This window comes from Mustela lutreola, chromosome 1 (assembly GCF_030435805.1).
Source record: "Mustela lutreola isolate mMusLut2 chromosome 1, mMusLut2.pri, whole genome shotgun sequence".
In the NCBI taxonomy this organism is placed as follows: domain Eukaryota; kingdom Metazoa; phylum Chordata; class Mammalia; order Carnivora; family Mustelidae; genus Mustela; species Mustela lutreola.
Genome location: NC_081290.1, coordinates 236,768,350 through 236,837,613, shown reverse-complemented (window position 1 = coordinate 236,837,613; position 69,264 = coordinate 236,768,350). Strand labels below are relative to the sequence as shown.

Sequence of the window (69,264 nt, the reverse complement as noted above, 5' to 3'; positions counted from 1 at the left end):
CTGCTTCTCCCCGCCCACCCCCCCCTCCCCGCCCTGTGTGCCTATGTACTCTCTCTCTCTAATATATCTCCAAAAAAAAAAAAAAAAAAAGACTAATGTGAATAAAATCTACATTTCTACTGGTAACACTGGAGTAAGCCTGGCTAACAAGCATCTGTGGGCATAATATCTGACTGAGAGGCTAATGGTCTTTGTGGGTAACTTCTGACTGCTTGGGCAACAGCCAACTAACTCTGTGGGTAACAACATCCAGATGAGCAAGGCCAATTCTTGCACCTGTGCTCTCAATCATTTCATGTTATACTTTCTCAGGGTCCCCTGCTCTGTTGACTATCCCTGCTCTCAGCTGTACCTTCAGTCTTCTTCTCTCTTGGCATTTAAAAAAGACTCTTGCCTCTACTGTGTGTGCACGCGCACACACACACACACACACACACACACCCAAAGACAACTCCCCCACCCCATACACCATTCCTCAACCCCATGCTATTTCTAGCACTATCCTATTTTTTTCTTTGCCTCTCTCTCCCTATCAAACTTTTGGAAAGTTTTGTCTACACACCCTGGTTCACTTCTCAGAATCCCCACCCCACTGTCCCAAACTTCAACCTACTGTAGCCAGACCTTAACACCCATAAAGCTTCCTTGATAGGAGGTCCTTGTTACTGTATCTGAAGGATGCTGTTCTGTCCTTATTTGACTTATAGCAGCAGCATTTGACATCACTTATCCCATCTTGTTTGAAGTCTTTTCCTTGTCTTCTTGTTTCTCTTGGTTTCGTCATGGGCTCTCCTTCCTTCACTGGTTTTTAAGTATCGGTCTTCTTCAGGATCCTGTCCTAGGACCTCTTTTCTTTTCAGCCTGCACAGTCTTTGTATGACTTTATCTGTTCCCATGCCTTCCATTACCTCCTCTATGCAAAGACCTTTCAGGTCTATATTTCCAGCTGGTACCTCTCCCCTAAGTTCCTGACCATAAGATTTGACAGCTCACTGGCCAATCCCACCTTGGTATATTACCAGCATTTAAACTCAGTGGATTCCAAATTGAATTTATAATCTTCTCCTTCAAACCTGGTTTCTGTCCCTTTCTTCTCTTTCTCATGATATAGCACCAACATCCATCCAATTGTCCAAGTCAGAGACCGAGATGTCATCCCTTGACCTCTTCCTCCCTCTCCGTTTCTAATGAATCACCATGTTCTATTGTTTCCACTTCCAGAAGTGTCTCTCAAATCCACCCACTTCTCTCCATCCCCACTGCAAATACCTTAGTCTAAGCCCACATCGTCTTTCACCTTTTAGTCTTCTAAACTGTCTCCCCAACACCCACCTTTCATGTCTTCTACTCCAATCCATCCTCTCTACTACAGAACGTATTCAGGCTGTACTACTGAGCCTTTCAGCAGTTGCCATTGCCCTCAGGATAAAAATCTACTCTCCTGGGGTGCCTCGGTGGCTCCATCCCTTTCAGGGTTAAGTGTCTGTGTTTGGCTTAGGTCATGATTTCAGGGTCCTGGGATAGAGCCCCTGAGTCATGGGGCTTCCTGCTCAGTGGGGAGTCTGCTTCTCCCTCTCTGCCCCTCCACCCAGCTTGTGCTTGCTTTCTCAAATAAATAAATAAAATCTTAGAAAAAAATTCACACTGCTTAGCCAGGTCTGTGAAGCTCTTCGCAAACCCTCTAGGCTGGTCTTAATCCTGAGTGTTGCTTTTTCCTCTCTTATGGTGTGTGTTTCAGGCTCTCAGAAACTGACACACTGAAGGGAAGTACCACCGATTTAAACTTTGGGAGCTTCATCATACTGTTCCTCTGCTTAGAATGCTTTTGGCCATTCTGGCCCCTTCATGTATCTGGCTCTCCCTCGTCTTTTTTATTTTTATTCAGTTATTCCTCAGGAGGCCAACTTTGATTCCCACGGCTAAGCTAGGCTAGGCTAGGACTCCTTTTCTTTGTTCCCACAGCCTTCCTAAGGCACAATCCCACTTTGTGCTGCAATTCCCTGCTTGTCTGTCTCTCCCACTAAACTGTGAGCTCCATGAAATAGAAACTGTTCATTTTGGTACCTGGCACTAACTCTGGTTCAATAAATATTTGTTGAATGAAAGAATCTAAGTGAGAGTGTATAACAACTAGTCTGAGAAAACATACATTATTTTGTGGGGGTAAATACTCAAGTATTTACTCAAATACTCATTTTCCTTTCTTGAACATGGAATAGTTTCCTTATGCTCAGCACTGTTCCATCTCTTGGAATCCCCCTCCTTCCTTTTCTGCCTACTGAACTCCCTACTTCAAGACCCAGGTCCTGGGCTCCCTCGTCTAGGAAGTTCTTGGATTCCATCTCCTTGGGTGCCCACAATTCAGACGCTCTCCTGGGACTTCTCATGCTATTATTTTCCCACTGGTTTGTCTCCCCTTTGCACTTGACTATGGACAGATGAGGGTCTGGTCTGGACTGGGTCTCTTTCATTCCTGTGTCCCCAGCATTTAGCCCAGCTACAACAGTAGGTATCCAGAAGACATTTAAGGAAAGAAAAGGTGCAGGAAGAGAAAACATCTATAGTGAGCTGGGTTATCAAGAAAATGCGGCTGTTGGCCTGTGGGAGGAGGGAAAGTCATTTTGGGGACTGAGTAAGTGGAAGCAGTGGGGGTCGGGGGGAGGTGGTGGCACAAGGGATAGGAGACAAAGGGCGAAGTCAGGCTCTAAGAGGAAGAAACCTCAGGAGAGGCAGGTTGGAGAAGGGACTTGGAAGGGACTTGAAAACAAAAAGAGAGAGGGGACAGTGGCTTGATTAGAATTCCAGCCTTGGGAGGCAGGAGGATTTGAGGAGGAGTAAAATGGAGACATGCAGCTCTAGGGAGCAGCCCCCAGTGTCCAGCCTAACTCAGGTTTGAAGATCTCTTCTGGGAAGGCTGGGGGTTGGGGTGGGGGACACTGGAGATTATAACTCTAACTTCCCATGTAAGCCTTCCATAGTGCTCCTTCTCTCAACCAGCCCTCTTCTTTTTTCCCAGTCTTGCCTTCTTTTCTTTCTTTCCTTCCCTATTGTGGCTCTGGGAACTGGATTTAAAAGGAAGAGAGACCTGGAGGATAGGCAAGAAGAGGAGGTCCTTGCTTCCTGACCGTCTGTGTCTAGAAGGAGTCTCTGTGTTATGTGTTTGGGGGTGACCAGTAGCTCTGGGTGCGGCCCGGAGACCGGGGCGTGAAGGGGCTCTTATCAGGAGGTGTGAAGCTGTGATGGGAGTTTTTTTGAGCCTTGGGGTGGGGGCGGGGGCGGGGGGAGAGGGCAGAAGTGTCGGGGGAGCTGTTTGGGGACTGAGAGGGAGTACTATGAAGGGATGGTGTAGGCGTTTGAGGAGGCAATGGGGGCCACTATCAGTGTGGGGTGCAGCAAGGAGGAGCTGGTGGAGGGGGTTTAGGGGGGCACCCACCTCGTGTCCCGGCTCCGCGGATGCGAGGGGGCTCGCAGCTGAGGTTGCCCGCACCGCTGCTGTTGAGGAGGGCCCCCCCCGGGCGGCACAGGGAAGCCCCCGGCCCGGTTCCGGACCCCTGCGCGCTCCGATTCAGCTTTAGCAGCTCCATGGCCCTGGCCCAGCCACCGCCTCCCTCCGCTCGGCCCGGAGGGCTCCTGCTGCGGCTCCACCTGCTCCCGCCGCGGTTCGGGCGGAGGCTTCCGCCCCGCCTGGTCCCCGCCCCCAACCTTGGCCCCTGCCCCGCCGCTCCTCCTCCGTTCGCCCCGCCTAGGCTCGCCTCCCTCCCAGGCTAGTCGGCCTCGGTCCCGCCAGGTGACTCTCCGCCCCCCTCCTACGCTCAGGACATCCACACTCCCCCCACCCACCAGGACTGTTCTTCAGGCTCGCCCCCTCCCTACTCTCTGTCTCCGGTCTTCTCCTAGAGATCTCCTTCCCGCCCACTCCCCTTCACCACCGTCCCGGTTCGGAGGAATTCTTGGGAGTGTGTGCGCGCGCCTGTGTGTGTATGTATTTGTGTGTGTGTACGCGCCGATGTGCGTGTGTTGGCGAGGGCAGCGGTGGGGGTTACGTGTGGATGGAGGGGTGGCAGGGTGGGAGGTGGCGGGGTTGGGGGGAGGAGGGTGAGAGGGTTTGGGTGGGGCGCGGCTGCCGTGGGATCTAGCGTTTTTCCCTGATGGGTCGGGGACCTGGAGGTGGCCTTTTTAACAGAGTGGCATCAGCCGCGGGTTTCTGTACCATGCCGCAGTGGCTCCAGTGACCGCGACACTATCGCTACAGAGTTCCCTGTATCTCCTCGCCGGGGGGCTGGAATAGCCCCTCCATCTGCCCCCACACCCTCCACCTCCCACCTCAGGGCCCAATACCCAGGCTTCCAGCCAAAGCTCCCAAGGAACCCTCCAGAACGGGCAAGGACGGCGGGGTGGGGAGGCTGGTGGTGGCGGGCAGCATTTGTCCTTGGGGAGTCTTGGCGCGCAAAAGGGCTGCGGGGAGGAAGAGTCTGACTTGGGTGTGAGGGCAGCCTGGGTAGCAGAGAGAACTGCTTAGAATAAACGGAGGAGGGTTGGGCTGATGGTGGGGTTTGGTTCCAGAGTGTGCCCAGCACTGGCACAAGAGGAAAGGAGGGGGCTGGCTCTCCTGTCTCCAGGCAGCGCCCACCCACACCACACACTGACGCTCACTGTTTGCTCTTTGTGCAGGTGGAGCAGCCTGTGTGGGGCGTCAAGTTCCCACCAGAGGGGACCAGAAGGGGGCCAGATCACTGGGGTGCGGCTGGAGCAAAGCTTAAGAGGGCATGCAGTGGACAGAAGTGGTGGTTTCAGTTCCTGGGGCAGGATTTGTCTCCACTTACATTTCAGCCCTGCTGGCTATCCATTCTTCTCTATTCCAAGGAAACTCCAACATGACCTTAAAATTCCACTCTCTGGCCCCCAGCAGTATCTGCTGGAGGTGGGGGCATTAGTCAAAGAGCAGATAGACTGTGAATGAGGTCTGAGTTTATGGGGAATTCAGAGACCCCTATCCAGTTTGTCCTTGGGAAAGGACCTGTTTCAGCAAGCCTGTTTCTGCAAGAACTGAGTTTATAGGGGCTGGGGCACTAAAGGGGGATTTAAGCCTGAGGTGGGTGGGGATGTCACCTGTCTCCCCGCACACCCTCCACCTGGCACTGCCTGCCTTCCCCATCAGAGTGCCCTGGGCTAGAAGAGCCTGATTTGCTGTTTGTTCAGCTCCAGCACAGGTGGCATCTCAGATAACCTGCTGGACTTTTCCCACATTGGATGACGGTAGGGTTGGGGGACAGGGAAGCAAAGGAAATGTTGGAGAGAGAGGGGAGTGGAAATAGGAGTAGACGGGCATTCACTTATTCAGCAAAGTATGTGTCAGCTGTAGGGCTGTGTATTAGTTGTCTGATACATCCCGTGGTCTGAGTAGCTCCCACTCTCCTGGGGGAAAGTGACAGGTAAGCCAACGATTATGTGCATCTGCGACGATACACAAGTCAGAAATTTAGAAATCAGCCTGGCTGCCTTACTCCTTTAGGCACCTTCACCTGGAATAGAGGCTGTGACAAAAGCCCAGACTCCTATCCAAGTATGAAGGATTTACTCTGCAGCTGCCAAACAGCTTTGGGAAGTCAGTCCTCAACTGCCCCAGCCCTTTGGGGAGTCGGCTGAGCCAAGGAATGACTGCTCAGGCAAGATCCTGTTCCCTTCCTGAGGTATCCTGCTTCCAGTGGCCAGCTCAGCACAGATGCTTAGCCTCCTCACTCCGACAGAGGACAGCTCTGAAAGATGTGCATAGCTCCTCACGGGGTTGACCAAGGCCTTTATGGGGACGGAATCACTGGCCGGCTTCTGCCTTCACCCCGTCCTTCTTTTATCCTTGCTCTTGCACAGGTGTTGACGCCAGGAGAACTCCTTAGTAAACATCCTCCCCAGTAATCTCTGTCTCAGACTCTGCTTCCTGGGGAACAGAACTGCCTCCCTCCCATAGTCAATCCATCATGAAGCCTGTTGATTTTAGCCACTGAGTGTTCCTCGAATCGGTATGCTTACATCTGTGCTGACATTTCCCACTGTTTCTTGCACTGCTCTCCTCGCTTCTTGTGGTCCACCACCTTTTACTGATGGCCCTTACATCCGTCCTCCACCTTAAAGTCAGAGTGATATGTGCAGAACACAAACCTGATTGTGCCACTCTTCAGACCTTTGCTTTGGGGATAGAGAAAACCTTTTCACAGAGTTTCTGAAGCCAGTGTGGTCTGGCTCCTACTGATCTCTCTAACCGGTTAGCTTCTTTCAAGTCCCTGTGCTTCTTGTTCTCTTCCCTGTAGAGACACTGGCCTTTCTTTAGTCCATTTTTGTTGTTGTTGTTGGATATATTCTGCCAATTACATGGCTTTTGCACATGGTCTCTGGAAACTTTCCTTCCTTATCTAATTAACTCCTGCCAGCCTTCTCATCTCAGCTCAAGGTATCAGCATTTCTCAGGGACATTTTTCCTGGTTTCCCCTCCTGTGTAGTGGGCAGAATTATGAAATGGCACCAAAGGATTCTCAGTCTTGCACAGTCTCCTTCCCTAGAGTGTGGGTAGAACCTGTAAATATAAGATGCTACCTTCACGATCCTGTTATATGACAAAAGGGATTTTGCCTATGTAATTAATGTTACTAATCAGTTGACCTCAAGAGAGATTATTCAATGAGTCCTAACGGAGTCACAAGAATTTACTCTGCTTGGCTGCAGAAAAGGAAATCAGAGATATTTGAAGAAAGGTTTGACACACTATTGCTGGCTTGAAGAGGGTGGGGGCCCTGTGGTAAGGAATGCAAGGGCCTGAGGCTGGTTTGAGGAAGGAGCAGGGTGCAGAATGAGTGAGTACCTGAGAGTGGGCTCTAGCTGAGAGCAGCTTCTGGCTGACAGCCAGCCAGAAAACAGCAACTTTAGTCTTTTGCCCACATGGAACTAGATTCTACTAATGACAAGAATGAGCTTGGAAATGAAATTCTGTTCTGGGTTCCCTCCCCGAGAACCCAGAACAGAATTTCATCTGGCTGACACCTTGACCTCTGCCTGGTGACACCCTGAGCAGAGGACCCAGCCATACTGTACCAGACTTCTGGCTCACATGCCCAAGACCTACTAAGCGGATATTGTTTTAAGCTTCCAAATTCATGGTAATTTGTTGTAGTAGCAATGAAAACAAACACACCTCTCAGTCACAGGAAGTAGCAAATACCGATCCCTGCAAGCCACGCAAGGAAGTAGAAGTGCTGGAAATTGGTTAAAATTTAGAAAGATTTGGAGTAGCCGCTATGGCAGCTGGTGTGGAGAGCAGCTGGAGCATCTTGAGGCATTGGGAGTCCATGACATAACTCAGGTGACCTTAACTCAGGCTTGAGTTAAGTCCTGGAGGCAGTGGGGAAGATGGGTCGTGGAGCTATTTAGGAGGTAGACAGAATTTAGAGGTTGCACGTGGAGGGTGAGGGAGAAGGATGAGATTAAGATGAATACGGTTTCTGATACTTGGATAGGAACTGTTTGGACACCTACTCTGTTCAAAGCACATTACTTTTTTTTTTTTTTTTTACATTACTTTTAATCCTCACCAAGAACTATACATTTCAGTCCAGTATGACTGGTCACTATTTTAGCTGAAAAAACTGTGGCTCAGAGAGAGAGGGTTTAAGTGACTTGCCCAAAGCCACAAAACTACTGGGTGAAAAAGTTACAATTCAATGCCAATGATTTTGGACATCAGAATTCAGGTGCTTATACGATGATGCTTTCAAGAATGAGCCAAAGTTTTACTAAATTTCTCTGATCACCTTTCTCTTCTTTTACACCGTAGTTTTTCCAATGTTTTTGGACTTGTAAAATCTCTCATGTCATCTCCACCACCCCCTCCCCCAGCCGACACCACTCACGCATACCATCCTTCACTCACAATAAATAACCCGGCCTCCCACTTCATAGAGAAAATAGTAACCATCAGACAGCAACTCCCACCAGCGAATCTGTTCCATTTTGGACGTGGTAAGTTTCAGATGCTTATTAGACATCCAAGTAGGAATTCCAGTAGGAAGCTGAATATACAGGTTGCATAGGAAGTAATGCAAACCATACAATTAATGAGAGTGTGTTAAATAAAAAAAAAAAATAAGGAACCAGATCAGAAATCTGGATATTTAAAGGCTGGATATTTAATATCAAAAGGCTGGATAGAGAAAGGCCAGCCTGGGAAAGAGACCAAGAGGAGTAGACAGAGAGCTGGGAAGAAAACAAGGGGAGAAAGCTGTCATAAAAAAAAAGAAAGGAAAAACAAAACAGAAAGGAGAAAGGGGTGGAGCGGCAGAGGAGGAAAGAAAGGAGAGAGGGACAGAAAGAGAGAGAGAAGTTAATTAATTTCTAATGCAAGATTCCTGAGAAGGCAGGGAGGTATGGAATCCAGAGCACGTGTGGAAGGTTCTAGGTTTTGATAGGAGTAGATACTCAATTGTAAGAGGAAGTTAGAAGAGAATAATTATAGATGAAAATAAGTCACGGCTGACCAGCTAGCAACTATTATTTCCTAGACGCCTTGGCAGCTAAGTGTGGCTTAATGACCGTGTTCTGGAAGGTGGCTGTGGGTACAAGTGTTTAGGAGAGGACTGGACTGTTTCTGCCTCCTTGCCCTTTCCTGCAGGTTGAATGTGAATGTGAAGGTAAGCCATCTTCAGTCATTTCACTAGGGATGGCAGAATGATAAGACGGCAGTTTTATCATTGTTTTATTACCCCAGGTTCTCCTGTATGAAGAAGAAACTGCTCCTCTTATCCTAGCTACTTGTTTTGTATCTCAATCATCATAGGAGGTGCATAGATTTCATGGGAGCTGCTGTATTATCTTTTCTATGTTCTCTGTGAAGTTGGAGATCTGGTTATCAGTGAGTGGTGTTTGTGTGTGTGTGTGTGTGTGTGTGTGTGTAGTAGGATGGTTTAAGAAAACTGTATAAAATGGGAAAGGGGAAGTGGACACTAGAGAAATGTAGTAAGACAACTAGGAAAGTGTTAAGGACCCACTTAGGAGTTGGTGACCATGAATTTCTAGTGATACCAGTTTCTCCAGCAGAGCTCAGAGAGTTGGATGCAGGCACAGAGACTGTTGAATACTCGGCTCATCCAAAGCTGAGGTTTTGCCAGTTGGGTGGAAGTGAAAAACAAAGGGACAAGGGCAAAATAATGGGCCATGAAATCTCAGCCAGATACAGAGAAGACAACCATGAGGTAGGTGACAGAGTCTAAAGTGAGTAATAAGTAGGCTTCCTAAGTGGAGCTGTTAGCAGTGAGAAAGGGAACAGAGTAGTGCAAAGATCCTATGGAGGAGTGTCAAGGAGGAGGGGTGTACTGAGAGTGAAGCAGCAGCACTGGTGAGCGCAGGGGACCCCAAATCTGTGCACTGAGCTTTGAATGAAAAGGAGCCACTCCTTTCTGCAGAGGGTGTACGCTCCTTGCAGGCCTACTGGTTTTAGTTAACATGGGAGTTGTGAGAAGGTTCAAAGAAGCTGACGTTGGGAAAGGGGTTACAGAGGGGGAAACTCCTCCGAGAAGCTTTCCTGGGTTAGGTGCCTCTCCTATGTACTTCCATATCATCTTATACTATGGTGCATCCCATGTTGTTCCTCGCGCTCGCACCTTGCTCATACTGTCCCCGTAACTAAATTCATCTGGGCGATGGGGAGATGAGGGCCAGGAGGTGGTGGTTATAGATCGTTTCAAGAAGATGGTTTATAAGAGGAAAAAAACCCAAAGAAGGGGTAGAGTGGAGATGAGGGAATGCAATGAGCAGAGGAGGGTAAAAATGAGGTGTTAAGAGAAGGTGGAAGATTGTTTCTCAAAATCGGGAAATTCCATCGATGCCAGGGATTAACTCGGCCTTTAGGGACAATGGGATTGCTCAGGACCAGGAAACAGGGGACCTTGGATCAAAGCAAGGAGGGAACTGCAAAGTCAGTATGGGTGACCAGAGGAAAGAGACCTTGACCCTCGTCCCAGAACAAGTCAGAAACCTAAGAGGTCAAGGAAGCAAGGGCAGGATGTCCTGGCAGAGGGCCAAGCTCAGTTCTGAGGGAAGTTGCTTTTTTGATTCTAGCCTTGACCTGCCAAGGTTGTCACGTTTTTTGGTTTCTCTCTCTCACGGTGTGTGTGTGTGTGTGTGTGTGTATGTGAAAGGGAGTGCTGGCCCACCTTGCTTGACTCTTATATCTAGAATAATTTACCTTTCCCTTGGGGGAAGTCTCAATCACCTAGCTACTGCCACAGTGGCTCAAGTGTGGGCACATGATCCTTCTTTCAATATTCTCTATCACCACTGAGATAAGAGGGGAACGTTTAAACAACACTTCAGTAAATGTTCTGGGGAAACAACTAGAGAGGGGAGAATACAGTGCCTAATGTCCGTCAGATAACCTGCTTTATGAGGGACTGCTTCTTCTAGGGGTCTTGCAGCTTTGCCAAATATCAGAGGTTTACCCGGAAAACCCAGTACTCACACACACACACACACACACACACTGGTGTGAAGGTCGTGGATGGGCTCTGCCTCCAGCACCTCTGGCTCTGACTCACATGCACAGCTCAGATCCAGTGTTAGAAGAAGAGCTAATAACAGTGTAGTCATTGGGGTCCCCACTCGCCCACTGGCTCAGCCCCTCCCTCTGGGGCTCACTGCTGCCTTCTCTCCACATCTTTCAAGGCCTTCTCTTGTCTGCCTTTCTGTGATGTGCAGCTCTGTTTCTTTGCTAAGCTCCTGCCCACACACTCCCTGCCCACGCTGGAGGCTCTTCTCTTGGAATAAGTAAAGAGGGCGCAGGCTCTGAAGACAGACAGGTTGGAGCCAGAGCAGGCAGGGATGCTGGTCAGAGGAAAGCAGCGAGGGAAAGACCCCCTTCCAGAGCCTGGGGCTTGTGCTGGGGAGAGCCAAGCACACACATAGGGGCTGGCTCTCACTGATGGCTGCTTTTGGCTTCAGACATGGGCTCTCAGGGGTAGGCCAAGAGGGGCCTGGATCTCCCAGGTCAGGGTCTCACTTGAAAGCTAAAAAAGTCACAGGATGTCTCACTCAGAAAGTCACCAGAGAGAGGGCTTCCAGCTACAAGCTTGCAGGGCCCCTTGGCACCTGTTGGAGAATAGCAAGGTTGAGGACAACCGGCCAAGATACTGAAACTGGAAAGGCAGTGCCAGACACAGAGAGGGCCCATGCGTGTTCGCCCAAGAGCACAAGGATTTTTTTCAAGCTGCAGGGGAGGCTGTCCTGAATGCTCTCGGCTATCCAGTAGTGCTGCTCCCACCAGGGCTGCCTCAGGCCCTGATTTGGCACATCTTCCTCTGTAACAGCTTTCAGCGTCATCACCAATGGATTTTAGTCTTTGCTAAAAAAATCAAGAGTTTTTGCAAGCCAGACCATGGTTCTGTCCCTAAGATTCCATTTCTCCTTGTCCCTAAGATTCTAGTTCTCCCAGCTTTACAATACCTGGGCGGGCAGTAGAAGGAGGGGAGGGAATGGAGCCCTGCGCCCTCTGCTGGCCATACCCGGCATTGCCAGGACAGGCCCGAGGCCCAGGGTTGCTGGGCAGGGCCAGACCCACCTGTGCCCCACTGCCTCAAAGGCGCAACCTCGGCTAGAGGGGTAGGAAAAACGGGTATAGCTACCATTCATTGTTAAGCAGTTGCTACTTGTCAGGCATTGGCAGGCAGTTTACAGTCATTATCTCATTTACATTTTAATTCTCCAAGCATTTATTTCAACAACCCTGAAAGATTGTGTAGGAGGCTTGAGAGTCCCCCAGCTAGTAAGTGATATTTCAGAGCTAAAATCTGACTTGGATTGACTCCAATCTCTTTTCCATCTGCTGTGCTTTTAGGCCAGCCTCATACTTCCCCTGACTTGGGTCTCGACTCTGACACCAGCTCCAACCTGGCCTAACCATCCTTCTCTGATCTGAGCCTTAAGGCAAACACTAGCTTCAGCCTCAAGCTAGAATCCACCCACCTTGCCTCCTGCTCCTGGCACCTAGTGTTTTCCCTGGATCTTTCCTTGGGTTGGATGGCCCTTCTCCCTATGAATCTGATTTCCTCCCAAGCTTGATACTTAATTTCCATCTGTCTCTTGGGCAAGCAGCCAAACTCCCAGAAAGAAAAAGATGAAGTAGGGAGGCCGAAGAAGCCTCTGTAGTGTGTGTGTGGAGGGTGGTGGCGGTGGATGGGTGTAGCTAACTGGGAACATTGAGGAGGAGTGTATATCTCAAATCTTAGCCAGGCTGAGGTGTCCTGAGGTTAGTGATCTCAGGAGAGACATGGGTGAGGCCCTAGGTCCTGTGAGAGGAAGAAGAGCTAACTAAGCTCTAGAAGCAGCTGGGCTCTCAGCAGCAGGGCCCTAGGACAGCTCTTGTAGGAGAATTACAACTCACCCCTGTAGGAATCTAGCAGCCCCTCCAAAGCTTCTGCCCTCCTCCCACAGCTGCGTGGGTGCAGATGGGAGAGCTGGTTCTGGCCGCTCTGCTCCAGAGCACTGGGTGGTCCTTTGTCTTTGGCCGCAGCCCTGAGATTAGGATTTCAGCACTTTGGGCAGGCTTGCTGGTGATTCCTGAGCTTTGCACTAGGGCTTCTTCCTCCCTGGCCACCCCCGATACTGCTCGCAACACTCGTTCTTAAGAGAGGTGGGAGCTTGCCTGGCCTCAGCCACAGCTGAGGGGTCCCTTTACTTATCTCCCTGAAAGAAACTTGCCTGGCCTCAGCCACAGCTGAGGGGTCCCTTTACTTATCTCCCTGAAAGAAACAGTAAGGCAGAACTAGGTTTTATTCCATGTGACTTGGGACCCCGTGGTACTGGGCAAATTATCTAGTTTCCCAGAGCCTTGGTTTCCTCACTTTAAAATGGGGCAGTAGTAGCATCTTTCTCATGTACTTGTGAGGATTGATTGAGACAATGTAACCCAGGACCTGGCATTAAAATAGCTCCTCAAGGAGTCATATCTAATATTTTTAGTTGCTCTATGGACTTCAGTTTCTGATTTGGAAAAATCAGCATAATAACAATTGAAGCTTCCCAACTTTGTTATAAAGGATAATGAGGTAATGTATGAGATAACAGTTATCAATGATTCCCTAACAGTGTGTAAAAAAAAAAAAAAAAGGGACAATCCCTTGGTTCCCTAAATCAGACAATTGTCATAGAAGCTTTTAACTGTCCACATTACGGAAAATTTAATCTCATTTTGTGTTTTCTGGCTTTTTTTCACTCTTTCTTCCCACAAGTTAGCATCTTGCAAAAAGTCTCCGTGGGTTTTATGTTGAGCAGGATATATGGAGACCAGGCTTGGTTATGCACCCAGCTCAAGCCCGTGCTACCCCTAGGTGGCGCTGCTCTGAGACGCCAGTGCCAGTTTGAGCCAGGGTACTCATTCCCCCCTTTCCAAAGACTTGGCTCATAGTGGTCCCTATCCTGGGCCTCCTATGAAAGTGGGGTCCAGGCTGTTTTCCTCCTCACAAGCACTGTGATAGATAGAATTTTGGCTCCTACTACCTTGCCTCTGGTGTTATTCCTGTGATTGTGGCAAACAAACAAATCCACCCACTTTGTGGATGTAAATAAGATTAAAAATCAGCTGACCTTGGGGTGCCTGGGTGGCTCAGTTGGTTAAGCGTCTGCTTTTGGCTCAGGTCACGATCTCAGGGTCCTGGAATGAAACCCTTCATCGGGCTCCCTGCTCAGTGGGGAGCCTGCTTCTCGCTCTCCCTCTGCTGCTCTGCCTGCTTGTGCTCTCTTGCTCTGTCAAACAAATAAATAAAAATCTTAAAAAAAAAAAAACAAACAGCTGACCTTAAAGAAGAGAGATTATCCTGGATTATATAGGTGGACCTAATCTAACCACAGGAGCTCTAAAAGGCAGAGATCTTTCTCAGCCTTGTTATAGAAGGGGAACTGAGAGATTTGAAGAATGAGAAAGATTTCACAGCAACTTTGTTGGCTTGAAGATAGAAGGACCTCAGTTTTATGACCAAAAGGAGTTATATTCTTCTAATAACCTCAATGGTCCTGGAAGCAGGTTTTTCCTCAGAGGCTCCAGAAAAGAGGACAGCTCACTCAAAACCTTGATTTTGGCCTTGGAGGCCCTGAACAGAGGGCCCTGTTGGGCCCACTGGGCCAGAATTTCTGACTCATAGAATTGTGAAATTATAAATGGGTTCTGTTTTAAGCTGTTAAACTCATGTTTATATGAAACATGTTATAGCAGCAAGAGAAAACTAATACAATACTCAAGAATCCCATTCCTTTTCTTAGTCTTAGAGAATCTCCTCTCCCCGGGTTCAGAAACTTCTGCTTCCTCAACTCTAAGCCCTCACAGACAATTCACCTAGAACCCCTGGTTGTCATAAACAAAAGTTAGGGTAGAGAGTTTCTGAAAATTTCTGTTTTCAACTCTGTAATTCAAAAAGTTCTATGGCTCAGTTGGCTAAGCATCAAACTCCTGATCTGAGCTCAGGTCTTGATCTCAGGGTTGTGAGTCAAGTTCTGCATTGGGCTCTATGCTGGGCATGGGGCCTACTTAAAAAAAAAAAAAAAGAAAAGAAAAAGAAAAAAAGCTGTGAGTCTAGGAGATACAAAGATTTAGGTACTTTCTTATGATGGGGGCGGGGATGAAATGGACAAAACCTAAACAACCCTCGGTGGCTCAGTGGGTTAAAACCTTTGCTTTTGGCTGGCTCAGGTCATGATCCCAGGGTCCTGGGATCGAGCCCCACATCAGGCCCTCTGCTCAGCAGGGAGCCCCCACCCTGCCTGCCTCTCTGCCTACTTGTGATCTCTGTCAAATAAATAAAATTTTGAAAAAAAACCTAAATGAATATTTCAATAAAATAAATTCAATAAAGTTTATTGCCATATATATGTAAGTACTTAGCCTAGTATTTAATACACAGTAACTACTATTACTATTTATACTCTGCCCATTCTGCCTGCCCTGACCTAACTCTATCCAGTTTGATCCCATATTGTCAAAACAATGTCTGTCATGCAGTGGTGGAAAGCACTCCAGCACTAGAGGCCCCCGGCATGAAGTTGCTGATATTCAAGATGTCTTCTGGCATGCAGGAATCCATGAGGATTTCCATGAGGAATCCTCCTCATCCTGGAACTGCAGAGGCAGAGCTAGATGCACCTCTGGTCCCAGAAGAGTTTTGTTTCTGCATCCAGGGCAGGGGAGATGGCCTTGTGTTGTAGACCAGGATTCTCTGGGAGTAGCAGGAGCCACCTGTTCTGAGAGAGCCTTCTCTTGGGACAGGTGTGCAAATTGTAATGTGTCAATGGAAAGCTTATTCTCACCTCCCTAAATCCATCAGGTACCACAAAAATGGCCTGTATAACACACCCTCCCATTCTAAGTCAACACAATTGGAGGGCAGAGATAGTAGGGAAGTCTTACGAAATCAACACACATCTTACTCCAACATTGGGCCTTTATCTGTTTCAACTCCCATATCTTTGGTTGCCAAATATCTATTGTAGGACATACACTGTGTCGGGCACAGTTTTGGCCCTGAGGAGACAGAGATGAACAAGAGAGACTGAATGCCAGCCCTCATATTTTGTGAGGAAGAGATTGCAAGTAACCACATCTTTTTAAATGAATTAATGTATAGTGATCCTCATAGTACCTCCTAATGCCTGTACCCCAACCACAGCCTCAGTTCCTTTCCCAGTCTTTCATGTCTGGGTGCATCTATGTCCCCTGCATCCACAGTATCCAAAGGATATGTCCTCAGTTTTGAGGATACCAACAGTTCTGGGGGACTGTCTCCATGACTACACACCAGCAGATGCTCCCACACATCCTGCCTGACAGCACTGAGGGCCCGACCCTTCCTTCTCTTGCACTACCTGTAATCATCGTTCTTGATATTCAGTAATTGATGATTTGGCATCTTGAATTCACAGGCCAGCCTGATCACCAGAGTAGTCCTCTGTGGTCTTGCTTTCATGGGTTCTTGAAAATCAAATTACAAGCTGTCCAATCACAAGCTCCTTTATCTTTGCTACCTGCCCAGTAGGGGATGTCCCCACCTCAAACCTTTTCGGCACTAGCGTAAAAAGAGCTTTTTTTGCCCATGTCTTCCCCTTACTCCTACTCCTTCCTCACTGCCCTGGTGCTTCCCTGTATGGCCCTGCATGGGGGTGTATCCCTTCCTCTTGGGGACAATAAGTAATAAATTCTTCTTTCAATAGCATTGACTTCTATGTATCATCACTCAGTCATATTGATCAATTAAATCCAAGGTATATTTAAAAATGCCACCTGGAACAGCCTAGACCAAAGACTGGCAAGGCCCTGGAGGAGCCAAAGTTGTGAGCAGGGTGAATATGATTCAGAGATGATAACAGATTCCTCCCCAGAGACCCCCAAAACACTTTCTCTGCCCAAGCCTGCAGAACTTCCTCCAAGTATGCCAAAGTTACTGAAAAACTCCCCAAAAATGAATCTCCCATTGTTCCCACCCAGGATGTTCCCTTCTACCTTGTCTCTATCAGCTGCCACTCTGTATTTTGAAATACCATAAAGAGGGAGGGCTGGATTTCTGGCAGCACCAAAGTCAGCTGTAACAACCAACCGGGTAGAGCAGGACCAGGTGAGTGGCCCTGTGAACTCTTCTCTCCTTGTAATCAGTCTGGAACATGGCGTAGTGCTAGCCCCAGACTCTAGGGCTGGGCCAGAGGAAGAAGGAAGGAGGAGAAGGATCTTCTCTGGTCCACTAAGCTAGGTCAAGTCACTCAGAGTTCACACAGGTAAGGAGACACACTCTGGAATGAAATATAATGGTCAGTGTATATATCTATGAAAGCATGTGCGTACTTACAGCAGTGTGATGTTAACTGATAACCCAGCCTTGCCTTGGCTCAGCACTGATCCTCATCTTACTCCCCAGTCCCTTTGAATCAAACCTACCAGCTACTACACAGTCCATGCCCCTCACCCCGTGAGTCAGCATTCCGACAGAATTCATCCTGGCCCACCACTGGCTTCTCCTTTTCCTGTCACTCCCATAAATGCTTAGTGAGGAGGCAAACATTTTATTGAGGTGCAACTTTCAGGCTACATTTGTGAACTTGCCATATGGGAGGCACTTCAAGGATATCTTGGAAGGGCTCTGGGTGTGTTTCTGTGCATTCACAAGTGTGTGCACACCTGTGGAGGGCATCTGTGTGTCTATGGTGTGTGAGCCTCAGTATATGAGTCTTTATGAGGTGCATGAATGAATGTGTACATATTATGTGGGTTTAAGACATACCTATGTTTGTGAGAAAGCATGTGTCCTGAAAATGGAAACTGCAGAGTATTTTATATGGAATGCAACCTTGAGTGCAGTGTGTATATATTGCAACTCTGTGTGTGTGTGTATGTGTGTGCACGTGTGCTAGGGAATGGGGGATGAATGGGTGCTATACTCCTATACCTTTAGGTGAGCATCTACACCCCCAGTTCATTCCCTTTTCTGTACCTAGCAGACAGGATGGCAGAGTTTCTGCAGGCAGGCTTTCCTACAACTCTGGATTTTCTTAGAGGAATCCTAGGGCTAGGAATGGGTCACTCTGGTTCTCAGGGTCCCTCCTGGGCAGTCCTGCCCTCTCCACCCTGAGAAGCTCTCTCCCCAGGCTCGCCCTCATCATCAGCTTCAGCCAGCTCCTCGGGCATTGGCCACTCTCGCGTCTGCCACTCCAGCCGTTCGATGCGGTAAGCGATCTTGAGTGCGCTGGACTCCAGCTCGGCCAGGAGGCGAGCAAACTTGGTCTGTAGATCATCGAGTTGCTGGTCAAGTCCTCGTAGCCGGGACTCTGTGGCTTCCTGGAGGGCAATCTCAGCTGCCTCAGCATTTACATCCAACTTGTTCATTTTGAGCAGGATCTCACGGCCCTTTTCCTCCATGACGACCTGGGCCTGGGGATACTCGCTCAGGACTTCCCGCAGGTCCTCCTTGCTCAGGCAAAACAGGTCTGAGTACCCTAGACTCTTGATGTTGGCTGTGCGGCGGTTCCCAGACATGTTTCCTGTGGCCCACGGGCAGACACATGGGAGGACAGTTAGTCAGGAGAGGTGTGAGGGTTTTTTTCACTCCTGAAAGGACCCCCACCTCCACATCTGTGCTTTTGAGCCTCTCTTTCAGCTTCATTAATTCTTTCTTTCAGTAGTAATGTGACTGGGTGGGTCACAGTGATCTGCTTGCCAGAATTCATAGTGTACAGGCGATAGGCATGTAATGTGATAGTTAAAAAACAGTATAGCAAGTGCGGTGTAGACCTGTGCATCCAGTGCTGTGGGAAGATAGGTAAAGAGGCCCTAACAAAAAAGAGCCTCCAAAGCTTGGAGGAAGTGATGCCTAACTGAGCAGGAGGTCAGAGGGGAAGGGCGGGGGCAGGAGGTCAGAAGGGGGGCATCTAGGCAGAGGGAGGAGTACTAGCAGAGGGATGTGAGTAGGAGCCAGTTAGGTGCTGCGGCAAACTGTAAGCAGTCCAGAGTGGTGGAAGTACAGGGTGGGGGGAGAGTGGAGAGAGGAGGGAGAGCACGGCATGCTGGTGTGGTAAGCCGGGACAGGGAGTTCAGACCTTGTGCTGAGGACAGTGGGAAAGTACTAAGATATTTTAAGCAAGGGAGCTGAATGGTGTCAGTCACATTTTGGGAAGATATTGGTGAGGGATGGTGAGCAAGGTTGATGAGGCTGGATGCTGCAAAGCTCAGAGCTGGAAGGACTCAGAAGGGGCATAGGAACTACCCTCTGTGAACACGGGCTATGCACTAGCCACTGCCATGATGCCTTACCCATACAACTCATCTGATCCTCACAAATAACTCTATGGGTTTTTAATATTTAATATTTAACTGAATATTTCATATTTAACTGAAGCCTAAAAAATGGAAATGACTTGTCCAAAATCATGTGGACAGTAGCTGACTGCATCCAGGACATGGAGCTTGAGGGGCCCTTGGAGGACAGATGTGAGGCCTTTGGAATAACTAGAGAGTGAGATCCCCAGGCTGACAGCCTGTGTGGCTTCAGTCAGTGACCGTGTGCTCACCCCTTGCCATGTTCTCCCATCCCCTGGGGCCTTAGCGCCTTTACTTGTGATTGGGCATACCAGCAACGCCTAAGGCACAGGCAGTAAAAAAAAGTCAATGAACCAGCGTACAGCACCTGGCCTGGCCTGGAGTTGGTGGAGTGAATGGCAATGCCTTCCTTCTTCCATCCTTTACATTTGGTTGTGAGAAAGTTCCTTGTACTGACTCCAAGTGTGTGCACTTCTTACCTCGACAACCTTGGACAGTTTCCCAAACATCTCTGTATCCCAATTTCCTTATTGTGAAAGTACAGATAATAGTACCTACCTGAGCTGTGGTGAGAATTGAGTGAGCTGGTACATGTGAAGCACTTTGAAGGTGGCAGGTAGTGAGTGTGCAATAGATACTAGCTATTCCTATTCTTATCATCTCTGTCATTTTCCACTGGTCTGTTGGTGCCTCGGGTTGACACTGACAGAGCAGATCTACTTCCTCTTCCCAAGGATCCACTTTGTACACTAACCTTGGCTCGGCTTCTTCTCAAGGGATGGGCCCTCCGTGTCCTGCTGCTCTTGTGAACCCTTTAGTGACTCAGGTTAAGGCCAGGTTTCCTTAATCCGTAGGCCCTGAAGTACCATTTAGTCTCAGTAGAGGGTTCTGCTGTCCCCACCGCCTCCCCGAGCCCTGTCCCGGAACGGAACCTGAGGGGCCCACCTTTGATGTTGATGATGCTGATCTCCCCAAAGTAGAGCCCCGCACCAAGCACGGCATATTGTGTGACGCCATCATCTGCCACCACGGCCAACTGCCCCTCACGGATGATGTACATCTCCCGGCCAATGTCCCCCTTGCGGCAGACGTATTCGCCTGGTGAATAGGTCTGGGGCTGCAACTTCAGCACCAGCTCCTCCAGCAGGCTGGCCTCACAGTTCTGGAAGATCTGCACCCGGCTCAGAGTAGACAGGTGTACGGACACGGCCACTTCCGCCCGCAACCGCTCAGGCAAGTGCTGTAAGATGGCTATCTCGTTGGTCATCTTCTTGTTGATCTGCAGGTGCTGGTACCTGGGGGCAAGGGCAGCAACATTCCTCCCCAGCGCCCCACACACCTGCCTCTATTTTTTCCATCAGGATTCAGCTAAGCTTTGGCCAAGGACCCAGTCACACTGAGATCTCACAGGGGTCATGGGAATACTGGACAATTGGCTGATGAATATCTTCACTCCAGGATCACTTCACAGATATGTTTTGACCGCTTCTGCCTCACCCAGGGCCTGAAAGCCTCCACCAGTCAACAATGAATAATACGCCCTTTACCTACTGTGACGCTTTACTCCACCTACCATTTAGCGATGCCTGGTACCATCCCACAGATACCTACTTCAGTCACTGAGCCCTGTATCTAGCGGCCCTCTGCTTTAGCACCCAGACTTGCTGACATCTCCTTTTGTTCACCCCACGGTAGGGACGACTATAACATAGTCAGCCATCTTGTTGGCCATCTCCTGGGACATACTGCTCTTCTCCCTTCACCCCTTCCAGGGCCTTCTGAGCCCTACCAGATAATGGCATTTTTATTCCAGGTTATCCTTCCATGTGTATGAGTTCCTCTCCCTATCAATCTCTCATCTGACCCAGCCCCCTAAGGCCAGATGCAACTAGTAGAAGCCATTCTATTCTAAGCCCCATCCAGTGGACCCCTCTCCCCATGACTCAGGTGCCCTGCCTGGCCCACCAGGCAATAAGGACCCAAACACTTCCCTCGAGCTTTATCCAGAGCACCTCTATGTGTTCGGGTCTGGGACATCATCACTCACCAGTCAATAACCCGCTGCTCCAGCCGGCGGTTCACATGCTGCTGCTTCATGTACTTTTTCACCAGTGCGTGGTCTGGGTAGAAAGCAGCATCTGCAGTGTTCATGTTGTAGATGACCGAGCTCATGCTCCCCATGATGGTGGCAAAACCCATAACAGCCAGCAGGAAGTCGCCCACCATGAAGAGGTACTCCTCCTCCCGAGCAGGCAGCGGCGTGTCGCCCACAGTGGTCAGGATCAGCGTGGAGAAATAGAAGCTATAGAGGTACTGGCGCCGCAGACGCTCAAAGCCAGGCTGCGCAGGGTCCGGGTACACCCAGGCGTCACGCCCGAAGCCCAGGTACCGGGACAGGGCAAAGTATAGACAGCTGTTCCAGTGGATAACAACAAAAATGTAGAGCATCAGCTTGGTGATGCGAAAGGCGTTCGGGTAAGCTGTGCGGGTCTCTGTGCGGTCAAAGGCCTCAAAGAGGCGGGGCACACGCAGAAAGCGGTTCAGCCTCAGCATGGGGGTGTGTGGGCCCAGCCGCACGTAGGCCACATCTGTGGGCATCAGGGAAACCAGGTCCAAGAAGAAGCTCCAGGTGCGAATGTAGCGACTTGAAATCCTGCCCTTGTCCACCACCAGGATGCCCTGGTCCAGGAATCCTGGGGATTGGGAGGCGGAGGCAGGCTGGGGTCAGCCAGGAGATGGGCTCAGGTATGGGGTGGAGTCAGGGCACCTGCCTGCTCCAGGAATCAGGGTGAGAGTGGGCAGGCCAGGGTAGGACAGGGAGAAAGACATGGGGACAGGGTGGGGTGGGCACAACCTTGCTCCAGGGTTTCTGGGATGGGCACAGGGATGTTGTGAAGCCTGGAGGCATGTGGATGTGCTCTCAGGGAGGGGCTCACTTCCTTGTGACTCAGAGGTCCTCTTTAGGAAGGTAACCTGAACAAAGGCTCAGCCTTGGGCTCACGGACCTGTGTGGAAGCGCACCACGATGTCCAATAGGTATAGCAGGTCACTTGTGTAGTCCAGCACCAACCAGGCCACCAGATAACCGTGTTGCAAGTCAGGAAAGCAGGCTCTGTGTGGTGGGGACAGCACAGATTGGCTCAAGATCACCCTCTGTGTAAGGAAATCTTCCCAAGACACTCAGCACTCAGCACTCTGCACTGCACCCTCTCTTCTGTGCTGCCCCCCCTTCCAGCCCTGCCCGAGGCCCTGCCCCTTTCTGTTGCCTGACTCCTGAGCCCTTATCTCTGCTTAAAGCCCTTGCCAAACCTGCACACGATGATGATGAGGTTATACATGACTGGGAAGACCATCGTGTTCAGCCACCAGTAGTAGTAATCCCCAGATGGGTCTAGGACAGGCAGTGATGTCCTGTGGAAGCAAGAGAAGAAGCAGTGTTCCATTTTTTTTCACCAGACATTCGTTGTTGAATTTGTCACTGGGGGCATCAAGAAGAATCAGGCTCCATCCAGTTAGATGGACAGATTGGACACAGGGGACCAGGATCTCTCACCTGGCCTTGGATGGGGCAGAGGGGCTGGACTCCGTTGTCTTCACTTTGCTGTCCTGGCTCATGCTTCCGTGATGCCTGGATGTGGGATATTCAGGGCCTCTGCCTATAGCGGCTTCAGGAGGTGGGGGCTAGTGTCTGCCTGCCTCCCTGTCTGGAAGAGGCTGCCCTTGGCCTCCAGCTGCAACTCCTCTGCCTCTGACTTCTGAAGCTCTTAGCAACACAACCAGGGCCAGCCCCTACTGAAGGGGCAGAGGCAGTGTGACTCCAGCACCCCGCCCTGTCTCCCAGGGCTTGGGCTTACACCTGCCCAACTAAACATCTCTAATGAGATCCCCGGAGAAGGTGGGGGTGCATACCTCAGAGGTAAGGCTGGGCCTTGTTTCTTCCCCCACCCTGCCAGGCTGAACAACTTAGGGGTCCTTTAAGTCAGGAGATGGGGGTATCAGTGTAGGCTCAGATAGACATTCTCTTTTACTTTGTGCAAGGTCTCTGCTTGGGCCTCATCATTTATTCATTTCACAACTATTTACTGAATGGCTCATTTGTGTCAGGTGCTGAATTAGTCTCTAGGGACAAACAATGCTTGTCACATTAAAAGTGAGCTCCGTTTTCATTATCTGCACCCTTATCTACATTTATGCCCACTTTACCTCATTTTTTAAAAAATTTATTCGAAAGAGAGGGAGAGAGGGAGAGGGAGTGTGTGTGTGTGTGTGTGTGTGTGTGTGTGTGTGTGTGTGTGGTTGTGTGTGCGTGTGCTCCATCATGGGCAGGAGAGAGAATCCCAAGCATACTCTTCTCTGAGCATGAAGCTGGATGGGGGCTTGATCTCATAACCCTGAGATCATGACCTTAGCTGAAATCAAGAGTCAGACTGCTTAACAGACTGGGTCACCCAGGCACCCCAACCTTACCCATTCTTGAGTGATGAGTGTGATGGGGGACATTATCTGGGAGTTTTGCCCCATTCTTTCCTGTTACCTCTAGTACTCAATCCCATCAGCTACTCCATGTGTTATCTAGATCCCCAACCTCCTTCAGTTTTCCCTTTCTATGAACATGCTTAAGTCTCTCCCATATCAAAACAAACAAACAAACAAACAAACCCCTGAAAATTCTCCCTCAATCTGAAGTCCTTTTCACTCCTATCATCTTTTCTCTGTCAACAGATTATAATCAGAAGACCTGCAATGAGCCAAGTCAATATTATGCTCAATATTGGGGATAAAAGATGAATGAAACACATTTCCTGCCCTCATGAAACTCATTTTGGTAGGGGAAATGGTTGGGTAGATAGGCAGTTACATATCAGTTTGATGGTACTCTGTTAGGTGAATATACATAGGGCTGATACATTATAAGAAGGGTCCCAACTGAGCCTGGGCTCTGTAGGATGGATAGGAGTTAGTTCTAGAGATGGGAGAATGAAGAGCAGTAGAGGCAAAGTAGATAGAGTGTGCAAAGGCATAGAGACTAAAAAACATAGTGACTGGGAGACATTGACTGGATTCTGTAGAGAATGTGAGGGGCTAGGGGTGCAAGATGAAGCTGAATGGAGGACAGAGGACAGCCCAGGGACAGCTTTCTCAGTCATTTTATAAAGCTGGGCTTTATTTTTTTTAAAGATTTTATTTATTTATTTGACAGGGGGAATATAAGCAGGGGGAGCAGCGGAGGGAGAAGAAGGCTCCCCACTGAGCAGGGAGCCCGATGCGGGACTCAATCCCAGGATGCTAGGATCATGACCTGAGCTGAAAGCAGTTGCTTAACCAACTGAGTCACCCAGGTGCCCAGCTGGGTTTTATTTTAAAGCAGTGGAGAACCTGCAAAGTGTTTTGTGTAGTTAAGTGCTATGATCAGATAAGGGTTTTGGAAAAGTTTCATGGAAATGTCTGTAGTCCTCAACATTTTATTTTATTTTTTTGAAATCCTCTTTTCCCATGGCTTCCATGACACCATAATTTCTTGGTCTTCTGTTTATTTTTTCTTAGTCTTTTCATAAACTCGTCTGTCCATCCTTTCTGTGTTGGTGTTTTTTAAGACTCTGACCTAGGCCTTCCTCTCCTTCCAGCTGATCTTGGCCGCCCACAGGATCTCCTTTCCCATCTACTGACTCCCAGGAACTCTGAGCTGTAGACTTCTCTATCCCACTAACTGCTTTCTGGATGTCCTTACCTGGATATCCCAGTCACCTTTAGCCCATTGGGTCTATAATTGAGCTCATTATCTCCCTTCTTCTCTTCTCTTGTAATCCCTCTTTCTGGTCTTTCATCCCAGATATCTAGCATCAGTATTTATTATTATTATTATTACTATTGTATGACATTGTGGCAGTTTTTAAAAATGGTCACAAATTCTTTGACACTCCTTCCTTGTGACTGTTTCAACCAACAGAATACAGCAGAGACACTTTTGTGGCTGAATCAGAAAAGGCCATGCAGCTTCCTTCTGGTTCTTTTGGGCATGCTCATTGTCTGGTAGCCCCCCATCAGGATACTCTTGCTTGGAACCGAGCGGCCACATTGTGAGAAATCCAAGCCACAAAGAATAGTCATGTCCCTGTACTGTGTTTGACAGTCCCAGCTGAGCTTAGCCTTTGAGTTATACCAGCCCAGGCATCAGACATATGAAGAAGAGTGAAGAAGCCTCAAGTGATGCTAGCCACCACCCTCAAGTCACCCCCAGGCATTCAGGTGTCTTATAGGAGGCCCCAGGCATCGTGGACTAGAGATACACCATTCCTGCTGTGTCTTGGTTGAATTTCCAGAATCTGTGAGCATAAAGAAATGGTCATTTTTTTACACTACTAAGTTTGGGCTGATGTGTTATGCAGCATAGTACCCAGAACAAATATATATATATATATATATATATATATATATATACATTTCCTAAGTATACAGCTTGATGAATTTCATAAAGTGAACACATCCATGTAACCAGCACTCACATGAACCGTACTCTTCCCCCTTCCAGTCATTGCTTTTCCAGGTGTAATCACCAGCCTGACTTCCAATACCATAGTTGAATTTTGCCTGTGAATGAACTTATATAAACTAAGCATCAGTTTTTAATACTTTTATTTTCCTTCCGTATGCATCTTGTCATCAAGTCCTGGTGCCCTACCTTCATGTCCACATGCCCATTTCTCTGTAGCTTTACTACTTCAGTTTGGGCCTTACTAATTTGACCATGTATAAAATTCTTCATAGTTCTCTGTTATCCCGAGGATAAAATCTAAACTCCTTCACATGGCATACGAATCTCCAGTTCCTGACCTCTGTTCATGTCTTCAGCCTCATTGCTCAGTGTTTCTTCTGCATGTTGCCTGGGTCCCAGACGTGCTGTACTGATTGTAGTTCCCAAGGCTCCTCCCCACCTGTTGTTCATTCTTCCTTACCTTGGTATGGGCTGATCCTTCAGGCTGAAATTTCCATTTCTTTTTCTTTTTTAAAGATTTATTTATTTGGGAGAGAGAGAGAGAGAGAGAGAGAGAGACAGCAAGAGAGGGAACACAAACAGGGGGAGTGGGAGAGGAAGAGTCAGGCTTCCGGCTGAGCAGGGAGCCTGAGGCTGGGCTTCATCCCAGAACTTTGGGATCACGACTTGAGCTGAAGCCAGATGCTTAAGGACTGAGCCACCCAGGTGCCCCAATTTCTTTTTCTTTTTAAAATACTTTTTATTTTAAATGAATTTCAGGCTTACAGAAAGTTGCGGAAAGTGTACAGAAAGCTCCCGGAAACTTCTTAGCCATGTTCCCTTGTTATCATCTTACATAACCAGAGTACGATGATTAACATCGGGAATTAACATTGGTACAATACTTTGAACTAAGCCACAGACCTGATCTGAAACTTGCATTTCTCTTAGTTTACTATACTCTTGCTTGTTTCTCTGCTCAGACATCATTTACTCCTGAAGACTTCCCTAAGCCGCTTTGCCCTTCTTTCCGTTCATCTCACCAGCCATGCTAAGTGCTCCTCCTCGATGGCAATGATTACATTATATTGCGATTGTCTGGCTTAAGAGCTGAGGTCTTGCAGGGCAGATACGGGTTCTAATTGATTTGGCTGGAATCCTGCCCCGTGTGGAGGTGCTTGTTCCATGTTCCTTGAGTGACTGAACAAGACGTGTCCAAGGAGGAATACGGGGCAGCAGGTGGTGGGGTAGCTAGGAAGGGGCGGTCATCGGCCGGGTACAGTCCAAGCCATGCGCGCAGATGGGGCAAAATGACCTAGTCTATTTGCAGTCAGCCTTCTCTGAGGCTCAGCTTCTCCACAGGCCCCTCGTACCTACTGATTCCTCCCCTCAGACCTACCCTTCGTGCTAGCTCCGCCTGGTCCAGGTCACTCTCCTACCCTAACCACCGCGTAGGACCATCGGCCCCGCCCCCCCACGCTAGTCTCCCAGCCCTCGGGTCTCTCTCCGAAGTCCCGCTCCTGGCCTTTCCCTGCCTCTTAAAGTCGCGTTCCTCCTTAGGTCCCGCCTTCTGCCCTCTGGTTCGACCTTTCCTCCTCAGGCTCCGCCCCCGCCCTACGGTCCTCCGCCTCCCCAGAAGTCTTTCCCTATGACACGCTGGAGTCCTTGAGAGGGGCGGGGTTTACAGGGCGAAGAGGCGGGACCCGGAGAAGAGGCGGTACTCCTCGCTCAAAATGCTGCCCGCGACCCCGCCCCGGCGCTCGGTCGTTGCCAGGAAACAAGAACGACGCTCCGGCTCTGGCCGGGTCCAGCCAATGAGCTGGCACGCCACTGCCCAGCGGTGCGTCGCTGGGCGGCTACGTGGGGTGCGCGGGGGCGCGGGTTGCGTGTGGCGCGGGGCGGGGCGCGACTGGTGCGCCTGAGGAGCGATGGCGGCGGCCTGAGCTCACCTAGCACGGCTGCGGAGATCGGGCCTGGTCAGGGTCGGGGTTCTGTGAGTGAACGGCAAGTATGAGTCGCAGGGCCCGGAGAGGCGTGTGAGGGGCTGGGAAATAACGGCACCGGATTTGGTGACTCTGCTGGTTGAGAGGGGACAGCGTGAGGGGCCGGCATGTGGTGAGGGGCCGAGTGTGAGTGGGAGCAGCGTAAGAGCCTAAGGGTGAACGGGCAAGTGAGGAGCTGGTCAAGAAGGGCTAGGGATGCTTTTCGAGGGGCCAAAGGAAAGGGACTTGTGAACATGGTTTAGCGAGGGGCTGAGGCACCTGTGGGCAGGGGTGAGGGCAACCCTGAGACCAGAGTGAGGGGGTACGGCCTTTGCGAGGAGGGGAGAGTAAGGGGCAAAGGTGAGATCTTGCAGGCTGGTGGGAAATGGGTGATGGAGTTGAAGCTAGGGCATGAGGGAAGGAATGAGGATTGTGAAGCTGGGATAAGGTTGAGGTTGGTTCTGGAGCCCACTTCGATGGACTGTCCTGCCCAGTGCCCTGCCTAGTCTCGGACCGAGTGGGACAGCTTGGGTGAAAGTGTTGTGCACTTGGCTTTAGGAGACAAGAAAAACGAAGGCGTCATGGGCAGTAATAACTATGAGAACGAAAATCATTTTTGAGGCTTAGTTTTTAACCAGAGTAATCACTGAAACTGCGGTTTCTCAAGTTCCTCTTTGGGGCTCCAAACTTGGAGATGGCCTTTCTCACGGAGGGTTTTTTGGCCACGACAGCCTATGTTTGTTATCTCTCCACCTGCTTCCGGGCAACCTGACTCCCGTGCGGCTCCTCACTTTGTTTAGCTGTGGGGCTCTGATGGTTGTCATCTAAATTGGACTAACCATTTTCAGTTGCTAATTCTACTTTCATGAAAGTCACGTGGTTTGTTACGTACAACACTATATTTAGGCTCAAACAGAATGGCTTTGGTCTCAGTTTCTTTCAGTTAAAAAAAAATCCTACCTTTTTGAGGTAAGTTTATATACAATAAACTGCTCATATTTAAAATGTGCATGAGTGTTGCCATATGTTTACATCTGTGAAGCCATCACCACTTTCAAGATACTGAACATTCTACTGCCCCCTTTGCACTCCTATCCCTTTGCACTCATTCCTCCGTCCATGACACATTTTTGTGTTCACTTTATTAGTATTTTACAGATCCCTTTCTCCCTGCCAACCCATACTACATGAACATTTTAAAAGTTCTAGACAGCTGGTCTAGTGGTGGACACTTCACTTTCCCACCACTAAATTTTCCTCTCTAGTGACTGTCGATCACAGGGCCCAGATACCTTCCCAAGCCTCAGGGATATTTAAGCCTTTCCTATCCAGACTGTTTTCTTGCGAATTAGGGGCAGTCCAAGTGCAGGTTGCCATTCTGTTCTAGAGTCTCAGCCTTGGGACCAACTGTTCTGACCAATGGCACGTTTTCATTGCTTCTCTCTGGAGGCCATACATTTTCATGCTGATGGAACCCTTGACCACATACCTTGATGGGCCGAACCCTGTATAACTGACACGCATCATAACAGGGTTTAGAGCAGTGATTCCTAAACACTGGGCCAAGGATAGTGCCAGTCCATGATAAAGATTTCATCTGTCCAAGGAGGAGGGCGAGAAAGAGAACATATGAAACATGAATTTTTCATAAAGATAAGTTCATTCTTAGATTACTCTTTTAGTGTTAAAGTGCTGACTGATGAAATAATGACAGTAGATGGTGGGTTTTAAAGAAATGGTCTGATTTGCCAAAATAAGTAACAAGCCTATTTTAAAAATTCTGTAGAAATTATTTTTACTGGTTCCTGAAATGGAGAAATTTAGAGTGATGATGGGTGGTGGTTGTTATTATGGTTGAGAAGGCCTAATTCTAGATAATTTCTGAAATTTGAACAGTATTCATTCAATCTCACTTTTCCATGGGTTTACATACTTTGTGAAGTAGGCACAGGCAGGAATTCTTATGTTATAGAAGATGATTCAAACTTATGAACCAGAGGTCACATAGTGGTAAAGTGGCAAAGCTGAATCCAATCTGGTTTCCTGAGAGTGGGTGACTTGGAGGAAGAAGGTTTGTAGCAGAGTGAAAGCCATGTTGACTAAAAGGCACGTTAGGTATGGGAAAAGTTGTGACAGAGGACATTATACTGGCAAAAAGCATTTTTTATGATTTGCAATTAGTGTGGTTCCAAAAGAGATTAAAGGAACTTTGAGGATGATATTGTGGCAATGACATGGGAACAGGTATACATAATACCTGGATCACATTGTGTTAGTGGTAGGATGAGTCAAGGCGTCAGAGTGTTCTTAGGGACTGTCCAGATTCTCAGGTGTTCTGGAGAAAGCACTGGGTTTGGTAAGCTATATTGAACTCTGTTGAAATAGTAGTTCAGTGAGTAAAATGGATTTTGACTTAGACATACAGCCCAGTGGTAGATCTGAGAAGTAACCTAAACGAGGGTGGTGATGTAGAGGTAGAAACATGTTTGGAGTGCTGTATGTAATTGTTTATTCTGCATCTGCTATGCACCAGGCACTCTGCTCAGTGCTGGGAGAGGTGGTTCATTCATTCATGTATTAATTCATTTATTCATTCAGCTCATGCTTTTTCAGTATGTAGTCTGTCCTTGTGAGGCTTACATTTTATGAGATAGCAAAGTAAACAAGACATGGTCCTCTGAGGTCTCAAGGAATTCTCAGGTTGGGAGAGGTAGATACATGAAAAGATAATTTTAGTTTAGAGAGAGAGTGTGAAATACAAACACATATCATGGCGATATAGTCTCTCCCTGTGTCATACATGTTCTGTGGTCTACCATATATGCACAGGTATTACAGATTTATATATCCAAAACAGCACTCAGTGTCTTTGCTCTGAGAGCATGCTGTTGTATCAGATGCCCTGTCTCAGTTCCGGCAAGGACTTCAGTGTCCTTTTCATTCTTTCTGCTTCTTCATCCCCTGCATTTAATCACTCACTAAAATCTTCATATATTTCTCTCTAAAGTATTTTCCTCTCCATCTCCATGGCTACTTCTTAACTGTTAAAGTTTTAGTTTACTTCTAATCTCTTATCTGGATCCCCCCACCCCCCAATAGTCTCCTGCCTTCAGACTTGCTCTTTTCTAGTCTGTCCCTAGAATGATCTTTCTAAAAATACAAATGTAATCATGGAGCTCCTCTCTGCTTAAAAACTTTTGGCTCTTTGTGTTCTGTAGGACAACATCCAAATTCCTTAATATGGCATCATTTGGCCTCAACTCACCTCTCCAGCCTCATCGCCTGCCACTCCTTACTTTGTGTTCTAGCTTGAATAAATTGTTCACAGTTCCCTAACAAACATGTTACTTTTTTGAGCCTTGAGATCTTTGTAATAGCTGTCTCCCTTGCTAAGAATACTTCTTCTTCTCTGCCCAGTGAACTTCCCTTGTGCTTTAGGATAGTTCATTCTCTCCTCTTCTTTTTGACATCTTCTTTGTCATCATCACCCAAGAAGGGTGGAGAAAGAACTGTGTGTGACATGGAGATTCACTGCTCTAAAGGGGAATCACTGTGATAGAAGTTATGTAAAGGCTGTGCTAAAGTCAGGCGAGCTTCCCTGCAAAAGCAGAAGTTCTTGGGGGAGAGGGGAGGGAGTGAGTTGGAATCATGCATTGATAGCCCATTTGTCTTATACATGTAGGCTGAGGGATGGACAAGCAGGGAGGATATGTGTAAGCTGAGCTCTAGTTTAGTAGGCTCCTGTGATCCCCCCACCGCGCCTGCCTTTTGTACTGCTATGAGGTTTTAATCAGATCTTTCTACTTTCAGTATTTAGGGTAATGGCTCATTCATGCCTTCTATGTGAGTAATCAGTCATCTTGCCTAGGAAGAGCCATTGTAGGAAGAGAAACCTTAGGACTTTTCTGACCTGTTCTTGAAAGGTCATTTTGGTCTCTCCCTGTCTGCTGTGGATATTGTAGGTGTATCCCTGCTCTCAGCTCCCTCCCTGTCTTGCCTCTCCCAGGGCAAAGGTTCATAAGGGAGGCTGAGCCACTTCCTGCCCTGTGCCTGCTATTCTGAGGTTGGTGGACACCCTTGCTGAATGTGCCTTATTATAAGGCTATATTTTGTGCTATAAGGTGAGTGACTGACCTTGGCTGTCTGTGGGTCTGAAAGATCAGTTCTTCCTTTCCTCTTTTCCCCTGTGGCTGAGCCTGAAGTTACATCTAGGAAGAGAGGTCTACTCTTTTTTCTAGACTTTGCAGTGAGAGGAAAGGGCGCAGTAATAAGGTGGCGATTCCATTCTCTTTGTCTTGTTTTGAACTTTGCTCAGTTAAGAGGGAATGAGAGAGTCTTAAATAGATGACAGGAACACCAAGCTATGGTCTTCTTTTGTTTTTGCCGCATGTGAAGGGGGCCCAGGTTAAGTGTTAGGTTTTGTGTTCTGAGACCCTGATTTCAGTGTGGTTCTTCTCTTTGAGGTCTTTGAGAAGAGTTGAAGATGAGGGCTTGAAGAAAGGTCCTGGAGGCTATCCTCCTTGGGTCTGTGAGAAGTGCCCTTTGTTGGTCAAGTAGGGAAGCAGAAGTGGGCACCCCAGTTGCAGTCAAGGTAGGAGTTGGTTATTAATCTTTGAAATTGAGTTCTAAGAGCTGAAGGGAGTTCAGTTTTGGACATGTTAAGTAAGATTTTACTTTGCTGAGACCGGTTGCTTTGCCCTTCCTCAGCTCTCTAGATTATGAGTGTGAAGTGGTAGGGATGGATGTGTCAGAGCAGGTTAGATCTCTTCTCAGAGGTAAGGATATCTTGGTCAGATAAGATCAGAAGAAGGAAGGGAGAAAAGAAAATGTCATTTACGGAGAGACTGCTTTGTATGCCTGGCATGCTATGCAGATTATTTTATTTAATTTTTATAACAGTAACAATACTTACTTCATCAGGAATTTATAGATAAGGACACTGAGGCTCCCACGTATGAAGTGATTTATTTAAGGTCACACAGCTGGAAAATGGTGGATTGAGATTCAAACCAGAGCTCCTGTTTTACCTACTACTTTGTGTTACTCTTGACGTTATGGCCTCTATTTATTTTCAGTCCTCAAATGAGATATGATTGAGAAAGGATTCTGTAACCAGTAATGCTCTTGTACCAGTTAGGGTCCTTACAGAAGGCAGATTGCACACATTTAGTTTGGGAAGAATCTAATAAAGGGATTATATTTACAAAGGCATGGGCAGAGTTTAAGGAAACAAACAAGAGGGATGGAGTCTGCCAGGGCTTCTAGCAGTGAGAGAGCTAGTAACCAGTATTCTCTACTGTTGGCTTTGCTTTCCACAGCCCATGCTTAAGGACTTGGGCAGACAGATAAGTACCTTTTTCAGTGTGTCCCTGCTGCTGGTAGCTACTAGGGTATAGGACTATTTGATGGTTTATAGGAAACCTTGTATGAAAGACTGAGCATCCGTTCTGTGGCTCTACCCCCTCTCACTTATTCTCTTCTTCACCACCCCCATTCTCTTGGGCGAGTGAATGTGGGAGGATTAGGTGGTTGGTGGGTGGTGATGGATACTAGCTTCCCCATTTCAGATTTCAGATTTTTTTTCTTAAAGATTTTTTTATTATTATTTATTTATTTGACAGATCACAAGTAGGCAGAGAGAGAGAGAGAGAGAGAGAGAGAGGAGGAGGAGGAGGAGGAGGAAGCAGGCTCCCCACTGAGCAGAGAACCGGATGCAGGGCTCAGTCCCAAGAACTGGGATCATGACCTGAGCCAAAGGCAGAGGCTTTAACCCACTGAGCCACCCAGGTGCCCCTCAGATTTCAGATTTACCTGAACTGGCACCCATCCTTTGTTACTGTTTTCCTCCTTTCTCAGAGCAAGTGGAATACCTCAGTTTCTCAGAGTGGTCCTGTATCTGATTTGCCTGTCAGTTATCCCCATCTTTTTTGTCCACAACCTGTTACTTTCTTCATAACTTTTCCTCACTTGACAGACATACTTGTGGCTCTCCGTCCTAAAATAAAACAACACCAAAGGATAAAAACTCTTTCTCTTGACTCCTCACCTCCCACCCCTCCTAGCTTCTTTAAGCTGTTGCCCTATTTTCATCCTTCCCTTTGTCACTGACTTTCCTGTATTGCATCTTACACTTCTTTGGCTCTTAGTTATTCTTTAACTATTTACTTCCCTAAGTTTATCTCAAACTTGATTGCTAAAACCAACTGATCATTTTTAACATTCATTCTACTTAGTCTGTCTGTAAACTGTATATTTTGGCGATCTCCACTTTCTTGAAACTTCCTTTCCTTGATTTCTAGATTATCATTATTGCTTGTTTTTTCCTTCCATTTCTGGCTCCCTTCACAGTCCTCAAAGATACTTCCTTGCTTTTCTAATTTCTGGTTTTCCTCAGGATGTCACTCTCAGCTCCTTTCAAGATCTGCTGTTCTCTTTGGAGATTTCATCCATCTCCATAGCTTCATCTACCACCTATAAATTGTTGATTCCTGGATATATATCTCTATAGTCTTGATTTCACTCTTGAGCTCAAGTATTATGTTTCTGTTTGCTTTCTGATATCCTATAGATGTCTCAAAGGTTAACATATCTCAAAGCTCAACAAAGTTTATTCATCCTCTTTTCTAAAACACCTTTGTTATGCGTTTCTCACCTATTAATGGCATTATCTTTTACTGAATCTCCTATCCATGGTAGAGTCTTCTATTATCCTCCATCCATTTGACAGGTCTTGTTACTTCAAGTTAAGTGGATGCAGATTATCTGCATTTGCATCCCAGTCTTGCTACTTACCAGCTGGTTAACTTTGACAGTATATTTAGCCTTTGTAGGTTTTTATTTTCTCATGTGTAAAATGGAGATACTAGTACATCTAGGGTTTTTATGAGGTTTGAATGAGCTACTGCATATAGTGCTTAGAGTAGAGCCTGGCATGTAGTAAGTGCTTAATATATGTTAGCTATAATTATTTTAAATTTAGCATTCAGTTCCACAAGCATTTTTGAAAGCCAGGCACTGTGTTGGCACTATAATTGCAAAGAAGAATGAATGATATGGTCCCTTTTGAAATAGCTTGCTATTATTGGCAGAGATATTACAGGTGTAAATAATTTCATTATCACCTGGGACATGCTAAGATGAAGGTGAATTTCAGATTTATCTTTTCTAATTTTGCTCTTACCACCTTACTTTGTCTATCGTCTGCCTTTCTCTGCTCCACCTTACACTGCTATCTGACATCTCTCTCTTTTTTTTTTTTTTTCAAATTAACATATAATGTATTATTTGCCCCAGGGATACAGATCTGTGACTCATCAGGCTTACACATTTCACAGCACTCACCATAGCACATACCCTTCCCAATGTCCATAACTCAACCATCCTATCCCAACCCCCCTAACCCCCAGCAACAACCCTCAGTTTGTTTTGTGAGTTTAAGAGTCTCTTATGGTTTGTCTCCCTCCTGATCCCATCTTGTTTCATTTTTTCCTTCCCAACCCCTCCAAATTCCTCATATCAGAGACATCATATGATAATTTATCTGACATCTTTTTTAAAAGCAAATTTGATCTTGTCATTTTCTTGTCTAAAAACCTCCTTTGTTTCCAGGGTGTCAATAGACAAAACCTAAACTTGTTAGCATGATACTCAATGATAATGATACTCTTCACCCATATTTACCCTCCAACTCAATAATGTTTCTTTCTTCTCTAAGTAGTCTGTGATTAGGCCACCCCAAACTTGGAACTGATTTTCAAATTTGTCATGTTTTTTCACAGTGCCATATTTTTGTACATACTGTTTTTAATGCGAAGGCCTTTCCCTCTACTCTCTTTGTAGCTAGTATCTCATTGCTAAAGACTTAAGTCAGACATCACCTCTTTTCTGGAATCCTGTTATAATCTCTCAGGCAGAATTAGTTGCTTTCTTTCGTGTCTCTGTAACTCTTTTGTAAGTACCTCTGTTTATAATATTCATTGGATTTTTTATTTATTCTCCCCACCCAAATGTTTTTTTCTGTCTTCATATTTCCATTGATTACTTAGCAGAGTACTTTATCAATATGAATGTACTTGAGTTAATCAGTGAGTGAGCCCAGCCTGATATTCAGTATTGGCCATGCCCTTTATCATAAGACTGTCTCTTCTGTTCTGTGGGTTTCCTTAAGCCTAGTTGCTACCTACCTTTAGTTGTGAGTTGGTAATGGTGAGAGAGAGTATCTGGGTGGAAGGGAAATATGTTAATGTAACTCGAGGGCAAAGCGTGGGGCTGGTGCCAGGTCTCTGGGTTCCTTTAGCCTTTGTTGAACTTAAAGAAGAAGGACAACTGAACCACACCTTTCCTCTGAAATTTTTTTTACTTGTCAGAGATAATACTGCTGAGGGGTAAGGGGTATGATAGAGAAGGAGCTGTGAGCTATGGTCTAGAACAACAGCTGTTTTAGTACTTTTCCCCTTTCTTTACTAAGGGTGTCATGTCATGTCCCCAGGAGTAAGTGTTGTAAAAATCTGGCAGGATGGGGGTATATGTATATGGGAATGTGTCTCTGTGTTCTTTGCTGGAATGAAAATTGTTCTGCTCTTTTGGTTTGCTCTGAATTTCCACCTCTTATGTGTATATTCAGATAGTTAAGGGTCTGTTGGATTATTTTCTATTGGGTGGGCTTCTAGGGAGGGCCAGTGATTGGTAGAAAAAAAATTTCTTCCTCAGTAGTCCCAGGTGTCTGGAGTCCGATCGAGACCTGGTTTCTTTTCTTTCCTTCTTTTCTTTTTTTTCTAAGATTTTATTTTTTTAAAGTGATCTCTACACCCAGTGTGAACCTCCCAATGTGGATCTCCCAGTGTGGACAGAAGAGTTCCATGCTCTACTGACTGAGCCAGTGAGGCACCCCAAGACTGGGTTTCTTTTCTTTCTTTCTTTAAAGATTTTATTTATTTATTTGAGCGAGAGAGAGCACACTGAGAGAAAGGTGCAGAGGGAGAGGAAGAGGAGTAAAAGGAGAGGGAGAAGTAGACTCCCCGATGATTAGGGAACCCAATGTGGGGCTCAGTCTTAGGACCCCAATCATGACCAGAGCCAAAGGCAGATGCTTCACTGACTGAGCCACCCAGGCACCTCAAGACTGATCGTTCATTTGTTTGTTTGTTCATTCATTCATTTGTTCATTCATTCATTCACGTAAGCATTCATACATTCAGCAGATATTTACTGAATTCCTAGGTAATGCTCTGGTACTAGGGATATAGCAGTAAATAAAATAGATAAACCTAGCCCTCAGTGAGGTTGCATTCTGGTGGGAAAGCTAGACAAATAAATAAGCAAATAAATAGCTTTAGGTGCTAAAACCTGTTAAGAAGAAGGTAAGAATAGGAAGCTAGAGAGTGAAGGTGGGAAGATGTGCTTTTAAGATATAATTAAGTAAGGTTTCTCTGAGGAGATGGCATTCAAAAAGAATGGAGTGATGGGAAGAAAGTGAAGATCAGGGGAAGAATACTCCAGGCAGAGGGAATAGAGATTATTCAGGAAGACCTGTACGAGTAAATCAAATGATTTGGATTATTGCTAGTGTGATGGGAAATCTTTGAAAGGTATTCAGCAGAGGAGAGATGTAACATAATTAGGATTTTACAAATACTCTGTGACTCAGCTCAGTCAGTTAAGGATTGACTCTTGATCTCCCCTCAGGTCTTGATCTCAGGATTGTGAGTTCAAGCCCCACATTGGGCTCCACACTGGGCATGGAGCCTACTAACTAACTAAAATAAAATAAAATAAAATAAAATGAAATACCTGTCAGGGGAGGAGGGCGGGAGGCAAGACTGGAAGCATGGAGACCAGATTGGAAATTATTACAATAGTAGACACGTTTGAGGGTAGAGGTGATAAGGTGTGCTGATGAATTGGATATTGGAATTAATGAAAATAAATAAGGATGATGCCCAAGTTTTTGGTCTGAGCATGTAGGTGAATGTTGTTATCATTTCTTGAGAGGGAGAAGGCTGGAGGAGGAACAGATTTAATGGTAGAAATGAGTTCTCTTTTAAACACATTACATTTAAGAAGCTATGGTGAGTGTGTGTGCATGGAATTTTCAGTGGATTGGTGGCTCTGGGTTCTTTTGGGGAATGGGGAGAGGCAAACTCTAGTTGATCTCTTCCTTCTCTATCTTTGAATTAGATTTACCAGTCGGGACTAGGCATTGATCTCTGAACTCACTACTCCAGCCTGGTGTATCTTTGGCTCCATGGCCAGCTACTGGCTCCTGCAGACCGGATGAAGCAGACTAGAGACACAAGTGGAGAAAACCTCCAACTGGCAGATTCTTGGAGAGTGGCCTTCTGGCCACTGGCCCTGCCCAGCCTGCCTCATGGAGAGGATGAACTGGTTGAGCAGACTGGCCTCCCGGGGCCCTGGGCACCGTGTACCTCAGGGGGCCAGTATGCAGACTCCTGTCGTGGCTGATCCTGAGACCTGCCTCATGGTCTTTAAGAATCACTGGTCCCAGGTAGGAGATTCTATGCCAAGTGGCCTGATTTACTGGCTGCCTGAGTTCTTCCACCCTACTGTGTACTCTCACCATCATTAGTCATTATTTCATCTAAGATTCCTGCAGTCTTCTTTCCTGTTTCTTCAGGTGGTGCGTATCCTGGAGCGGCAAGGCCCTCGGGCAGCTCCTGGGGGTGCGGATGATCTCAGTGCTGTGCGCAACCACACTTACCAGATGTTGACACTGCTGGTAGAAGATCGTGCCGTCCCCTCAGCCCCTACGGCCCCTGGGCCCTTGCTAGAGTTTGCTCTGCGTGAGGACCTGCTAACCCGTGTGTTGGCGTGGCAGCTTCAGTGGGATGAGCTTGGGGATGGGGTTGAGGAACGGCGAGCTGAACAACTGAAGCTGTTTGAGATGCTAGTGAGTGAAGCTCGCCAGCCACTGTTGCGACATGGTCCAGTTCGTGAGGCTCTGCTGACCTTGCTGGATGCCTGTGGCCGTCCTGTGCCCAGTAGCCCAGCACTGGATGAAGGCCTGGTGCTACTTCTCAGCCAGCTGTGTGTGTGTCTGGCCCGGGAGCCTTCATTGCTCGAGTTCTTCCTACAGCCACCTCCTGAGCCTGGAGCTGCCCCCCGTCTTCTCCTCTTTTCTCGCCTCGTTCCTTTCGTCCATCGAGAGGGCACACTGGGCCAACAGGCTCGTGATGCCCTACTCCTGCTGATGGCTCTGTCGGCTGGGAGTCCCACTGTGGGCCGCTACATTGCAGATCACTCTTATTTTTGCCCGGTCAGCACCTCCTGGAATGGGGGGTGGGGTATGGTTTGTAGACGTTGGATAGCATCTTGCTATCCAGAAGATGTGGAGGGGCTATGTATGGGGTCCTTCTCCTTTAGGTAGTAGCCCCTAGGTTTGAAAGAAGTACCTGGAGTTGGGGTGGGAATGAAACATAGGCTTAGGTGGATAGCACCAGTACTAAGGCTCTTCATGGGCCAGTGTTCCCAGGTGATGTCCTGGCACTTTTGGTAACTAAATATCTGATTTGGGAATAGCTCTTTCCCCTGTTCCTGTCAAAACTCTGGGTTACTTACTCCCCTGCTGAGCTTGTTTGAGCAATATTGTCTGAACTTTTGGTAACCTGTCCTTGGGGATGGCCCCCAGGTGCTGGCCACAGGGCTGAGTGCCCTGTACTCCTCACTGCCCCGAAAGATTGAGGTTCCGGGGGATGATTGGCACTGCCTGCGACGGGAAGACTGGCTGGGCGTGCCAGCCCTTGCGCTGTTCATGAGTTCCCTAGAATTCTGCAATGCAGTCATTCAGGTGGGACTGGGGTTCCCAGGAGGTCTGGTCTTTGGTCATTCTGGGGAGATAAGGGGGAAGTGGGCATATTCCCTAGAATTCTGCTATTCTGCCATCTTGGGGGTGGTATGCCTATTTGTACCATTCTATTCCCTTCCATACAGTGGCCACCTCACATTCCTCCTCCCTCTCTCTCTTACACCCCTACAGGTGGCTCACCCTTTGGTGCAGAAGCAGTTAGTTGATTATATCCATAATGGGTTTCTGGTGCCTGTCATGGGCCCTGCCTTGCACAAGGTGAGAGTTATGGGTGGCAAGGCAAATCAGGGTATTAGGCTGAGGGGTGGTGACCTAAATGCCAGAACTAATAGGGGAGACAGTGGGCAGGGTACTCCTCTCTTTATCCATGTTTGTTCCTGCTTCCTCCGTAGAACTCAGGGAAAGCACTAAATTTCCAAATTTTCCCTTCCCTTTGTCCAGACCTCTGTGGAGGAGATGATTGCCAGTACCGCGTATCTGGAACTTTTCCTGCGGAGTATCTCAGAGCCTGCTTTGCTCCGTACCTTCCTGCGGTTCCTGCTGTTACACCGGCATGACACCCACACCATCCTTGACACCCTCGTTGCCCGTATTGGCAGCAACTCCCGGGTATGGCCCCTACCTCTGTCCTGGCTTACCTGGGTGAGCCATCTTCTCTCTCTGACCTTTGTTCTGGGAGGGTGTGCCTGCCCTTTTTTGGCCTTTGTCTCCAGCAATGACTTCAAAGTTAGGTGGCATTTACTTTCCAGTATTAAACTTTTTACCATATGTTGGGTGTAGATTTTAATCTGCTGCCTTGGTTTTGTGATACATGAATCTAGAACACGGTTACTTTTTCTGGATACTGGCTGCTCATCATGACTAGAGGTTTTGCCATTGTGCTATACTTGTAGCTTTGGCGTGAGCTTCTCTTTAGCTGTGTGTTGTTCTGTGGCCTGCTGTGGGTAACTTGAGATCACTTCTTCATGTTTTGTATCTGCTTTGATAGGTGATCCTGCTGCTACTGGTATACTTAGCTTTTCTCCCCTTTGGATTTGCTTCATTTGAACTGCTATAAGTCAGAGCACCCATTCTGGTCCACCTACCGACTTAAACATTCCTTTTTTCTGAACATTTATACTGAATGTTCGCTACATGCCTTGCTGTTTTCTCGTACTAAGGATAAATGGTAAACAGGATAGACATGGTTGCTGACTTCATGGAGCTTCCTTTATAGACCCACAAACCCATTAATAGAATAGCTGAAAATTGTGGTCATTGTTATGAAAAAAACTAAGCAGCGTGCTTAGGAAATAAGCACGAGCTGGGTGCTTATTAGGGTGTTCAGAAACCTCGCTGAGGAGGTGACATTGAGCTGAGACCTAAATGTCATGAGGGAGTTTGCCTATTGAAGAACAAGTGGAAGGAGAGTCTGGGCGGAGGGAGCAACATGCAAAGGATATGAGATGGGGGTGAGCTGAATGTATTTGAGGAAGTGAAAGACCAGTATGAATGGAGGTGATGTGAGCAAGAGGGAGAAGGAAATTAGATGAAAGTTGAGAGGTAGGTAAGATTCAGATCATGCATGGCCTTGTAGACCATAGTAAGAAGTTTGGATTTTAACCAATATATGAAATAGGAGTAAGTAGTTTCTATGTAGTAAAGACCCAAAGTCTTTCTAGGGGAAGAAAGCTGTTTGTTTAGTCATGGATTTTATGGCATTTATTTGGCTACGCAACCATTTTTGTTTCCTTCTTATTATAAATAACTGAAGTTCCCTAGGTCCATATGTTTGAAAAAGAAGTTCTTGGATTACTAAAGGTTATGGAAAACTGTTCAAGATAATTGAGATACCTTGAGATATCTGTAGTCAGCCTTGTGGTAGGTGAGGTTTCGGAAGAGCTATGAATAACTGAAGGGTATAGAATAACTAAGGGTGTCTGAAGGGTATCTGAATAATTAAGGGTATGGATAAGATATTTCACACTGACTCAGATGAGACCAGTGTTTCTGAACCGGGTGAACACTTCAGAATTTGAAAATGGCAACAACAATAACATATTCTAGGCTCTGCCTTAGCTCTCTTGAATTATAATACACAGAGCATATGAATCAAGTAATTATGATACATGCATGGATTAAGTAAAAGGTAAAAATCAATAAAGGATAGGAGTCAAAACTTTAATTTTATAAAGATACCAAAAAAGGTTTATTTCTCGTTATGCTAAAGTTAAACCATGGTCTTAATCTTTAATCTAATGGGATGTCCTGTTCGTGTTTTGGGACCATTAATTTTCTTCTTGAGGTTGATTTTTTTTTTCCCCCTGTGCTAGGCTCTATCTGTCTTCCTTTCATCTTAGTATTATCCTCACTTCTTTGATTCTCTCTCATTTTCTTTCGTCTCTAGCATTTGTTTCTATTAGTCTTGCGTTTGGTCCTCTGGTCTCAAGGGCCTTCAGGTTCTTGGGCTATTTCTTCCTGGTTCCTGCTTCTTGGAGGAACCAAATGCTTCTGATTTCAGTTTGCCTGTGTTAACTGTGTAATTGCTTTCCTTTCTGTTGCTTGGCCTTTTAAGGCGTGAATCAGTTGCCCTGACTTTGAACTTCTTTAAGCTTGTCTTTTGTGGCTTAAAGTGAATCATGCTAGCTTATCAGTCTGTGTACCTGGCTATCTGTTTTAGTTTCCTATTACTGTCATAACAAATTACCACAAACGTAGTGGCTTAAAACAACATGGATTTATTATCTTGTGATTCTGTACATTATACTATGACACGGATCTCATCAGGCTAATCAAAATGTTTGTTAGGCTTGTGTTCCTTTCTGGAGGCTCTAGGCGTAGATCTGTTTACTTGCTGTTTACTTGTTAGTAAAATTTGTTTCCTTGGAGTTTTAGGACTGAGATTCCTGTTTTCTTGTCAGCTGTCAGCAGAGGACCATTCCCAGATTCTGAGGCCAACCAAATTCCTTGTTTCATGGCCCCCTTCTATCCTCAAAAGCCATCAGTGGTGAATCAGGTTTCTCTCGTGCTTCAGATTTCTTTCCCTTCTTCTTTCTGACCCAGCTGGAAAAGGTTCTCTGTTTTTAAGGACTCATGTGATTTGATTGGGCCCACTTGGATAAACCAGGCTACTGTTCCCATCTCAGATTCCTTAACCATAATCATATCTACAAAGTACCTTTTGTCATGTAAGGTAAAAATACGGATTCTGGAGATTAGGACCTAGGCATCTTCCGTTTTTCTACCTACCACGAGTGTGAATGTTTCCTTTGCTAGTTAAAATGGTCAGGGTAAATCTGAACGTTTTTGCTGTCCAAAATGGGAACTGCTCTCTCATCTCTTTCCTGCTGCAGTTGACTTTTAATGCTCCCACAGTCATTTAGTAACCGATGAGCTCCTAGACTGTGCAGCGGTGTCCTGGCCCAAGACCCAGTAGTTGGTCTTCAGAGAGCTCCAGGTATACTTGCCATGAGGGAAGTAGAGAGAAAGTGCTGTGGGGATTTGGAGGAGGATTTCGAGGGAGTGCTTACACACATCTATACTCTTCCCCTCTCTTCACCTAGCCAGAGAACCACCTTCTTATTTTCTAAAACAAATGGTCCCCTCTATTCTGGACCCACCTATTTTTTCCTTTTCCTGTCACCTGTGCTTGAGTTTCTCTTCTACCTTCTGAGAGATACACCAGTATTGGAGAGGTGACTCAGATTCCTTGTTCACAGCCCCACCTACTTCGCGGCTGGGATTCTTCCAGGTTCCCTCTGGCTTCTGCTTGGCCTCGGCTGTGGTCTCTACTGACAGGCATTTACTCAGTTATCATATTGCTGTTGGCTCCTGGTAGTCATTCACTCAGTCCCAGTATTTCTTGGGGTCTCTCTTCATAGGTACTCATTCCACAGCCAGAGAATCTGCTGACATGTGTGTGGTCTGTAGAAATACAGAATCTGACATACGTTTCATTACTATCTGTGAACAGTGAAGTCTTGCCTATAAAGATCATATGAGCATTTATTTAATAATTGAATGATTATTATATGCCAGGCCCTGTGCACATTGTTACTCTAGGAGTGGTTGGTTGGGCCTGGGGCTTGGGGGGGTTCCCATTTGGTAAACATCTTGGAGGGTAGAGAGCTCTTATGGTGACTCCCTCCCTCCTCCCCCACTCCCCAGCTCTGCATGGTCTCTCTGAGTCTCTTCAGGACCCTACTGAACCTCAGTTGTGAGGATGTCCTGCTGCAGCTGGTTCTCAGGTACCTGTGGGGACAGGGCTGAGGGATGGCTGATCCTGAACCCTCCAGGCCTTGTGCACTGCTGGGCAATGGGTTGTATTGGGGTTGCTCATGTGTTTCCTGGCTTAGTCGTATAGTTTCATTGGCCTGATGTTCTCCCAGGTCCTGTCCTTTCTGATCTATCCTGTGTCCTTTTTCTGCTGTCTTTCCCAGGTATCTTGTCCCATGTAACCATGTGATGCTGAGCCAGAAGCCAGCTGTACGTGATGTGGACCTATATGGACGAGCGGCAGACAAGTTTCTCTCCCTAATCCCCCGCTGTTGTCGGCATCATGCCCCTAGCCCACCCCGTCCAGAGCATGCCTCATGGGCACGAGGTGGGCCTAGCAGAGAGGCAGGGAGAAGGGAGGACACCACGGGTATGGCCTGGGTTCTGGAAAGCCTAGCAAGAAGGTGGGGCTAGGGTGTGCGGAGAAGGGTGGCCATGAGTGGCATTCCATCTTTGCGGTGGTCGATGATGAGGGGTCTTGCAGGGTGGATTCTTAACTCCACCAAAGAAATGTAGCTTCTGAGCAAAGTTGTTCTTCTTCATCCCAATCCTGTATTGTTTCTATTTTCCATTGTTTCTTTGGTGTTATGGGTGGTGAGAGAAGGTGGTGGATGCTGAAAAGCTTAATTAGGAGGGTGGAGAATCAGCTGTCTGAATAGATCACATGTCTTTGTTGCTTGTCTTCTCTATCAGTCTCCATAGATGTCTTATCCTTCCTCTTAGCCCCGTCTCTTTGATCCCTCCTATGTTTTTTCCCTCTGTAGGCCCTGGAAGCCCGAGTGTTGACTCCTCTTCTGTGGTGACAGTGCCCCGGCCCTCCACACCATCTCGTCTGGCCCTGTTCCTGCGACAGCAGAGTCTGGGTGGCTCGGAATCCCCAGTTCCAGCCCCTCGCTCACCAGGGCTTGCTGCATCCCCAGCCTCCAGCCCTGGCCGAAGGCCCAGCCCTGTGGAGGAGCCTGGTGAGCTGGAAGACAATTACCTGGAGTATCTGCGTGAGGCACGCCGTGGTGTGGACCGGTGTGTCCGAGCCTGCCGTACCTGGTCTGCCCCATATGATGGCGAGCGGCCCCCTCCTGAGCCTAGTCCTGTTGGCTCCCGGACTAAGAAACGCAGCCTACTGCCTGAGGAGGACAGGGACACTGTGGGGGAAGGGGAGGAAGAAGAGTTGGGGAGTGGGGGGCTTGCTGGGGGTTCAGGGGAGGGCCCTGGCCTCCTGCCCGCTCCCCAGCTCAATGGGGTGCCAGGACCATGGCCTGAGGGGGCCAAGAAGGTTCGTCGGGTACCTGAGGAGGGAGCTGGGGAACTGCCAGAGAGCACCTCCGAGGGCATGGTAGGACTAGAGGGCTTTGGGCAGGAGCTCCGGGAACTGGAAGTGGCATTGAGCAATGGGGGGGCTGGCTCAGAACCCCTGCTAGAGCCTCCACTACCTCTTGAGGAGGAGGAGGCCTATGAGAGCTTCACCTGTCCCCCTGAGCCCCCTGGCCCCTTCCTCAGCAGCCCTTTGCGGACTCTCAACCAGCTGCCAAGCCAGCCCTTCACTGGTAAGCTACTTAGCCTAGGCCTTCTCCTTTTTGTACACTTTGCATGTACTTGACATGTTTGTGCTAATATCTGAGATTTCTTGGCCATGTCATTTCTGTGTACTTGCCCAGCTCCTCCTCCATTTTGCTTGGGTCCCTTCCAGACACATATCATATTGTACTTAATGTCTCTGTGTCTGTCTATATATCTTCCATGCTTGTGCTGACTTGAGTATTGATTTATGTCTGAGCCTTGTATGTCTGTCCTATGTGCATGTTCCTCCTTTTCCCTAGTCTGGCCTTTTCCTGGGATTGTGATCAGGGTGTTCTGTGTTTGGTGTTTCCTGGTGAATCACAGCAATATATCTGAACAATATATATGGAGGGCATACCTGCTATCCTCTATGTGAGGCACCTGTAAGCCATGCTGTTCCCACCTGTATATTTGTCTGGGTGTTGGGTCTCCTGTCAACTTTTCTGTAGCCCAGGATCAGCCCTTCTTGTGTTCTTCCCTTACTCTACCATGGCCTTCTTTCTTCTCCCAGTCTCCTCAGAGAAGGACTCAATTTCAGGATTTTCTTGTTCTCTCTTCTTGGGCCTTGTTGGTTGCTATGACTACCCAGTAAGACTTTCTTTCTTTAAGTCTTACGGTTAGTAGTAAGGACTAAAACAGATAGCGTGAAATATGTCTTGGAGGACAAATGACAAAAGTGTGGAACTGAGTGCTCCAGTTGAGTTCTTTGGTCTTTCCAAAGACCCTGGAGCTAGACCTGACCTGACCAGTTAAGTCCTCTTTGGTTTTTGTTTGAGAGCCAGCTCTGCCAATCCTGGTTCTTTTTTTTTTTTTTTTTTAAATTTTTTATTTTTTATAAACATATATTTTTATCCCCAGGAATACAGGTCCGTGAATCGCCAGGTCCACACACCCCACAGCACTCACCAAAGCCAATCCTGGTTCTTATCCTTACTTCCCTTCCTCTAAGGAGCAAAAAACCACCTCTGAGAAGCAGCGTAGTGCTTTGGACTGGACACACCTTGAAATAGTGTCTGTTCATGTCACTGATGAATTTAAACCACTTACTGTGATGCTGCTGCATTGGGAGAACTCAGCACATTGTAGCTTTTTACTAGGATCATCATCTCTTGGGTGCATGGCAGATAAAAGTTGACCAAGGTATCTGCCCATCTTTTGGGTGTTCGCAGTCAGGTTATCGTGCCTTGATCAGTCCATGTCCTTACTGGCCTGGGATATGCTGCTTGCACAGCACCAAGGCTTCTGCTCTACAGTCCTGATCGCTCCCACTTGCAGACTATAGAAAATGGCTTTCCATTTGTTTAGGCTTTGCTCCTCCTTGCTCAATACTACTAGAAGGTGGTATGCAGGTTTTACCACATTCTTGAAGCATTAATTGAAGCTGTATCCCTTTTCTTCTCTGTAAACTCATCTGAGATTTTTGAATTTTCTCTTGCAAGAGAGTCTCAGGAAATAAGAGAAACAGTAGGACAAAGTTATGTGGTATCTTAGGGACCCTGTTAAACTAGGGTTTATGGAGCTAAGGCTACTCATGTGCATCTGGAGTGAAGAATGTTTTTCAGAATTCACTGCCTCTTTGCTTTCGTTGTTCTCCTTAGTTCATAGTGCAGTTCTTAGGTATAATCCCTTTCCCTCACAGACCCCTGGTCAGATAGACTGTGGTGGTTCTAAAGGCCTCATGCTTGGTGATCTGGCTCAGTTGAGACCAGTTCTCCTGGTAGATCGTTTTCATCCTTTCTGTTATCCTCTCATCCAGCAAAGAGTCTGCCCTCAATCAATTTTCTCTGGCTCTGAACTAATCTCTTTTTTCTGTAAATTCTCTTCTGCCTTCTTGGTTCCTGGTTCCTGAACAGAACTGATTTCTTCTTTGGCTTCCAGAGATTTCTCTCCTATCTTGAAGTTGGCCTGTGTAGGCACCTTTGTCTTTGCTACAGTTCATTCTTGGTTTCTTCTGACCCAGGTGTAGTGTTATCCTCTGTTTTGTGTGTAACCTGATTCTTCTTTTGGTCCCAATCACCTTCTTGCTTCTTGTTCTTTTGTGTCTCATGGATGAAGCTTTTTAAAAAACCAAGAGATGTTATATAGCTTATAGTTATTACTGAATACTTATAATTTGTTTGATCTTTGACTGACTGCTTTCTAATAGTATCTTTTTGATCCTTTTAATAATCCTATGAGGTGGGTATATTTTATTTTGCCAAGTAGATAACTATGCTTGGAGAATTTTGGTTGATCCAATACTTAACTAGTAAAAGATAAAGCTGGAATTTAAAACCAGGTCAGTCTGACTCCAGAACCTATGATCTGGCTCTTCATCTTAAGTGTGTGTAAAGCTGGCATCTGGACTCCTGTGGGTCCATCTGGTGTCTGCCATTTCATCTCTTCCAGAGTAGGTGATCACAGGATGCTTACACATACACCCGGAGACTGACATACAAATAATTTTCACCTAGTGGCATGGTGGGGGGTGTGTCTCTTGGTTTTGGGAGGAATGAGTGCGATGTGCATTGTGTTCAGGCCTTGTATCCTTGTACCCACCCCTCCCAGGCCCCTTCATGGCTGTGCTCTTTGCCAAACTCGAGAACATGCTGCAGAACTCCGTCTATGTCAACTTCCTGCTGACGGGGCTGGTGGCCCAGCTGGCCTGTCACCCCCAGCCCCTGCTCCGCTCTTTCCTGCTCAACACCAACATGGTCTTCCAGCCCAGTGTCAAGTCCCTGCTGCAGGTGTGCGATGCATGCATGCATGGGTGCGTCCAGGCTCCGTGGTGGGCCAGGCCCGCAGCTGGAGTGGCCCTGGGGGGGCTGGGAACAGGCCCAGTGGGACTAGGAAGGACTCTCAGTCTAGAGCCACACAGAAATGTCATGAAGTTGTGCTTCATAGGTGCTGGGTTCTGTGAAGAATAAAATTGAGAGCTTTGCGGCCTCCCAGGAGGACTTCCCAGCACTGCTATCCAAAGCCAAGAAGTACCTCATTGCCCGTGGCAAGTTGGACTGGGCTGAAGGCCCTGCAGCAGGACCTGCCCCCCGCCGCTCTGATCCCTTAGGTGAGGACTACCCCACCACTCCACCCCTTTCCCTGTCTTCCCTAGATAGCTAATTAGTCCAGGTTAATTGAGCTCTTATTAAGGGTGGAGTCTTGTGCCATGAAGTTGCAGAAAATTGAGTCTTGATGTTTGTTGTCTGGCTCTAGTCAGAGGATAAAATACAGTTACGTCCACTCAGAGCCAAATCAGCAGCACCAGCAAAAACTAGGAGTTGAGGATAGGCAAGGGGACAGAGTAGTCTCTAGGTTGAGGTATTGGGAAAGGACATGGTATTTGACATAGTCCTTGAGAGATATTTGATGTGGTCCTTGCGTAGGCCAAGGAGTGGGATGGCTTTATTCTTTTGTCTAGGGGACCACACGAACTATTAAGTTGGAGCAGGGGATTTAGAAGGTGGTGAAATTGTTTGTTAATAAGGCTGGAAAGATTTGGCCAGAGCCGTAGGTGGTCAGATGAGAAGTTGGGCTGGGTAGAAGTTGTGATCTTTCAGGCATTGAGAACCCATTGGGTGTACTTAGATATGAGAGCGGAGAGATAAGCATGTTAGTTCATGTGCTAGGTGAATTGGAGCCAGGAGCAAATGGAGTATAGCTATGCCCAGCAAGGCTTGAATTAGAATAGTGGAAAACGAAAGGAGGAATTGGATAAGGTAGAAATGGGAAGGAAGTATTGGCAGACTTTGGTGAATGGTTGTGGGGTGCAGGGAAGAAGGTAGAGTTAAATATGACCATGCAGCTTTAAATTAGAGCTTCCATTAGTAAGTGTCTGTGTACTTGCTCTGTGCGTTGGCCATTGTCTTTGGTACAGGAGACTCAGGGAGTTATAAGATGAGACCACTACTTTCTAAGAGCTGACAGTCAGTCTGGAGAGTGAATAGAGAAGTGTCATTACTGAAAAAGCAAAGTCCCAAAGGTGGTGAATGTAGTGCACCAGGTCAGAATTAACTTTGGATGGGAAAAGGTTCCCTGCCCTCCGAAGGCAAATGATATGTATCTTAGAGTTAGGAGGAAGTGATCGTATCCATGGAGTTGTGAGGTGTAGAGGGGAAGGTCAGGAATTGAAGTCCTTTATTTGCTAATCAAAGTAGGAGACAAAATAATGTGCTAAAAGCAAGAGAGCAGGGTGAGATGGAAGATCTTGAGAGATAGGAGTTGGGAATACAGTACCGTAATGGTTATTTTACAGTTGATGTTCCTTAGCATGATTTCCTCATGGTACAGCACTGTGACTGTGTCTTATTTCCATAGTTGTGGTCCTGTGTTCACTGTGGAGGTAAATAAGGGATTAAGCACTTGAGCTCATAGATTTCTCTATGAGATGGAAGACAATGAACACAAGTATTATTACAATACAGTGTGATAAAGGTGGTGAAATGGGAAGTCAGTGGGGGGCAAATCAGAGGTGGTTTCTCAGGGGGTGGGGATAATGAGATTAGGCCAAGGGGCTAATGAAAACAGTGGGGAGAGTAAAATTAAGGCATAGAGGGCTACAGAAGCATGAAAAGAGGGTTGAAGTTTTTAGGAAGAATAGATAGTTGTGGATACAAAAGCAGGAGAGGGTGTAAAAAGTTTGGAGAAAGGGTTGGAAGGGGCATGTGAGCCTGGTTGTGAAGGGTTCTGAATGCCATATTTAGTAAATCTGTGTAGCATATTTCTGTAGCCAGTGTTTGAAATAGAGAATGAGAACCATAACATGATATAGACTCTAGATCCCTAGAGTCTAGGCCCTAAATATTGTGCAAAGAACCAGAACCAGTAATCGAGGAAGAAAATTAGAAGAGAAGGGGCACTATTTTAAATGGTTCATTTGAGTCTAAGCTGAGGTAAATTTGGCCATGTGAAGTTGTCTAAGCTGATGTGAGGTAAAAGGATGGCTTTGGTGGATATAAGAGAGGGACTGGTGGTAGGTGGAGTGTGGCACGGGAGAACAGATTTTGGAAGGGTAGTAGGGTATGGGACATGTGGTAAAGCCCATGAATAATTGTTGCATATATGGCCCTGTGGGTGTGGAAGGAGCAGGGGATGTGGGCATGTGTTATAGACAGGCAGAGGGAAGGTGGAAGTGGTTGGCTCCAGTGTAGGAGCATAATGTAAGGGTATGTTAAGGACTGAGGAGACAGCTTAGTGGTAGTAGAATAACAGTTGGAAAGGGAGGAGGAGTAAGAGAGTCCCTCAGGGTGAGAGGGCATGGAGAAGGTCTTGGATGAGAATGAAGTAGCTGAAGTGTTGACTAACTGAGAAGACTGAGGGTGATGGTTGACTGGGTGGGGAGGCTGGATAGAGGGAAGAAGGCTGGGCAGGCAGCATTTTGGTTTTAGAGTCATAGTTGAGATGTTTGTGAACCCAGGGAGGGGGGCATCTCTCTCAGACTGAGAGAGTGTGCCTGACCCCAGTACCTTCACAATCCCCAATACCCATTTATTCCCAGTGAAGAGCCGGAGGCCGTCCTTGGGGGAGTTGCTCCTGCGGCATGCACACAGTCCAACCAGGGCCCGGCAGGCGGCACAGTTGGTTCTTCAGCCTGGGAGAGACGGCGCAGGACTTGGCCTAGGTGGGGGCTCCCCTGGGGCTTCAACTCCGGTTTTGCCCCCTCGGGGTGGGGCCCCTGAGCGCCAAGGTGAGGCTCTGCGAGTCAAGAATGCGGTCTACTGTGCAGTCATTTTCCCTGAGTTTCTCAAGGAATTGGCTGCCATCTCCCAAGCCCATGCTGTCACCTCGCCTTTCTTGTTGGATACTTCAGAGGAGGGATCTGGCCCTCCTGTCTCAGGCTTCGGGCCCCTCAATCCTTAACTTTCTTCCATGGACAATCAGGGCCTCACATGGCCTGGGCTGGGGCCGGGTTATAGGCTCCTTTTTATGTTTGGAGGCAGTGGCAAGAGGACTTTTTAATTTATTTCCAATGAATGTTTTATGGAGAACTTGTTGCAATATGTATAAAAGGGAAATCTCTATTCTGTGCTCATTCTTCTTTCCCACCCTTTTTTCTGGGCTGTGGCCCCAGGAAGGTTGTACATAAATGGGGAGGTCAGGGGTACTTTGTCTCTTGTGAGGACATTGGTGCCAAGGTTTCAGGGTGCTTCTTATGCTGCCCTTAATGGGTGAGGGGGTCATGGAGCCTAGGGGAAAAAGTAGGGACTCTCCTCCGACCCCCGAAGGAAGAAGCAGCATGGGCCCAGGATGGTTTTGGGCAGCAGCAGCTGATGTTTATTGGGGGCCAGTATCCCTATGCCAGATCTTGGGGGCCTTGCCCCCTGTGTTTCTCGCTTCAGCTTCATTCGTCGCTGTCGAACTCTGAGGACAGACCCTGCAGCAGGGGCAGGGACATGGAGTGCCGGTCGGGGTCCCCGGGGCCCCCACCCTGGACTCCTGGTGGGGGGCTGCGGGGGCTGAAGAGCCAGTTCTCTGCCAGGGTTGGGGATAGTCACAGCTTGACTCATGCCCTGGTTTTTCTGCCTCCCTGGTCCCTCCCTGGCCCTCTATGCTGTGCCCACCCCCTCACCAGGACCATGCTTCCACCTCATTGCCCCTGGCTCCCTCACTCCATCCCCTGTCACTGGGATCCAGTGTGGAGTTCGGGGTTCCCCACACATTGCTGGGCACACACTCCTATATTCCCCATGCCCTCCCCCCTTTACCCAATCCCATCCTTTTCAGCTTCATAACACCTTGCAGTACCTGACAACATCTGGGGCCCCCTGCGGAAGGGGTTTCGGCCCTTGTAGGAGAATCTGGTGGGTCTGCCCTCCGGCCCTTCCTGAGGAGGTGGTGTAGGTGGGCCTGGGACAGGTGGGGGCACATCAGCAGCTTCAGGGGTATTGGCAGCGACTGATGTGAGGGCCAGAGGTGGCATGATGCCGAGGTTGGGTCTGACCCAGTTGGCACCATGGGGCAGTGGATCTTTGGTCAGAGGCTTCTGTGGTCCCAGCACTCCTTTGGGCTGCAGTGAAAACTTGAGGCAGGAGAAGGCAACAGGCAGTGACCGTTGTAACCGGAGCAGCTGGGGCTCACGGGCTGTAGGTAACAGCCCCAGCTGCAGCCAGGAACAGGAGAAGACCTGGTAGATGACATAGATGCTGTGGGTGCTTCGGAGCCAGGGAAGATTTTGCTGTAGGCTCACCTGCCCTGGTGGCAGCAGCAGGAAGGCCACCTTCTTGCGCAGTCCACCCATGTGCAGGCGGATCCGGCAGGGGTGCCCTTCCAAAAGTCGCATTTCTTCATAGGCTATCTCTGCTCGGCCATTTGGTGAGTATTCCCGAGTGCAGTGGGCAAAGGCACCCTCGGACCCTGCCTGCTCCAGGAGGTTTGGTAGTGGCCCCACTGGTTGTAGTGCCCGCCTACCCTGCCGACCCGGTAAAGCCAGGCGGGTGTGGGCTGGGCGGGACTGCTTCACTAGCACACCCAGTAGGTCATAGCAGGCTGCATCCGACAGGAAAGGTACTGCCACTACATTGGGCCCAAAGCGCTCCTCGATGACCTGCAGATGGCCAGTTTACAGGTCAGTGACTGAGTTAGGGTCAGGAGTTACCTGGTAGCCTACTCTAGATTGACCCTCCCATTGTTCACTGTGCAATTACATCTCCACGACGTGCTTCCTCCTTATTTCTTAGTTCTGTCTAGTTCTGTCTACTATTTGCCAGACCCTGCTGGGTACTGGGAATACATAAAAGCATAAAACTTCGACCTCATCTTATCATAGCTGAGTCTAATGGAGGAGACGAAGATGTAGACGGTAATCAGCTAAGTAAAATAATAAAGAGCCAGGTGTGGAAGAGACCAGAAGTGACTTAATAGCTTTTGTCTTTGATAGAAAGGGATCAGAGGATTTCTAGTTTCTAGGTGGTAATACTTGAATTTTGAAGGAATTAGCTAGGTAGGAGGATGGTCAATCCAGGGAAAGGATACAGCCATTTAAAAAACTGGAACTTAGAAACTAAGAAGGGCACATTCAGGAACACAGTATTTCACACTACTTAAACATAAGGTCTGAAGAGGGACAGACACACAGGAACTAGACTATGAAATATCTTGAGTGTGCTAAGTAACAGAAATTTGATCCTGAGGGCAATGGAAAGCCATTTGAAGGGCTCTGGGTGAGAGGGACAGGATCAGAGAGGTGCTTTAGAAAGTTAATTTTGAACAGCAAGACAAAATAAGGAGAGAGAAATATCAGTTAAGAGTATTGTATTACTGCAGGCAAAACATGGTGAGGCTTTCTAAACTAAATAAATGGAACTAAAATAATGGGGGAAGATCTTTAGGTTATAGAATTAGTAGAACTTAGTTAAGGAGTGTGGGAAAAGGAGTCGTGTGGGATTAGTCTTAGATGATTGGTTAGGTAGTTGATGTCATTCACTACAATGGGCACACAGAGATAGGTTTGGAATGACTATTCTTCAACATCTTCTGCCCTGGCTACAGGGAGTACTTCTTTTAGGGATTTGAGGCCTCATCTTTGTAATGCAGGCCCCAATATGCTTTTAGGGATTCTAATTCCTCTTGGTTTTGTTCTTCTTGTCTTGCCTTTTTTGGTTTGGCAATCCAGTTCTGGGAAGTTTAACTTCATGACTACCTGGGAAACCTTGTAAAATCCTCTCTAATAACTGTATGTAGGAATGATCTCGACTCATCAAAGATATTGCTGGCTGAGACTTCTGGCTCTGTGTTCTGCTAGGGAGTATGTAAAATTCCCTTTTTGGGTCCCTTTCCTGTTTGTTCTACTTCTCTTCCTCAGCCCTCAATTCCCACACATCTGTCTCCCTGTTGCTGGCATTGCCCAGCTTGCTGGCCTGGTTGAATTCATCAGTGATCCCTTAAGCCCAGTCTGGTTTTTTTGCTACATAGAGCTGTTTTAGAAGTGTGACTGCAGAGCATAAGAGGGGGGTCGTTAACTGATGGAGTTGTGTCTGCACTTAAAACAAGCTGAAGTAGCTTGAAGACTACTGTCTCTTGTCACCTAGCCAAGGAAGTAAATGGCGCTCTTTCTTAATGTGCATGGAAGAATTTCCCATCTTCCTCTCCTGTGCTTCATTGAGACATGGAATACTTTCCCTCTGGTGGGGGAATCATGCTGAAGAACAGGGCTCTAAGAAGGTCCCTTTGGATTTCCCAGGGGTGACAGCAGAGCACTGGTGGGTTGACATTTTGTATAGAATGCTCTGTCCCCTGATGAAAAAAGCATAGTAACCAAGTATAACTTCAGAATCCTACCCTCGTTGCTCCTTTGTTCCCTAGGTTCCTATACAAATAAGGCAAATAGGAGTGTCCCCAGGAGGTAACTCTCTAATGGGATTTTGACAAATACCTGGTTCTTATGGTCCACGTGTCTGCTAAGAGGTGACTCACTAATGTACCTGGAGACTTTTTCCCAGAATATAGACATGAATTTGCCTTGGGGTGGGTGGGTTATCAGGCCCTCTTTCTTATCCTTCAGGCCCCCAGTAGTTAGGGAACATAAAATTTCCATGCTAGGGTGACTATTCTTGGTAGAGTCACCATTTGAGACCACTACCTGTTGTTTCCATTGCAGCTTTGTTTCGGGGTAAAAGTTCTGTGGAATATAGACCACTGCAAATTTAGATCTCCCAGGGGCAGCTTGGGAAAGTGAGGGTGGAAGACTCTTCCTGGATTTACCTTGGCTGGTTTGAGCTGAATGAGGAGCTTTTGAGCCATGTTTTGGTTATCTCTGTGTATTACAAAGTACTCAATAAACTCTCAGCAGTTCTGGAGAGAGGAAACCAGGTCACTCAGAGGTGTCCTGCTCCTTGAATTTTCCACGTACCACCGGTGATTTATCCTGAATCATTACCTTGCCTTTCCTGACAATTTTCCATTTGAATAGGGAAATTTTCTGATGCTGAGAGATAGTGTAGCTTTACTCTAGTTGATGATCATATTTACTTTCATTCTAATAAACTGCCTGATCTTGTCCAGACCAACCTTTTACATTGCTGAAGCTATATAGTTCAGAAGGCCTCGACTCTCCTATTTCTACTTCCCTGGAGGCTGACCTTTGTGGTGAGCTCCTGCTCCATTTCAGATGGGAACCCCATGCTATTAAGGCTGCTTTGAGTCTGGCAGGCACTACTTTAAGATGGTTGTTTTAAAATTGGTGGGCTGCCTTCTATGGGTGCTTGAAATTCACTGTCCTTCAGATCACCTAACTGGAACCTGATCCCCAAATTCTCCAAATTCAGCAATTGTAGCCATCTGGATTTGATGAGATTTGTTGAGTACCTGCAGCTAGATACAGCTGATCTCTGCCTGCTCCTGAAAATCTACATATTTTGCTCAAAATCCAAATTTCCCATTCTGTAGAAGCTAAAGGTGTAGGAGGTATCTGTGAAGAGATTGAAGTTCCTTTAGAAAGTTTAAAGGGCCCTTCGTGATCGGCCCTTGGACGTCTTTGACCTCATTTTCACTACTACTCATTTGAATTCTGCTCTAAAGGACTATTTGCAGTTTGCAAATAGGCATTTTTCTTTTTCCTCTTGGCTTTTGCATATGCTGTACCTTTAATTAGGACACTGTTCACATACCCACCCACCCACCTGCTCATTAACTCATTTAGGTATTTATTAAGCACCATTTATGAGTCAGGCATTCCTTTTCCCTCTACATGAGAATAATATCTACTTGCCTAGCTAGAATGTCACTTTCTCCAGGAGGCCTTCCTGATCTCCTAAGTCCTGCCCTGACTTAGCACTTGTTACTGTTCTCATCGATTCCTATTGCCTTTCAAGGAATTGTCTTCCTACTCATAAATTGCTCAGACCCATCTAGGTCACACTTTCTTACTTTCTTTTTAGCCCTCTTACTTTATCCTTGATGAGGGTCCAGGTGGCATCAGCTTCATCCAGTGTCAGCAGGTGGGGGGTACCAACCAACATGGTGGGGTGTGAGAGGGGTTAGGCAGGGCAGTGGCTGCTGCAGGAACCCCAAGCTGCCCAGGGAGGTGAGGCCCCAGGCCTTAGGCTTTGACCTACTACAACATGAGGTCATAGAGGTCCTGTAGATAATGGGGACTTGGGTAGGGAGAGGACAGTCACTCTACTAGCCTCACTATGCCCACAGCCCGAGTCCAGGCTCTTGAGTGACTTACCCATTCTCTTCCTTAAGGGAGAAGAACGCAGGTGTGTTTGGTGGATTTGTATACGTGTGTGCTTGTGTGAGTGCATGTGTGTGTATGCTTATATTTCTTGCTCTGAGTTCTTTAAGGAAACAGAATCAGGCTTCCCCCTTCAGCAGCCTCCTGAAGCAATTTGCTGTGCTGTATTATCAGCTGCTGATGACTTCTTTGTGAGGTTAGGTAAGGGTCCTGAAGGATATGGGAGAAGTATAAAACAGGACTTAGACTGAGAAACAAACAGTAATTCTCAACATTGGCCATACTTTGGAATTACCTGGGAGCTTTTAAAACTATAGATACCTGGATCCTACCTCCAGGGATTCTGATTTAATTGGTCTGGAGTATGCCTAGGCATCAGGATTTCTAAAAGCTCCTCAGGCAGTTCTGATGTGCAGCCTAACTTGAAACACATTATTAATGAGTGGGTTACAATTGCAATGAAAACCAGGTGTGTGTGTAGGAGGGTGCCATATGAGTGGTGGCAGTGTGGAGGATAAGAATCTAATCGGGTAATGTTGCCTTAGTAACTGGAGAGGACTTTTAGGAAGCCAGAATTACCCAGGTAAATTTGAGGAATTTTTTTTTTCATGTATCACTCCCTGACCTAGGCTGATCTGCGTGTAGCTGGCTCTCTCCTGCTGCAGCCCTAAACTATGTGTGATTTCCCTTTGTGTCTCTGTTCAGAGATCTCAACCTGGTGTTTGCTGGAGAACAGTGGTTTATCCTTGGGGAAGAGCCACTCTGTGGAGCCTTTCTAGTAGCTTCCATTCTGCCTCTTATCTGTCTAAAGAGTCTTCTCTTGAGTCCTCTGGAGAGTCGCCTGTGTTCCTAGGAAGACCCACTTCTGTATGGGGAGCATCCTTTCCTATCCTGGCCCAGCATGTAGGGCTGTCCCATGAAGTTGGCCATCGTCTGATCTGGCTGAGGTGGTATGAGTATGAGGCACAAGGAATGGTCCTACATGATGTAACTGGCCTCAGGGGAGGGTAAGTCTCTCTAGACTAATGGTATGGGTGCTGGGTGTTTAAGCAAAGATTTGACAGTGGCTGTGGGATTGCTCCAGGAAAGGAACTGAAATCAGATATTTGTTGAAGTCCTATGTGCTAGGGGCTGTGCCAAATACTTTGAATCCATTATCCTAGTTAATCCTTTTAGTAACTTCTTGAAGTAGATACTATTATTTCCTCATTTTATAAGTGAATTAACACGCTCAGAGAGGTTAAGTAGATTAGTGCAAGGGATATAGTGAGTTAATGGCAGTCTGGGATTCAAATCCAAGTTGGCCTGATTCCAGCTTTTTTAAACTAGAATTTGAATGGTAGTTCTTTTTGGTAAAGGAAGAAATTACTGTATCCCTTCTGTTCTCCTGAGTGTATGGTGGGAGGGCGCCTGCTCGGTGGATGTGCAAAGTCATTTAGTGAAAAGGAAGCAGGTAGCATAAGAGAGCTGCAATAGCCAAACCAGAAACCCCAAGCTTCTTGTCAGGGCAGGCAAACCCAAATTTCTTCCTCTAGTGCCCTCCTAGCCCTACACCAGGAGAGGTCATCTGATACAGTATGGTTGGCACTTCTGTTCCCTCCAGAAAGGAATCCTAAATGAGGTAGACAGCAGAGAGACAGACACCAGGACAAGGGACACAGACATGGGGCAAAACAGACAGTGCAAGGAGGCAGAAATGCAGAGGTACAGATATGAAAGTTACTGATAAACATGGGCAGGGGATGATGTACATCCATATGCTAAGGGGATTCCAGAATGAGAAGAGGGTGGATGGGATGGGGTGGGGACGGGGATGATGGGCTATTTGTGAAATGTGAAGAGGATCTCTTTTTCAGATTTTCATAGAGGAGGCTAAGAGAGGCAAATTGGGTATAGATGAACTTCTCAGGCGGAAGCCCATATCATCATCTCTTTTGGTGACGATCATGATTCTTTAAGCTCCCTGCATTCCACATTGCCCTACCCTGACATTAAGAGACTGTCTTTCCCTTTGGCTCATAGAGTCTGAGGATTGAAAGTTGCTGAAGGAAAACAGATGACAACTGAGTTCTGGATGGAGTTGATGAGCCCAAGGGCTGGACTGTTTGGGCCATAGCCTGCTCACTGGGTTATCTCCAGTGTGGCACATTCTGGGGTTTCCGTGGACAGATCATCTGCAACATATCTGAGTGGTGACTGGACTAAAGAACATGAGAGGAATAAAACAGGCAGGGGCTGTTATTTAGGGAACATGGGGTTCTCTGCAAGAACCTCCAGGGTACTACAGAATAGTGTTGATAGAACTTTTAGAGGGATAAAGAGCCCTAACAAGTCTCTTTACTTCTCTTAGGCTACAGGGATAACTGTACAAGGCCCTAATCTCTTATTTGAAACCTTTAGGGATAGATGTGTTTTGGATGTCAGAATTTTAGGAAGGGAAATAGTGCCTTTATCCTATATAAAGGAGTACCCCAGAGAGGTTTAGGGCAGTGCCCTATAATCGAACACATCAATATTTCTGAACCTAAATGTATGAATATTCACACCAAGTGAGATAAATAAATACTGTAAATACCATTGTGATGTTTCAGGTTAGGTTTTGGACCAAAGTTATAACAAAAAATATTGTTTCTTCAGAGATTTTTTTATTTTGGAACTGTGGATAAGGGATTATAGGATTACTCTCAGGTTGTTGTGAGGAGTAAGGGAGCGCTGGTAGTCTTCTAAACACATCACATGGTAGGTGTGTGATCTCAATCTAAAACAAAATAACTAATGTCCAAGAGGGTGGAATTTGGCTTGAAGAAAGAAGGTTCTTGCAGTGGGCAATGCACAACTTTGGAATTCAGCTGCCTCGGGGAGCTGTGCACAACCAGGGAATGAAGGTGCCTTAGACAAGAGGTTTCCTGTGGTGGGAAGGTGACAGAATTCATTGCTTATGAACATTGACTGCATAGGATTTCCCTTTTCATGTACTAGAGGGGAAAGGCAAAAAATGTGTGTGTGTGTATGTGTGACACAGGACATCACATATACATTTCTTTATAATAATGTTGTAATAAATATCTTACTGCATACATCTTTGTTTATATCTCTAATTATTTTGTTAGGATAGATTTATTAAAGAGGAATATCTAAGAGAATATGGATATCTTAAAGACTCATGACCAATTAGGATTGGGATTTTGTCACAATTATCCACAAAATTGTTGCCTGAGGAGTTTTTTTTAACTCAACTTCATGAAAAAGATTATTCTTGAGAATGAGTGAGCCCACACTCAAGGACAACTGTACATCTCCTCAGTGTGGCAATACCTCTGAAAATCATGCAGAACTTCTGCACTATCTCTTCAGCTCCTTGTTAATGAGGACCTGGTAAGACATCACGTGGCCCTGGAGAGGATATCACCTGCTTTTTCAGATCTGCAGCCTCCTCTGCTGTGTGGTATTCCATGATGTTTGGTGCAGCTATCTGCTGAACGGTTAGCCCTGCACTTGACTTTAGGTCTTCATGGCTGACTCCAGTACCTGTGGTTATGATAGTTTTCCCGGAGAGCTTGGGTCTGCCTGTGCAGCCTGTAGCTTTCTCCAACCTTAAAATGGTGAATCCCTGCCTTTTGCCTGCGATTATATTCATTCTTGGCTGGTGTAAAAGATCTTTTGCGCAGTGTCCCTTCCAGTGCAGATCTTAACTGAAAGTCAGTCACCTGTTGGGCAATACCATGACACTTTCTGTGTAATACCTCTGTTCTCTGCTAGCCACAGTGGTACAAAATACTCCTATTTAATCATGTTGCACCAACATCATGTACATCTAGTGATGCTGACCAGGCCAAATGGGGGTGCTAATGTAGATTTTATTTAGGAATTCAGTGTTCTTGACTGAGGATACAGAGAAGAGCAAACTGGTAAGAGACCACAGTAACTGGACTTCAGACAATCAGGTGAAGTGCTTATTTCCTAGGATATCAAAATTTCTTTCAGTTGGATCTCTGACCCCTATGACTGTAGGCCCAGGAAGAGAAGTTTTGAGATATTGACAGGAGAGTGGGGGGATAGTAATTACGCGAGACCAAGAGGACTCTCTGGACTGGCAATGGTAAAGATCAATATGCTGGCCAAATTTGGGACCCCCCCCATCTGGGCACATTATCCAGATTCTCAGAATGTGGGGAATGAACCTGTAACTTTCCCTAAGGAGAGGCTGAAAATAGAATCTGGATCCAGAAGTGGAGAGGGCTGTGATCCCAGGCAAGGACCCAAACACTTGCCTCCTGAGGCAGCATCACTCTTCCCAGACACCTAGGTCTAGCCTCTGTAGAGGAGATTTTGTGTGGAAACATGGGGAGACTTAGGTAAAAATGATGACAGCAGAGAGGAGAGTTTTCATTAAGTTAAATCTTGTGTACTATGAACCATGGTAATTCCTGATCTTATTTTCCTGCATAGTAACATGTAGCCCCCTGCCTCCTGCCTCCCAAGCAAGATATATGGATAGGCCAAAGCCTGCATATGCTAGTGGTTATGCATAGTAGAGACTTCAAGGCAAATATGTGTTCACTGGTTATCACAGTCCTATGTAGACTGTGGGACAAAGCTGACATAATTCACACCTCCAGGCCCTAGACTCTCTTCTGTATATCCCCTCTCCACCAGAAGACTCCACTGTTTTCTCTTACAACTGGCTTTTTCTGATGGTGAAGATTTCCAGGAGCTGGTCTCTGATTTGCTTGGTGCGGACCCCATAGATGAGTGGGTTGAGGGCAGGTGGCAGCAGCAAATAGATGTTAGAGAGAAGAATGTGCACAGGCTTTGGGACAGTGTGACGACCAAAGCGATGTGTGAGGTAAGAGAAGAGACCAGGTACATAGAAGGCCAGAATGACACAGATGTGGGAACTACATGTGCCAAAGGCCTTGGCCCGGGCCTCCCGGGTAGGCAGCCGCAGTACAGCGTGGGCAATGAGCCCGTAAGAGGCAGTGATGCCCAGGATATCTATACCTGACACGGCCAGTGAAAGTGCCAGCCCATACAAATTGTTGGCCCGCGTGTTGCCCACCACCAGCTCTACCACTGCCATGTGTGCACAGTACGCATGGCCAATGGTCTTAGCTCGGAAGTGCTCAAATCGTGCCACAAGCAGAGGGAAAGGCACAACAATAGCCACAGCTTTCAGTGCCAGTGCCAGTGCTGCATAGCCTACACGGGTTTTGGTGACTAGGAGAGGATAATGCAGTGGACGCCCTACTGCCACAGCACGATCATAGGCCATGGCCAACAGCACACCAGATTCCACAGCAGTCAATGCGTGGACAAAGAACATCTGGGCCAGGCAGGCACCGTATGGCACAGGCCGGGGCCCAAGCCACAGCACAGCAAGCAAGCATGGGGCTATAGATGTAGCTAAGCCCAGGTCTGTAGCTGCCAGTGTGGCCAGGAGTAGAAACATGGGCTGCTGCAGTGTGGAATCCATCTGCACCAATGCCAGCAGTGTTCCATTGCCCAGCAGGGCCAGCAAATACATGGGCCCAAAGACCAGTGTCAACCAGGCCTGGGCACCCCCTAGTCCTGGAATGCCAGTCAGTATGAAGAAGGTTGGGCGTGGGAAGGTGGAGTTGGGATGTGGACCTTCTGCCATCCTGTGGGGGGCAAGGCTTTAGGGCTCATGGGGGCATGACTCCTGATAGGGAAGAGATGGGGAGATTTTGGAGGGAGTCACAGTGGCACAGACCCATCCATGGGGTACGTGTAGGGATAGTGCAGCATTGCGGGATCACAGGGTTATAACCTTAGGTTAAGGTCTTTGGATGGATAATCAACGTCACTACCCCAGCTTGAATGGGAGAATCCTTCATGCCTGAAAGCCCATGAGTGTTGTAGGGGGAGAAATGGGGAGACACTGGTATTGAGAAAGGAGAGCCTCCCTGTTGCAGGGGCTGCTATAGCTGGAGGTCACCTGAGAGCCGGGGCTGAGATGCAAGTTCTTCTTTCTCAGGATCCAAAGTAGAGTCCGTCTCAGTCTCTGTAAGGTGGGGGAAAGCCAGAGCCTGTTGGGCATCAGGCCCCAGGCTGCACTGTCCTCGAATGTGTATCCTTAGGCAGAGCTCCTGGGCCTCAGCTTCCTCAGCTCCACACTGGAGGTGGACACGTGATTATAGTGTTGTCCAGCTTTAACATTCCGGGCATCAACCCTCAGAGAAGATGAGTAGAGAGAAAAAGAGAAACAGGAAGAGGAAGATTGGACCTGCAGTGAAGCTGGAAGCCTGATGTGACAGGAGAAAACTTGCTGGGTTTCGAACACCGGGTGGAGAGTTGAAGTTGGGCCTGGGAAGGAACAGAAAAAGAGAGATGGCAGCAAAAAAAGGGAACTTCTCTGTCTCCCTTCCTTCTTCATGATCCAGAAAGGAGTCCCACCAAAGTCTTAATACTGGGGTGCCATAAGGGGAGGAAAGGGTATGCAACCCAGAGTACCAGTCATACGTGGAAGAAACATCTCTGATGTTGGAGGAGGTAGGGTGAGTAGAACCGATTCTACCCAGAATCTCGCTCACAGCAGAAGAGAAATAAACATTAAATGGATAAATGAATGAGGAAAGCACCAGCAGAAGACTTGACTGAAGAAAGATCCCGAGCGCTGTGTGTTGGCAGCTTTTCTTCACTTTGATGAATGCCTGTGGGGCCCTTTATGAGGCTGTTCTACCTGGTTCCCTCAGGGCCCATACACCCCCCACCTGTGCCACATTAACTCTTGCCTGTGCTGCCTCCTTGCCCAGTGTGATAGCTTGGTAACTCAGGAAGCAGAGTAAGGAGGCAGAGAGGGGGACAAGGAGAGTCGGATGGGAGTGAAGAGATCCCTGGGAAAGAGGAACAGGGAGTCAGCAAAGACCCCCTGAAGTCTGGAGAGAAGACCTTGCTATACTCTTGAATAGCATCGGTTCCCTCTATTGTAATTACTTCTCTCTCTTCTCTTTCTCTGTCTCTCTCTCCCCCAACCTCTAGCAGATGCTTCTCATTAGCCAGTATCTCCACTGCTCATCACAGTGCCGGGCATGTATTTGTCTATGAGTAACTACTTATTACTTTTAATTGTGTGACAGTACTGCTGGCCAGACAGCATTTGCTGACTAACAGAGGCTCCAACAGTTTTAGGATCCTTAGGTATCTATGGAGATGAGAAAGAAAGTTAGAAAGAAAGTTACTCACCATCAACCAGGTCCACTGGGTACGATTCTGCTCTAATGACACATACCCTAAAAATCACCACAGCATGCAAGATAATGTAAAAAAAATGCGGCTTGTGGGAAAGGTGGAAGTAGGGGACATTCAAAAACTTCATCAGTGACACACTTAAAAAAAAGGATAGCACCCCAATAAAAATGGTGGCACTGTTTTATACGTTAACTGGTCAGATAGTGCATAAATACACCAATAAATATGACACGTTACCTTGAAAAAGACTTGGCGTTTTCCTTGTGGAGTGTTAAAGGCAGTTGGTGAATAATTGAAAAGCGATAGAAGGGGAGACCACGGCTGTCCCCTCTTATCTGCAGTTTCCCTTCTGCAGTTCCAATCGCCCGCTGCCCTCAACTACTGTGGGGAAGCAGATGATCCTCTTTCTGACAAATCGTCAGAAGGTCAATCGTAGCCTAATGCTACATCACAATGCTGCATCATTCCCCTCTGCGTCCTCACGTAGGCATTTTATGCTCTCCTATCGTCCCAAGAAGCAGGGTGAGTACAATGCGGTAAGGTATTTTGAGAGAGAGACCGTGTTCACATAACTTCTATTACAGCATATTGTTACAATTATTCTTATTACGAGTTACGGTTAGACTCTTGCTATGCCCAATTAATATATTACACTTTATCATAGGCATGTCTGTATAGGAAGACACAGTATGGGCATACCTCTTTTGATTGTGTTTCACAGATTATGCGTTTTTTATAAATTGAACATTTGTGGCAACCCTGCTTCTAGCAAGCCCATTGCTGCCATTTCCCCAACAGCACTTGTTCACCTAGTGTCTGTGTCCCATTTCGGTAAATCTCGCCATAATTAAAACCTTCTCATTTTTATTATATTTGTTATGTTGCTCTGTGATCAGTGATTACAACTCACTGAAAGCTCAGGTGATGGTTAGCATTAGCAATCAGATTTTCAAAGATTGATTTATTTATTTTAGAGAGAGACGGCTTGAGCTAGGGGAGGGATTGGGGGGAGAGGGAGAGAATCTCAAGCAGACTCCCTGCTGGATGCGGAGCTGGACATGGGGGCTGGATCTTGTGACCCCGAGATCATGACCTGAGCCCAAATCAAGAGTCAGATGCATAACTGACTTAGGCACCCAGGCGTCCCTAGCAATAGTTTTTATTTATTTATTTTTATTATCTTAATTAAATTGAATTTATTTATGTATTTTTTATTTATAACATATTTATTGAGATGTAATTCACACACCACAAATTTCACCTGGGCAATGTATACAAATCGGCGTTTTTAGCATATCCGTAGAGCTGAACAACCATCACCATGTCCTAATTTTAGAACATTTCCATTACTTCAACCCTCTCTCCCTCTGTCCAAAATAAAGCCCTGTATTTATCAGCAGTCACTCCCTTTCTCCCAGCCCCTGGAAGATACTAAGCTACTTTCTCTCTCTATAAATTTACCTCTATGTATAAATTTACATTTATACACTTCATATAAATGGAATAATGCAATCTATAACCTTTTGTGTCTCTTTCATTTAGCATAGTGTTTTCAGGTTCATCCATGATGTGGTATGTCTCAGTACTTCATTACTTTTTACTATGGGATACCCTCCCACTTTATGGGTATACCACCTTTGATTTATCCATTCATCATTTGATAGACATTTGGATGGTTTTCATTCTTTTGACCATTATAAACACTATTGCTAAACATTCGTGTAGAAGGTTTTATGTGGACATTCGTTTTCAGTTCTTGTGAGTATGTACTTGGGAGTAGAACTGCTGGGTCGTATGTTAAACTTTATGTTCCTTTGAGGAAATGCTGAGCTACCTTTCTTTCTTTCTTTTTTTTTAAATTAAATTAAATTTTTTTCAGTGTTCCAAGATTCACTGTTTATATATATTTTAAATATTTTATTTATTTATTTGACAGATAGCACAAGTAGGCAGAACAGCAGGCAGGGGGAGAGGGGAGAAGCAGGTTCTCTGCAGAGCAGGGAGCCTGATGTAGGGCTCTATCCTAGGACCCTGGGATCATGACCTGAGCCAAAGGCAGCCGCTTAACTGACTGAGCCACCCAGGCAACCCACCAGCAATAGTTTTTAAATTACAATCCTCACATGTCTTTTTTAGACATAATGGCATTGCACAGTTAATAGGCTACAGTCTTGTATAAACATAACCTTGACATGCACTGGGAAACAAAAATTCATTTGACTTGCTTTATTGTTCTATTTGCATTATTGCAGTGGTCCGGAACTGAATCGGCAGTATCTCTGAGATGTGGCTGTGTACTTAGGGTTTGGTACTATCCGAGGTTTCAGTCATCCACTGGGGCCTTGGAATGTATAACTTGGAGACAGCAGGGGACTACTGTAATCTGAAGTTGGGAGGAATGTTGTAAACCAGGTATGGATGATGTGGTTTATAACCTAAGGGTGGTGATAGATGTTTCAGGTGTGTATGCATGTTGGATTATCCTTTGCTGCTGTGTTCAGCAGTTTTGAATGCACTTTTGTGCACTCACCTAGTTCCTGGCAGAGGGAATAATCATACATAAGAGAACATGAAATTCTCATTATACTCAGTACTCCAGTGGGTCGTTGGAACAAATTTAGTCTTTCAAAACCAACTTTATAGCGATCTAATTGAATCTTGGTTGTACCTGGCCCTGTACCATATGGTGCGGACACAATGGCAAAAACAAGACCCCGCTGCCCTCAAGGAGCTCACTGTCTAGTGGACACAGTGATGCAAACAGTTATTGGAAAGCTACTTAAGTAATTGCATTAATTCAGGTTAGTACCAATATTGAGGGAGCACAGAGAAAGGTTTCCCTCTTCCTGGGGTGTCAGGGAATTCTCTGAATTGTAGTAATGGCTACATATGCAGGTATTGCTCTAAGTCCTGTTTTACCACATGCATTTCAGTAGGTACCATGATTTCCCCCATTTTACAGACAAAGAACTAAGGCACAAACTTGTTCAAGGTCAGATAGTAAATAGCAGTTAGATACTAAGTGGATCTGGCCCTAGCATTCTTGCTCTTAGCCACTGCTTTAAACATTTCTGCTGAGATTTATTTAGCACATGAATAGGAGTTTTCTAGGGTATTTGGGCCAGAAGGATCTGTACCTGGTAAGAGAAGTTCAGGTTGTCCTAGGATTGCTGAAGAAGGAAAGGAGCACTTGGGAGCTGAAGGCAGTGGATGGAGAACTGTGAAGGGGATAATGCCCTTGAGTGACATTACATTCAGACTCAAAAGAACACTAATGGGACTTTTGGCTGACATATGCCTGTCCTGGGCACTAACTGTACAAAAGATTGTTCATAAGATAAATCACAGTTCCTTTAAGCCCAACACAATTGAAGTTGTTAAGTTCCCACAAATTTTCTGTATTCTGTGTTTTTCACTAGCTATTAATCCAGGATGTATTGGGGGATATCATTGATTTTGTCTCTAGAAAAGTTCCTTTGTTGATCCCTTAGGCCCCAGTCCAACATTAGAGCAGCTTTCTGATTACAGTTGGGGTCACTTGGCTGGTCTTTCCCTGAGACGGCCATTGTAGGAGTGGATCTGACATTACACCTGTGACCCTATGGGGCTGTATGCCTGAGTCTGCTCCCCAGGGGTGGATGCCAGCCCTGTAGGGGGGTAATGATAGAGTGGGAGGAGGAGGAGGGGCTCATTGGGCCCCTGGTTGACTGGTATAAGAGGATAAAAGGGTTCTGGGAATTGTCCCTGAATTTCTTACTTCTTTGATTAATGCAACTACCACCAACATTTATTACAGAAGAGGGTTTTCAGATATCAGCTTGTATAGGCCTGTTCTGATTTTCTGCTTACGACTGACCAGTGAGCAACAACATGTAGCAGTAAGTTACCCATTTATACAATAGATTATAGATCAGAAAATCTTGGGCCTAGTGATGCCACTCAACACTGGATCCTTTTCTAGAAACCTCTTAAGGCAAACTCTCAGTTGGTCAAGTCTCAATTCCCTGGTGAATACGAGACCCCTCTCTGACCACTAGTACCACAATAGTGCAGGCTTCACTTTCCCTCAGTTTCTGGAGAGATAGAGAGACTCTATAAGCCCAAGGTAAGATGGTGGCACTCCATATCTGTGGAGATGTGGGTGACATAAAACCACCACACCACTCTGTTTTCTAGGTCTTCTAGCTTCACTTCCTTCCTCCAGTCCTTCTGTAAGAATATCTTTAAGAATCCATGAAGCTCTGGGGGTACTTGGGGACCCCAATATCTAGGATAGTGGATATTCTGGCACTAAGATTGTAAACTTGTGAAGGGAACTGTTCTCCCTATTATAAATAGATCTGGTAGAAATCAGGTTCTGGTAGGGGTATGTAATAGCTCAGATCTAGTTTTTATCAATTGTCCTGTAATATTGTCTGCTGTCCTTATCCATTTTCCCTTCCTCTGCATTGGGGTCAGTCCTTTGGATTAAATCTATCTTTGGCTATAGATAGTGGTGACTCTAGTGTTCTCTTGTATGCTGAGGTCACAGCTCCTGTCCTTGTCTCCCAGGTGACACTGTAAGACAGGAAAATTGGGTTATGATGCTGAACACCCCTACCCCATGCTTTAATTTGTCCAGTCATTCTTTGCCTTCAATATGAGGCATGAAAGAGGCATTTTAAAAGTCTCTCTGACCAGTATTGGCTAAGGAGAACAGTGCTGGGTATTCTTCCAAAGACTTTCCTTGCAGAAGATGAGTAGTTCCCTCTAAAGGTTCTCTAGCATTTAGAAGGGGACTTTGGAACTGACTGTGTTTGTTGGGGCCATCGTTCAAGAAATTAATTCCCTAAAGTTCTGTTCTGAGGTAATAGGTAGCGCCTTTATCTTTTCCACCATTACCTCCTTTCCTCTAAGCTCATATTACGTGGCTGAAACTCTTACAACCGAGAAAGTACTAATGTCATCCATGCAATCCAGCAAACATTATTAAGAACTTATTACATGCCAAACACAGTAGTATGAATGGGGAAACAGCCTCTCTTATCATGACGTTCACACAGCCACAGAGGCCCACTTCCTTAAGAGCTTGTGTATCTGTTTCCTTTCATCCTAATTGGCTTATGTCCCACTGTATACCCCACAAACTTATCCTAGAATATTGCAGCAGTCTCACAACAGATGTGCTTGTTTCTAAGAAACTTCATTGTGTTTTCTTTTTTCATTACACTTTTATTTGAAAAGTGGGTAATATATATATAAAAGTACAAAGAATAACAAATGCACATGTTATCAAGACATCCAGAACTGATCATTATTACCATTTTGACCCACTTGCTTTCAGTTCCTTTTTCTTTTTTTAAAGATTTTATTTATTTATTTATTTTTTTTATTTTTTTTATTTTTTATTTTTTATAAAGATTTTATTTATTTATTTGACATAGATCACAGGTAGGCAGAGAGAGAGGAAGAAGGGAAGCAGACTCCCCGATGTGGGGCTCGATTCCAGGACCCTGGGATCACGTCCTGAGCTGAAGGCAGAGGCTTTAACCCACTGAGCCACCCAGGCGTCCCTCAGTTCCTTTTTAATCAAGGCAATAGAAGTTAAAGATAAAATTAAAGTCTCTTTTATCTCCTAGAGTGTTTCATTCTACCTTAGAGGCAGTAATTATCATGAATTTTGTGTATTTTTCTAATTCAATTTTTACTGCTTTTGCTAGTTGGTGCTTTTAGACCTTTACATAAATTATTTCCTACTGTATAGAGGAAATTATGTTTTGAGTTCTGTTTATGCAGATATATAGATATTTATCATTCCTTTACATTTCTACATAGTTTTATAGCTTGTGATTATGCCAAATATTTATTTACTGGTGGACTTATTGTTTCTGGGTATTTTGCTATGTATACTGCTATTTAATATTTTTGTACATGCCTCCTCCTTCACATGTATAAAAATTTCTCTAGACTGTACTTCTAGAAGTGGAATTTCTGGGTCATGAGATACGCATATTT

General features: G+C 46.6%; 5 protein-coding genes across 15 annotated transcripts in view; 1 reads left to right on the top strand and 4 right to left on the bottom strand.

The window, feature by feature from the left end:
• CCKBR (cholecystokinin B receptor) overlaps positions 1-3,692 on the bottom strand; it is an 11,100-nt gene extending 7,408 nt beyond the window's left edge. The window contains exon 1 of one of the 2 annotated variants that reach the window (XM_059134623.1): positions 3,434-3,692. In XM_059134623.1, coding sequence (XP_058990606.1) covers positions 3,434-3,584 — 151 coding nt within the window. In that variant the 5' untranslated portion in view covers positions 3,585-3,692. The remainder of the gene's footprint in view (positions 1-3,433) is intronic. The other variant, XM_059134615.1, reaches the window with a different exon arrangement.
• Positions 3,693-17,602: 13,910 nt separating this feature from the next.
• On the bottom strand, positions 17,603-22,441 carry CNGA4 (cyclic nucleotide gated channel subunit alpha 4). The gene is made up of 6 exons (XM_059158080.1): positions 22,380-22,441; positions 22,136-22,237; positions 21,832-21,938; positions 20,874-21,519; positions 19,772-20,121; positions 17,603-18,051 (listed from the first exon to the last, which is right to left on the bottom strand). The coding sequence occupies exons 1-6, from the start codon at positions 22,439-22,441 to the stop codon at positions 17,603-17,605; spliced, it is 1,716 nt and encodes a 571-aa protein (XP_059014063.1).
• Positions 22,442-27,182: 4,741 nt separating this feature from the next.
• FHIP1B (FHF complex subunit HOOK interacting protein 1B) lies at positions 27,183-59,138 on the top strand. Of its 10 annotated transcripts, none has more exons than XM_059134526.1 (12): positions 27,184-27,291; positions 37,457-37,784; positions 37,893-38,552; positions 38,925-39,083; positions 39,273-39,359; positions 39,543-39,710; positions 43,248-43,327; positions 43,520-43,725; positions 44,120-44,899; positions 47,460-47,638; positions 47,796-47,958; positions 50,386-59,138. In XM_059134526.1, exons 2-12 carry the CDS (start codon positions 37,647-37,649, stop codon positions 50,745-50,747), a joined length of 2,982 nt encoding a protein of 993 aa, XP_058990509.1. In that variant the 5' UTR covers positions 27,184-27,291; positions 37,457-37,646; the 3' UTR covers positions 50,748-59,138. The 10 variants fall into 10 exon arrangements, with proteins under 10 accessions (XP_058990558.1, XP_058990509.1, XP_058990548.1 ...); XM_059134565.1 differs by having other exon boundaries at positions 27,184-27,306; positions 37,914-38,552; positions 43,520-43,683; XM_059134590.1 differs by having other exon boundaries at positions 27,184-27,306; positions 37,914-38,552; positions 44,120-44,317.
• Positions 51,229-55,854, bottom strand: C1H11orf42 (chromosome 1 C11orf42 homolog). The gene is made up of 3 exons (XM_059134603.1): positions 55,772-55,854; positions 51,633-52,431; positions 51,229-51,359 (listed from the first exon to the last, which is right to left on the bottom strand). The coding sequence occupies exons 1-3, from the start codon at positions 55,841-55,843 to the stop codon at positions 51,229-51,231; spliced, it is 1,002 nt and encodes a 333-aa protein (XP_058990586.1). The 5' UTR covers positions 55,844-55,854.
• Positions 59,139-60,736: 1,598 nt separating the features above from the next.
• Positions 60,737-61,702, bottom strand: LOC131821764 (olfactory receptor 52W1). Its single transcript, XM_059158070.1, has one exon. It carries the CDS (start codon positions 61,697-61,699, stop codon positions 60,737-60,739), a length of 963 nt encoding a protein of 320 aa, XP_059014053.1. The 5' UTR covers positions 61,700-61,702.
• Between the last annotated feature and the right edge of the window lie 7,562 nt (positions 61,703-69,264).

Bases quoted from the DNA above. Each gene is read 5' to 3' on its own strand.
- CNGA4 (XM_059158080.1), bottom strand. From the start codon at position 22,441: ATGAGCCAGGACAGCAAAGTGAAGACAACGGAGTCCAGCCCCTCTGCC. The intron at 21,520-21,831 runs GTCCGTGAGCCC...CCCAATCCCCAG, and splicing joins CGTGGTGCGCTTCCACACAG to GATTCCTGGACCAGGGCATC. The intron at 20,122-20,873 runs GTGAGTGATGAT...CCTTGCCCCCAG, and splicing joins GAGCAGCGGGTTATTGACTG to GTACCAGCACCTGCAGATCA.
- FHIP1B (XM_059134526.1), top strand. From the start codon at position 37,647: ATGGAGAGGATGAACTGGTTGAGCAGACTGGCCTCCCGGGGCCCTGGG. The intron at 47,639-47,795 runs GTGTGCGATGCA...TGTGCTTCATAG, and splicing joins GTGTCAAGTCCCTGCTGCAG to GTGCTGGGTTCTGTGAAGAA. The intron at 47,959-50,385 runs GTGAGGACTACC...ATTTATTCCCAG, and splicing joins CCGCCGCTCTGATCCCTTAG to TGAAGAGCCGGAGGCCGTCC.
- C1H11orf42 (XM_059134603.1), bottom strand. From the start codon at position 55,843: ATGTTGGTTGGTACCCCCCACCTGCTGACACTGGATGAAGCTGATGCC. The intron at 52,432-55,771 runs GTAAGAGGGCTA...GGCCATCTGCAG, and splicing joins GGACCCTCATCAAGGATAAA to GTCATCGAGGAGCGCTTTGG. The intron at 51,360-51,632 runs GTACTGCAAGGT...CAACCCTGGCAG, and splicing joins GGGGCCCCAGATGTTGTCAG to AGAACTGGCTCTTCAGCCCC.
- LOC131821764 (XM_059158070.1), bottom strand. From the start codon at position 61,699: ATGGCAGAAGGTCCACATCCCAACTCCACCTTCCCACGCCCAACCTTC.